Source organism: Ursus arctos, chromosome X, assembly GCF_023065955.2.
Source record: "Ursus arctos isolate Adak ecotype North America chromosome X, UrsArc2.0, whole genome shotgun sequence".
Taxonomy (NCBI): Eukaryota; Metazoa; Chordata; class Mammalia; order Carnivora; family Ursidae; genus Ursus; species Ursus arctos.
In genome coordinates, this window is record NC_079873.1 from 37,839,543 (window position 1) to 37,911,226 (window position 71,684).

The 71,684-nt window shown below is 45.9% G+C and overlaps 1 protein-coding gene across 1 annotated transcript; it reads right to left on the reverse strand.

Annotated features, from left to right (window-relative positions):
- Positions 1-13,203: 13,203 nt before the first annotated feature.
- On the reverse strand, positions 13,204-54,151 carry DIPK2B (divergent protein kinase domain 2B). The gene is made up of 5 exons (XM_026513347.4): positions 53,659-54,151; positions 45,955-46,219; positions 20,609-20,782; positions 17,770-18,058; positions 13,204-16,600 (listed from the first exon to the last, which is right to left on the reverse strand). Exons 1-5 carry the CDS (start codon positions 53,889-53,891, stop codon positions 16,260-16,262), a joined length of 1,302 nt encoding a protein of 433 aa, XP_026369132.1. The 5' UTR covers positions 53,892-54,151; the 3' UTR covers positions 13,204-16,259.
- Between the last annotated feature and the right edge of the window lie 17,533 nt (positions 54,152-71,684).

Genomic DNA, 71,684 nt, shown 5'->3' on the forward strand with positions numbered 1-71,684 from the left:
CTGGATCATAGGGTAGCTCAATTTTTAAGTTTTTAAGGGCCCTCCACACTGTTTTCCAGAGTGGCTGTACCAACTTGCATTCCCACCAACAATGTAGGAGGGATCCCCTTTCTCCACATCCTCTCCAACAATTGTTGTCTCTTGCCTTGTCTATTTTTGCCATTCTAACTGGCGTAAGGAGGTATCTCAGTGTGGTTTTGATTTGAATTTCCTTGATGGCTAATGATTTTGAACATTTTTTCATGTGTCTGTTAGCCATTTGTATGTCTTCATTGGAAAAGTGTCTGTTCATATCTTCTGCCCATTTTTTGATTTGATTATTTGTTTCTCGTGTATTGAGTTTGAGAAGTTCTTTGTAGATCTTGGATACCAGTCTTTTATCTGTAGTGTCATTTGCAAATATCTTCTCCCATTCTGTGGGCTGCCTCTTAGTTTTTCTGACTGTTTCCTTGGCTGTGCAGAAGCTTTTAATCTTGATGAAGTCCCATAAATTCATTTTATCTTTTGTTTCTCTTGCCTTTGGGGATGTATCATGAAAAAGTTTGCTTTGGCCGATGTCGTAGAGGTTGCTGCCTATGTTCTCCTCTAGGATTTTGATGGATTCCTGTCTCACATCGAGGTCTTTCATCCATTTGGAGTTTATTTTTGTGTATGGTGTGAGATAGTAGACCCCATGCTTAATTGTCTTGGTCTTCCCCCAGAGAAATGGATTCTTCAGTAAAACCCGAGTGTAGGTGTGTCACATGAAGACATGTACGCTCCAAACTAGCAGCAACCCAATGTCCCTGGATGGATGGATGGATGAACAAACCATACACGACACCTCCGCATGATGGAAGACGACTCAGCAACAACACGGAACAAAGTACACACACACACACGACTGGAGAAATCGCGAAAACATGTTGAGTGACATAAGTGGGAGGCAAAGGAGGAAACGCGGTGTGATTCCATTTATGTGAAGTTCAAAAACAGGCAAACCGAATCCATGGTGAGAGAATCCAGACTCACAGTTCCCGTCGTTGCGGGTGGGTGGGGGCTCAATATTGAACGGAACGTTGCACAGAGACTGTTTCTTGGGGAAGGACAATGTTCTACATCTCCACGGTGTTCACACAAGTGTATGTATCTGAAAAGCGCATCAAACTGTACACTGAAGCTGTGTACCTTTTTGGTGTCTGAGTTATACCTCAATTAAAACAGGAAGAAGGGGGGCGCCTGCCTGGCTCTGTCCATAGACGATGAGACTCTTGATCTCAGGGTTGTGAGTTCAAGCCCCGTGTTGGGCATGGAGCCTACTTAAAAAAAAAAATAGGAAGAAGAAAAGAAAGAACAGGGGTGAGAATCTGGAAATGAAGTCATCAATAAACCCAGGAAAGCTCAAAACGAGACTAGCAGGAAGTGCCATGTGGGCGCATCCTCTGCGGAGGGGAGGCAGGCAGTTACAATATGGTGGCCTGTGAATGGAGCCAGCGTTCTGGTCTGCTTCCTAAGGGGGCCTGCTGTGAAGTTGGCCCAGAGGGCTAAGCTTGGTTTGACCTCCAGTCCAGGATCTGGCTCCACTGGGCCAGCGCTCCTCAGCCTCCAGAAATGGTTATCGCACGCTCTTTCTGGGAAGACAGATAATTTTTGTAAAAATTACAGGAGCTTTTGCCAACTCCATTCAGCCTCTTAACCTTTTGGCAGCTGCTTCAAGGAACGTCACAGAGCCAGTGGAGACAGTTTCCAGAGTGCAACGGAGTGGGCATTAATCCCACAGTTTTGCTGCCAAACAGGAAGAGAAATGGCGACTTAAAAAAAAAAAAAAGGCAAAGAAATAGTAGAATAGTTGGAGGCCAAGACTGCTTTTCACTGAAGGGCCAGAGTGCATCCCAAACTCACAGCGGAGTTCTGTGTGGGGCTCAGTCTCCTCCTAATCTCAGAGGGCTGGCTCTTCTGACTTCCAACGCATAGCTTTCATGCATCCATCCACAGAAAGCTCTATTATGGGCTCTTGGGTGTACAATTACTCTTATTATAGCCGTAGCCGAAAATTATGCACGTGCAACCTAGACAAAAACTATTTATGTATTAATACCTTCTTTTCCTCTGAGCCCACGAAGGCCCTAGGAATGATGGTTCCCCCACACCACTCAGGACTCTAAGGAACAACCCACAACTGAAATGCGACCTGAGAGAAAGCAGCCTAGGCCTGCAGCTCATAAAACAAAAGGAAGGATACATGTGGGAATTACTTTTTTCCAACTTTACTTGTTAGTCGCCCAGTTTCTGGAATTCTTCTGAAACTTTGCATTGATTTGTTTTTAATTCCTGGGACTTAACTTGAAAATACTCATTGAAACTGATTCAGACTTTTTAAAAATAAGTTTTTATCTCAGTTGAAGAAAATAGCAAATCTTGGTGCCTCAGATGAAGTCTGTCTCAAAGTTAAGGCCCAGACTCGGAAGCTTGGTCAGGTCCCAGTTGGCCGGCCAGACTGTAGAAGGTGAGAAAAATCCCTGCTCTTTAAAAATGTCTGCATTTTTTTCATAATAAAAGCAATACATTTAGATGATTTCTACTTTCTTCTTGGTCCATATTAATATTTTTAATTTTTCTATAATGAGCACATATTTGGTATTATCATTAGATCTTTTTTTTAAGTTCCCAAAGAATATTTGTTAAATACAGAAAAGTAGAAATGATTTTTAAAGAATCCAAAGCCCCATTATCTAAATCCAAACGCTGCTAATATTTCAGTATCTTTACTTCCAGTCTTATTTCTATGCAAAACTTTATTTATTAAAAAAATAAGAAGAAAGAAAAAACTCAAACAAAACCAGAAAAAGCTCAACACACACAGAATATTTGGTAATCTGTTAGTTTCACTGAGCATTGGTTCCTAGGCATTTTCTCATGGCGTTGTAATTCCTCCATAAACAGTATTTTAATTTAGTTACATATATAATTGTGTGGGCACAACCCAAATTGCTTAGTCATTTCTCTGCTCTCGGGAATTTAAATTATACACAACTCTTGGCTATTTAAAATAATGGCGTGATTATAATTTCAGTGCATAAATCCTCTGTTTCTTTTATTTAACATTTTGTGGTGTTGCATTTAAAAAAAGAAAACTTTTGAGGGCACTCGGGTGGCTCAGTTGGTTAAATGTTGGACTCTTGGTTTCAGCTCAGGTCGTGATCTCAGAGTCATGAGATCCAGGCCCATGTTGGCTCTGCGCTCAGCGTGGAGTCTGCTTAGGATTCTCTCTCCCCCTCCCTCTATCCGTCTCCCCACTCGTACTCTCTCTCTCTCTCAAATAAATAAATAAAATCTTTAAGAAAAATGTTGGAGAAGTTAGATTTATATAGCTTGGAGAGTCATACAGTGCTGCAGGGTTTGTTACAAAAACCAGCTGCCCCCACCCTTTCCCCTCTATTTCCCTTGCCCCCAGGCAACAACATCTTTTAGCTAATTCTTTCACCTGCTATCACTTCCCTAAATAACAGGTTTGAATGGATGCTCTTGATTTTTCCGTTGTAAGCGTCATTGGAGCTCCACTGTGGAAGGTGAATGGTTTTTTTAGCTTTATTTTTCTTCTCCCTGGCTCCCTCTTCCCATGCACGCTCTTCCCATACTCCCAATGTAGCTATGTCATGATTCTGGTTAAATCAATATTTAGTGTTGTTAAAAGAAAATTTTCCACAGACAATTTACTGATCTGGCTTTTAGGCAGTGATTCACGAATTAGGCAGCGTCCATCTAGCAGATAGAAAGGAACTCCAAAGAGCTGTACAAGGCAAGAGATGTTTATAGACCAAAGTGAGCAGGAGTAAGGGAGTTATACAGGGCATTTGCTGCTTGATTATACGACAACAAGGGAAGTTGTGTTTTTGTTTTTTTAGAGAGAGAGTGCATGCATGTGCAAGTGGGGGGCATAGGGACAGAGGGAGAGACAGAATCTTTTTTTTTTTTTGTAAGATTCATTTATTTATTTTAGATAAAGGGAGAGCACAAGTGGGAGAAGGGACAGAGGGAGAGGGAGAGAAGCAGACTCCCTGACGAGCATGAAGCCCCATGTGGGTCTCAATCCCATGACCCTAAGATCATGACCTGAGCTGAAACCAAGAGTTGGATGCTTAACCAACCGAGTCACCCAGGCACCTCGGGAGAGAGAGAATGTTAAGCAGGCTCCATGCCCAGCATGCAGGCCATTATGGGGCTCGATTCCACAAGCCTGAGATCCGGACCTGAGCCAAAATCAAGAGTCAGATGCTTAACCAACTGAGCCACCCAGGAGTCCCAAAAAAGGGAAGTCTTGAAGCTTGTGCTGAGCAGGCTAAGTGCTGATTGGTTGATCTAGGCCTTCCTTTTCTAGGAGAGCCAAGCATAGAAACTTGGTTAAGTTTTGGTCTGCTGCCACAGGGCTTAGCATGAGTGACTCCATCTTGGGCCTAATCTGGTGACTTTAATAGTGTTTAGATTCCTCTATCTATGTAAACGCCATTCAAAGCTGAGCCCTGTAGTATACAATGCTCACTTTTCCTTTCCTGAGAAACTTCTAAAATTCTCAGAAGTTTTTTAATTGTGTTGAGTCTTTTGCTTGTTTCTCTATGTATTTATTGTTTAATCAAATTCAGAGACTTCACCCATGGTCTAAATCTTCTCTCAAAACACTCAGATGCTTCAGGTTTGCATGAGTTGCATCTTCCTGACAGAATGGTTGAAGCCTTCTGACCTGCTCACCTGTGGACTGGGTGGCCTCGTACCTGGCACACGGCTGTCTCCTGGCACAGGGACTCCTTTCCCCTTTCTCCCGTGCCTGAGCCCTCGTTTCCTACACCTCGGGTCTCCTTTATCTTGGTCTACTGCACTCTTTGGTGGAACACTTCCTCCCATAGCTTCCTAAGACAAGATGCTTGAAAATGGAAACTTCTAGAATTTGGATCTCTGAAATTGATAGTTTGGGTATAGGACTGATTGATAGTATTTTGGGGAAGAGAATTGAAGGTGGGAAATCATTTTCTTTCAGAATTTTGAAGTCGTTGTCTTCTGACTTTTAGTGCTGTGGGAAGTTTGAGGCTATTCTAACTTCTGACCCTTTTTATGTGACCATTTGCCCCCCCCCCCCAGCCTCATGAAACTTGTAGTGTCTTTCCTTTATCCCTAGGGCTCTAAACACTCTAATGGGCGCTCCAAAAGTCCTTCCAATGTAAACACTAATGATGTTTCATTCTGGGAAATTTAATTTTCTTGTTGATGATTTCCTCTTCTCTGTGCGTATCTATTTGTCTGTATGTGTTTCTGTTTGTGTGTCTCTGTGTGACTGTGTGCACACGTGTGTCCACATCTATGTCAGTATCTGTGTTTGGGTGTATGTGTCTGTGTATCTGTATGTGTCTTTGCGTGTGTGTTTATGTCACTGTATGGTGTCTGTGTTTATGTATGCATCTGTGTGTGTGTGTGTGTGTGTCTTATCTCTGGAACTCCTGTTATTGGATATTGGACCTCCTGGAGGTCCAATTAATTCTGTAATTAAGTTTTTCCCTCATTTTTAGTCTGACTTTTTGCTCTGCTTCCTAGGAATTTCTCTACTGCCAACCCTGGGGAAATTTGGAGCACCAAAATATGTGATAATAATAAATTAAAATGCATTGAATAAAATAAGAATCTTCCCATCATTATTCTGGACATAAAAGAGATATGAAAGCAAAAAGAAAATAAGAATCCACGAGTCCATATTTACATAAATGTACTAATAAGTAAGTAGGGAGGAAGAAAAGTTCTTTTGTTTTACAATAGAATGCCAACTAATACATGTAAAAGGAATAATAAAATTTTTAAAAAATCATCATTTGGCAGCCACCATAGTAATAATTGATTCAGGCAAAATAGTCAATGGATGCTAAAACAAGTGGGAGGAATTTTTGATGAATAGAGGATATTTACATAATCTCAAAGGATTTCTTCTCCAATTACAGATTAAATTTACAGTGCTGAGATCTGGTAGACCTCAAGTTAGCCAAGGAAACATCACGAATAATGGGACAAACTGACCTCATGTGTTTTCTGATAGGGAACAACAGACAAACCCAAACTGAGGGAAATTCTACAAAATAACCAGCCTCTCCTCTTCAAAGATGTCAGGCTGATGAAACACACACACACACAGGCTGAGAAAATGTTCCAGATTAAAGGAGATGAGAAACATGCCAACTAAATGTAATATATGATCCTGAATTGTATAGTGGGCCAGAAAAAAATTTCTATGAAGAACATTACAGGAGAAATTAGAAAAATGTGAATGATGGCTGTGGTCAGATAACAATGTTGCATCAATGTTAACCTCCTGATTTTGAGAACTGTACTGTGGTTATGTAAGCCTTTATTTTGTTTTTAGGACATAAACTCTGAAGTTTTTAGGAGCACATCTGCAACTTATTCTAAGCGGATTCAGAAAATGATGGTCGGGGGGAGAGGAAGGAGACAAGGAGGGACAGAGAGAGATGGAGGAGAAGAGACAGGGAGGGAGCGAAAGAGAGAGAAGTGAAGAGGGAGAAAACGATAAAGCAAACATGGAAAAAAGTAAACAAGTTAGAACACCGATACAGCATATATGGAAAATATTTGTACTTTTATTTCCACTTTTCTGAAAGCCTGAAATTATTTCAAACCAATATTAGAAAAAAAACGAGAAAAGAAAAGGGGAGCAGGGAACTAGAAAGACAGCTAGGTGCTCTGGACAGCCAGTAGGGATTGCCAGCTGTGACCTTCCCTGTAGAGACCTGAATCGGGTGGTTAAGGGGCTTCCGATGTCGGAATTTTTTTAGCCTTTTTCCTGGGGGCTCCCTGGTCAGTTCTCCCGCCTGGGTGGGGGGTGGAAGGACAGATAGGCTGCCCCAGCACAGGGGACGGTGTGGAGCATCTGTCGTGCCCACATGCCCTTGATTCCCCAGTTTTCAGTGTGACCTACTATTCCAATCTTTGAGCTGCCCCTGAAGACCCTTTGACTTACTCTCTCCAGGGAAGGAGTTTCTGATCTTTTGCTGGATCCTGGAGGGCCATCACCTGGCCATTACCTGGCTATGAAGATTGGGGTGCCGGGGGGGGTGGTGGGCAGGGGGGAGGGATCGAGTTCCATTTGCGCCTTCTTTTTTAAAATTTAAATTCAATTTAGTTAACACACACTGTATTATTAGTTTCAGAGGTCAAATTCAGTGGTTCATCAGTTGCATGTAACACCCAGGGTTCATTCCATCACGTGCCCTCCTTAATGCCCATCACCCAGTCACCCCATCCCCCCCCCCCCCGCAACCCTCAGCTTGTTCCCTAGAGTTCAGTGTCTCTTAAGGTTTGTCTCCCTCTCTGATTTCGTCTTAGTTTTCCTTCCCTTCCTCTATGTTCATCCGGTTTTTTTCCTTAAATTCCACATATGAGTGAGATCGTATGGTATTTTTCTTTCTCTGACTGACCGTTTGCTTCTTACAATGGCCTTTTAAGACTTACCCTTATTTCAGCCTCCCCCCTCCCTTCCTGAAGGACCTAGTGCCACCAATTCCTCAACTCTTTGAGAGATTTTGGGGTGTAAATTGTGATGGTTCTCGGTATTCTTCGCTGCCAGCTTAGGATTCCGTTCTTTTGGTCCTGCTAAATTATTTGCTTTCCAGCTTTCGACATTTTTGTTTCTATTTTTCTCCTCTCGTTTCCTCCTGTGTGGTAGTCGATGCCTATTAAGAATTCCACTTACTCTCATTTTGGTAGAGGTTACAAGTGTTCAGTCGTGATTTTTAACAGTCAGTCTGTGCATAAATCTCTCTGCATTCTTGACTACTTCCTTTGGGTAGTATCCCAGAAGTGAAATTACTGGGTAGAGTACGCAATCCTTTTTGAGGCTCCTGGTGAACTTTGCCAAATTAATTTTCAATAGGATTATATTTTCACCGAATTTCCATGACTCGCCTCTTTTCCTGAAATTTTCCCTGCCTTGGGTAGGATCATTACAAAAATAAAATACAAAAATATGTGTTATTTTAACCAGGGGAATGTGAACTCACTTTTGGCACATATTCCCCCCTTGAAAATGATTTTTCAGAGAGAAGCTCCAGGTAGGGGCATGAGGCAGGAAGGTGGCTTCAGATAAAGAGGGGGCATGCAGGGGTGTGAAGGGGGGATTTTAACTTGTGCTATACGCTCTCTCTACACGAGGCATCGTGGCTTCTGTGTAGAGGGGAAGGTAGCGGAAGCGAGGATGTGAGCCCCAGGTCTCTACTGCTTTCCAGTGTGGTAGGGGTGGTCCTGGTTGGAGCATGGGCACATTCACTTGGGCCAGTTGACCGAGAAGCAGAGAAACAGCAGCAGCAGTAAAAAGCCTCCTGGTCCATGAGCTTCACCCTAGAGTAAGCCCCAAATGGGAGACCTGAGTCATCCTTTTTTTTTTTTTTTTAAGATTTTATTTATTTATTTGGGAGAAAGCAAGAGAGAGAGAGGGAGAGCACAGAGGGAGAATGAGAGGGAGAAACAGACTCCCCACTGAGCAGAGAGCCCGACATGGGGCTCGATCCCAGGACGCCGGGATCAGATGCTTAACAGACTGAGCCACCCAGGTGCCCCACGAGTTGTCCTTTTAATCCAACTCAGTTTCCACGTGTTTTTTTCGTGGTCAGGACCATCTTATCACACAGGTAATGCTTTCATGTTTTGGGCGATGTCTTTTGTTGTATACAGAACTGCTCCAATATGCAAGCCAGCTTCCTCACCTGGTGCCCAGCCAATTTCTGCCTCATTCACCGAGTTGCTTTTTTTTTTTTTTTTACTTTTTATTCTGGAATAATTTCAGACTGACCCAAACGTTCCACACCAGCATACAGAATTCCCATCCGATTTCCCCTAAATGTGAACATCTTACCAACCATAGGACAATTATTAAAACTAAGAAATTAACATTGAATAGATCTTAACTGGGATTTCACCACTCATCTCACAGAGAAGGGGAGAAGCAGCCCACAACAGCTGGGAACTGGCCCCTTGGTGGGGCTCAGAGCTGGCTTGGCCGTCACCTCGGGGCCTCTGTGTTCTCGAACATAAATAATCGCTCAGATCATGAACATCAAACAAGGGCACTCTGTGACCTCAACAAATCAAGACAAACCAAGGCCACGCTGTACTCATGTCTGGACACAAACAACAGCACGGACATTGTGGAACCCCAAATAACCAAACGTCCCCCTACCCTGGCTACGATGAGTCTCTGCTGCTTTACTAACTACAGTGTTAGCTTGCTTCAGCCCCCCTGCCCTAGAGGTAAGATTTATGGAGGTGCGCAGTCATGGATTTACCCCCACTTGTTGACAGCATCCAATCCAGAGCAAAGGCCCACTCCCTCGAGCCCTCCTCAAACTCACCTAACAAGCTCTACTCCTCTACAAAGTCCTTTCTGCCCCCCTCTCCCTGAGACATCTTATGGCGCTGCGTGGTGTGCATTTCCCCCGTTGCCATTAGCAATAAACCCAACCTGTTCCACTTGGGTACGTTTTGGCCGGTGGGTATTGACACCACTGATGTCCCTTTTCTGGGCCAGGATCCCATCGAGGACCCCACATTGCATGTAATTCTCACACTCCCAGTCTGTGATAATTCTGTAGTCCTTCCTTACTTTTCATGGCCAACTGTAGGATGTCCCTCAATTTGTTGGGTCTTATCTCATGATTTGATTGACGTTTTGCATTTTGGGCAAGAAAACTACAGAAGCGATGCTGCACCCTTCTCAGGGCATCATCTCGGGGGGCACACGATGTTTCTGTCACTTATCACTGCTAAGGTGGACCCCGATCGCTTGGCTAAGGTCGTGTCTGCCAGGTTCCCTCACCATCAAGTTACTATTTTTCCCTTTGTTCTTACGGAGTAGACTCAGGACAACTTTGAGTTGATGCAAACGTCCTGTGTCTCCTACTTTCATCTGGTTTTAGCCCCCACTGAGGATTCTTGCCTGTAATAGTTATTAGTGTGGTGTTGGCCAGGTGGTGATGTCCCACTCCCATCGTTTCTTCTACACTTATGAATCGGATTTCTACTGTAATGAAGAGCTCTTGCCTCCCCCACTTATTTACTTATTCGAGGATTTATATCGGTATGGTCTCATAAGCATTGATTTTATTTATGGATTATAATCTGTGACTATCACTATTTATTTTGTAGTTCAGATTGTCCCAGATTTGGCTACTGGGAGTCCCTTCAAGCTGGCTTCTGTGCCTCCAATTTTTTGAGCATTTCCTTTCTTTCTGGCAGCACAAGATTATTCCAGACTCATCTTTTGCTTTCCTAGTCTTGGAATCAGCCATTTCTCCAAAGAGCTCTGGTTTCTTTTACTGGAGAAACCCAGACCTGGACACCAGGGAGTGGGGTGTCGCTGCTTATAGGCCTTCTCAGAGACAGAGCTGGGAAATATATTTCTAACCCTCACGTCTGTCTTTCTGTATCTATCCATCTGTGTATCTATAGCAAAACCATGTGTTTTTAGTGATACCTCTAATTCCAGTCCAACCTTAGAGGTTTCAAGTTTGCTTTCCCTCTTTCCTTGTTTGTAACTCCTTTCTCCAATGGTAAGACGCCTGTCTCTCATTATCCACAATATATTTACTTACTTGCTCAACTCTTAAAATAATTTTGGAACAGCTGACCCACATCGTAGGAAAAATATTTACTAACTAGAGCACAATTGTTTGTGCGTGGTTCTCTGTCTCCTCTCTCTTTCTAAGTTGAGGTGAAATTCACATGGCACAAAATGAACCGTTCGAAATCGTGCGCGCGGTTCTTTTTGCCTTTAGCCTTATACTGTTGTAGTCGAAATGCTGACTCTTCAAGTTACTTAGGCTAGTTCTTCGGTGTGGTCATCTTACTCATGTGTCCCACAGTTAGGTCCGCTCCTTATCGTGTGTATTACACCTTAGTGCAACCCGCATCCTGGGGGATCTTAATTATTTATTTGTGGGTTGGGGGAAGCATTTCCGTGGTTCTAAGAGTCAGATTTGTACAACAAGGTATACTCAGAGAACGTTCATTCCCTCTCTATCCCTACCTCCACTCCCATTCCTCTCTTCTTTCCACCCCACTCCCACCACACCCTGTAGGTAACCAATCTCATTAGCTTCTGGTTTATTCTCTCTTTCTCTCTATGTATGTATTAGATAATATTTTATATGTTATATATATTTTTATATAATATGTATTTGTATCACAAGTGAGCAGATACATAAATGTTTGCTTATAGTCTTTCTTTTTTTCTTATATGAAAGGCGGCATCCTCTAAATACTCCCGTGCTTTGCACTCATGTTGTCCTCGTTCAGCTCTATATCTTGAAGACCATTCCGTGTCAGTTCATAGAGATTGTCTGCATTTGGTTGCAAAGCTGCATGGCACGCCATTTTGTGGAGGTATCGTGGTTTATTCAACCACTCTCCCACGTATGAGTATTTAGGTTGTTTCCAGTATTTTCGATTACAAGCAACACTGCAATAAATAACTTTGATGCACTGACTTTTGCGACGGGGGCTGGTGCAGGATCTGACACCCTAGTGGGACGGGGGTGCTCCCTCTCCTTGTCTGCTCCTGCAAAGGGGGCGGGGCCCCTTGAACTGGTTGCGCAGCTCCCCTTCGCTGGCCCGTTCCTCTCATTTGCCTTTTGGAAGGTCATCGTACCTGCAAACTCACGGCCCCCTGCCTGGGCCTTGACCCTCCCACATGTCGTGCAGCTGCCACTGTTCTTGAGCAGCGCCCTCAAGAGCTGCAGACAGACCAGGAGCATACTGTGTGCACGTGAGCCCCGCTGCGCCAGTATATGTGGGCAACAGGCCTGAACTGGGCAGAAAAGGCACCTCTCCGCGCACAGGCCGTGAGACAACAGCTTTCAACGGGCCAAGATGGCTTCCGCATTGCTCTTCAGTACTGAGCACGGATGGGCTTCCCGAGGCTCCCGACATCACCTGCTTGAGGAAGCAGTCCCCTCTGAGCCTGGGGGAGGGCTGGGCTGGGGAGGTGAGTATAGTGGCTGCCCAGCTGTCATTCATGATCAAGCCAGAATCTGGTTAGCAGGAGGGGTTAACAGTGGCCCCAGTCAGACGGTCTACCCGCCTGCGGCACCCTGGCTTCCTTACTGGTCCTCTGGGCTGGACCAGAGCCTTGGGGGCAGAGATGGGGGGCCCCCCAGAGCCTGCAGCACTCTCCTTGGCTCTGTGAGGAGCCCTTTTGGCTGGGAGACCCTCTGTTCTTGCCCTACGTTTGCCTTCAAATACCGGATGCGTACAGGGGCCTGGCTCTTGAGAGACATCGTGTTATTGAAATAGGACAGTAACCCTGCGAGGGTAGATCCTTCCCTCCCCATTTCATGCAGGCTCAGAGAGGTTAAGCAACTTGCCCAAGGTTACACAGGAACCTGCCGAATCGTTACTTGAAACCAGGTCTGTCTGATTCCAGGGCTCTTTCCCAAAAGAACACAAATCCAACAGAGTGTCGATTGATTTATTTAGCAAACCATTTATTTTTTAACCCTAGAGGAGACGTTCAGGTCAGGCTCCCGGAATCCCCGATGGGCTGAAGTCAGATGCTACAGGGGAGGAGTGGGAAGCAGGAGACCGGAAAATGGGCACTTTGAGTGAATCGGTTGAACCAGTTTCCTCCTTCAAAGAGTTGGACTTGCCGGCCAGGCTGTGGTTAGACCCACGACGTTGTGGCTGCAGCGGGGGGAGGGTGTTCTCGTAGATCAGTTCCTTTGCCACAGTGGTTCGGTGTTTTGGATGCGGCCTCGGGTCCCGCACCTAGTCCCCTTGGTGGTGGAGGTCAAAGGAGGCGCCAGCGAACCCCAGGAACACCGCTCAGGTGAGGAGTTAGTGTCTCAAGCTCCCAGGGCCAGCTTCACGGGCACGCAAACCCTACGCAGTCTCATGGGGCCAGCGCTTAGTTTCACGCTCTGTTGTCTGGCCAATCTTTTTTTTTTTTTTTTTTTAAAGATTTTATTTATTTATTCGACAGAGAGAGAGACAGCCAGCGAGAGAGGGAACACAAGCAGGGGGAGCGGGAGAGGAAGAAGCAGGCTCATAGCGGAGGAGCCTGATGTGGGGCTCGATCCCGGATCGCCAGGATCACGCCCTGAGCCGAAGGCAGACGCTTAACCGCTGTGCCACCCAGGCGCCCCAAGTTGTCTGGCCAATCTTAAAAACAGGAGGCCCCACTTTTTCTTTTTTCTTTTTTTTTTTTTTTAAAACAAGTTTTGTTTTTTTTTAAGATTTTATTTATTTATTCAACAGAGATAGAGACAGCCAGCGAGAGAGGGAACACAAGCAGGGGGAGTGGGAGAGGAAGAAGCAGGCTCATAGCGGAGGAGCCTGATGTGGGGCTCGATCCCATAACGCCGGGATCACGCCCTGAGCCGAAGGCAGACGCTTAACCGCTGTGCCACCCAGGCGCCCCAGAGGCCCCACTTTTTCATTTTGCACAAGGCCCCCACAAATTAGGTAGCTGGTCCAACAGGCAAAAAAGACAGTAGCTAGCAAAACCCTCAAGGAAGCATCTCTGTCCTGCATCTGGCCAGCGACATGTGTCAGTGTGTTGGGGCCACTGTAACAAAATAGCATAGGCTGAGTTGGGGGGGGGGACTTCTAAGCAACAGACATTTATTTCTCACAGTTCTAGGGGGCTGCGACGTCGGAGATCAAGGCGCCCGCAGGTTCAGTGTCTGGAGAGAGCCCTCTCGCTGGCTCGTAGATGGCCATCTCCTCTCTGTGTCCTCATGTGGCAGGAGGGGTGAGGGGGCTCTCTGGGGTCTCTTTGAGAAGGGCACGAATCCCATCCATGAGGGCTCCACCCTCACGAGCCAGTCACCTCCCAAAGGCCCCAGCACCTAATACCATCACACGGGGGGTGAGGATTTCTACAGAGGAATTCCAGGGAGACACAAACATTGAGTCTACAGCACATAGTATGTGACAAACGCCAAGCAAAACGGCCTAAGGAGTGCACTCCTCGGCCTCAGCAAGAACATTCTTTGAGCACCTGCTCGGTGCCCACCACACTGCTGTGGAGAACGCAAAGGGCCCTCACCCCCGCCATCCGGAGGCTGCCCTCAGCTGGATGGGAGGGTGGGACACAGAGCTCTCTGGAATACCCTGAGGGTCAGCTTCAGATGGGCACAGACCGATGGTTCAGGGGTACAGACAGGGGATTCAGAAAGGGCTCCCTGGGGGCCGGGCTGTCGGGAAAAGCTCTGGGTCAAGGTGGGACTCAGGCAGGATCTTAGATGATGCGTGGGACTTAGTCAATGGAGAAATGGAGCCGTCTGAGCCTCAGCCCCGAGGAGAAGCACGTAACACACTCCCTCCTGGTCTGGTCTGGACTTTGAACCCATCACTATACACCGGACTTGGGCAATATTGCCGGTTGGGTTCTCTCGAAGCGGACGCTAAGACGGGGTTCGGGGTGCGTCTCAGTTTCCCGTAGCTGCCCTAGCAAATGGCTACAAAATGGGCCGCGTACACCAACAGAAATGTTTCCTTCCATGGTTCTGAAGGCCGGAAGTCAAAAGTCAGTTTCATGGGGCTGAGAGCAAGGTGTTGGGAAAGGTGGTCAATCCTCGCCCCTCCAGACCGAGCCAGAAGGCAACCGTCTCAAAGACTCTCAGGCAGCCCAGGCCTGCCCTTCCAGAAGCCTGGCCTGCCCTCCTCGCTGTCACGGTTGCCCCAGAGGTTAGTGCCTGGAGCGGTCAAAAGGCAAACCCCCAAGACAAGCAACCTAGTGGACGATGAGATAGGACTTTTCTTGGCCCGCCTTTAAATGTGAGTGAAGAGGCCCAAACTGGGTAGGACAGGGTGCGAATCAGCAGCCGAAGGGGAAGGCAAGAGGAGCATGGACTATCTCAGCAAGTTGCTCCTCTTCTTGGGCCTCAGTTTCCCCGTCTGTAGTGAGACTTACTAAGTCAGGCATTCTGACCTAAAGGTGGTGATTCAGAGGGAGAAGAGAGGAGGCCGACTAGGAGGTCCCTAAGGGGAGGGGGCTGACAGGGAGGCTGGACAAAGGTCCGAAGAGCCCCCCACTAACGCTTGAGAGGCCGGGGCAAGAATCCACATGGAAGCCCACATACCATGTGACTAAATATTTCAAAGGTATAAAGCAAACTAACAAACTGGAATAAAATACGTTCTGTTGGCTGACCTTGAAAAAAATACTGTTACAATGACCTGTAAGGCCAAGTTCAAGTGAAAATTCTCAGACTCCTTCGATTGCTACACTGGATGCCGCGGTGAGGCCAGAGCTGGCCTGGGCCCCGTCTGTGGCTGCCGGGCGCCGCTCACAGGCCTCCCGCTCGGGGGAGCGGAGCTGGCTGCCGGCCCTGCGCTGCCTTCTGAGATCTGTCTTTGCGGTGAGGCCAAGGCCGTGCTTCCCACGGGCTGTTCCCTGCCAACGACTGAGCGCAGCAGGGCCTTGTGGAACCTTCCTTTAGATAGCACAGATGCCAGTCTTAGAATACCCCCACTTGGGCTCAGACCGGCCATACCTCCTTCTTCCCTTCTATGCAGGGATCTTCTTTAATACGATCCTTGCCTGTCTCACCCTGTCGTGACACCTGCTTCTCAGAGGTCCCAGATGAACACACTGACCCCCAGCCCACTGTTCATCTCTTCTCACCCGGGGCTCCTTCCCACACCACGAGGTGCCTCACAGGAGCGCACGGGACCCCAGGCACCCAGAGTGTGGACGTGTCCAAGCGTTTCCTCACCCCGTGGCAGTGTGGGGAGCACGGCAGGAGGGCTAGTGCAAGGGCACGGGGAGCAGGAAGGGGGCCCCTCTTGTTTGAGTCTGACATGATCCTGGCCAGGGGCCTCGCCTTCCCCCTGCCTTCCCTCCGTGTCAGCCTCCACCTCCATGGCTCTGTCCCATGGGTCCTGCCTGTGCACACTTTGGGAACACCCTCTGTAACCTCCTGCACGTGTCCTTGGCCCTTCACACCCCTGTCTTCTTTCACTGACTCGAGTCTGCTGAAGAACAGAGGACAATGAGGCTCGGCGAGGTCCAGTGAGTGTCCACGGTCGGGTCTTCTGCCGCCCGGCCCCTGGCTTCTCCGTGACGCTATAGCCAGCAGGGGCAACCGCACTGTGCGGCACAACTCCCCTCCGGTTGTCAGCGTGTTCCTTCATTCCCAGGAAATGAAGGTGCATCTCTCCGAATGTCTGACCCGCCTGGGCAAGGGAGGGCCAGGGACCTTGTCCCCTGGGGCCGGCAAGGCTCCAGCCCCTCAGAACTTATCATTATACTTGCAGTCTGGGTAGCGGTAGGCGAATCTGGGGTCACAGGTTCTCAGGGGCCTCAAGATGTCCTTCAGCCGGCTGGCGGCCCCAAGGACTTCGGGGTCGGGGCGGGCATCCTCCCCGCACTGGTCAAGTGCGCTGTCTATCTCCTCCTGCACGGGGGAGGGGAACTTCCGCTGGAGGAGTCGGGGCAGCAGCTGCCGACAGACGAGCACCAGGCTCTGCTTCTCCGGGATGCCGTAGCAGGAGGGCAGCTCGGCCTGGCAGCCTGAAAGCAGGCAGCTAAAGACGTCTTTACTTTCTCCTGCCCCAGCGGCTGCTGGGCTGCCTAGAAGAGAGACGGACAATATTACACACCCTACGACCTGTGCTCCTTGCGGGGGGGGAGGGGGTGGTGGAGGGGGGGAGGCACCACTAACGGGAATCGCTGGATGAATGTTTAGTGTCCTAGCATCTCCTGTCACCAGAGGATTTAGAGCTTGGGGACACAGTGGTCCCTGCTGAGGACAACACGGGAGAGGGGCTCTGTGCTATGGCAGGAAGAGGCCGGGGCCCAGAAAATACGCCGATCCCTGCCGGAGGTTGGGTTTCTAACTGTAGGGCTCGCACCCACACCGCGATTGTCTCCTTGATTATTACGGAATGAATGGACACAGGAACTCGCTGGGACCCGTCATCTGCGCTTGTGGGGTGCAACGTTGGGAGAAACAGCAGGCGATGGCAGAATATGCATTCAGGGGGACCAGCCAGGCTGCCCAGCACAGGGGTTTCTGTAGCCCCAATATTCTGCCATCAGCCTCGTTTCTTCTGGCTCTGATTCTTCTTAAGAAAGGCAACTCAGGAAATGAGTCGGTGCGGTTCCCCTGGTCTGTCTTCGGAGGCCTTCTCATATCAGCAAAATCAGAGATCAGAGAAGAAAATCCCCTGTCCTGTGCCTGGGCTCAGCAAACGCGGTCACCACTAGAGACAGGGATGTTCGAAGAGTTCTAGAACCCTGGCTGAGCCTGTGTAGGTGGGGAGAAACCCGATTCATTCACATACCACATTCGATGCCATGCTTTTTAGCTGGAAAAGTTTAGAAAAAGCGAAAGTACCAAAATGGGTGGCCCCGTGTCCCAGGGAATCAGCCAGATAGGCACGTTTCAGATAAAGGCTAGAAGCTTCTGAGAGAGAGGTTCTGCGAAGGCGGATCCAGAGGCCCTGCGTGTGTGAAGGGGGGGCAGGGCAGGTGTCCTGGGTCACACAGACCGCAGGGGACACCAGCAGCGCCCTGAGGGTGTAGGCGGGGCGGGGCCGCAGGGCACAAGGCCGCCATGGACAAGGTCAAGGCGAGACAGAGTCGAAAGGGGGAGGGGGACCTTTTACGAACTGGGACTGCTCTCGCGGTGAAAGGCCCCGGGGTGCGACCCTCGCCTTGGCCCCCCCATCACCCCTCCCTAGCTCCTGTCACCCTGACTTCCCTTCTGCCCGCTGCTCAGCCAGGCCCACGCCGGGTACCTTCCTGCCTGTCGATGACGCCCAACGCGCTGGCGTCGCGGATGAACAGCTGCCCGTTGTTCAAGATGCCAAACGTGCCCGCGTCCACGTGGGTGAAGTAGAAGAAGTAGTTGAGGTCGTTGGTCCTCAGGGACTCCAGGACCCCGAGCAGCTGGTAGGCCAGGTCGGCCGCCTGGTCCGGGCCGGCGCCGTAGAAGTCCCGCAGCGGGCTGGTGCTGGTGCTGACGGCGAAGCGGCCGCAGGAGCCCAGGTACTTGGGCAGCGGCCAGCCCTCGGCGCCCGGGAAGATCTGCGAGCGGGGCGGAGGAGGCGTCCGAGCGCGTCGGGGAGCCGCCCGCCCTGACCCCGCTCCCCCGGCCTCCCCCCGGGGGTCCTCGCCGGCCCCCCTCCGGCTCCAGAGGCCTCAGCCCCTTGTCCCCTCTTGGACCGGGTGCCCCGCGCCCCCTTCCTTCCGCTGTGGATGGACGGCTCTTCCTTCCTTCCATGCGGCCCATGCCAAAACCACGACAGTGGCCCTTTGGGGCTCGAGTGTTTTGGGAACCAGGGCACTGGCTCTGGGTGAATCTGCCTCACTGAGGTGCCTACCTATTCACAGATGCCCCCCCCCCCCCCCATTTCTGGAACCTTCTGACTGCCTGACACTGATCTCAGGAAGCACACAGCCCTGGTGGGTCTCCTTTGTGTCCTCGTGAGAGCACCACATTCGTGGATTTCCGAGACGGAAAAGGAAGGAGGGAATCCTGGCTGCTGTTTTCTTGACTGTTCATGGAAGCAGCTGTATTCTAGAATGGTGTTTCTTTAAACGAGGGGGAAATGACAAACTCTAAGTACCACTTTTTTTCTTCTTTTCCTTCTTTAAAAAAAGGAAGAAGAAGTTATCCCCTTCTCCGACTATTTACTGTGGTCTTCTGCCCATGTTAACCCACCCACCTGTTGTAAAGAACCTTTCTTGCTTCCCCTGACCACCCAGGACCTCTCCCATCAAGGGCGGCGGAGGGAGGGCCCCGGCCCCGGCCCCCTGGCGGGCTCTGCCGGCGCAGCCCAGGGTCATCCCGGGGTTGGACAAGGGGGACAAGATCCCGGTACTTCCCGGGTGGGGGGCCCAGGGGGAATGGAGGGACCCGGCCCAGGCCTCTCAGGAGTCCGCTGCCACCACCGAGGTTAGAATGCTGGGAAAAGGAGACCCCCCGAGAGGGACAACCAGCAATTCCTTCTCCTTCTCTAAGATTTAAAATGCCAGGGTTACTAGGCAGGTTTTAGCATATGGACCTTGCAGTCAGACAGCTCTGGGTTTGGGTCCCATTGCTGGCATTAGCTAAGTGACTGTGGTCAAGTCACCTCACGTCTCTGAGCCCCACCTACCTCAACTGGAAAAGGGGACAATAATATTTCTGTGGGGTTGTGGAGTTGTGATGTAAAACATTCAACACAAAACCCGGTACACAGCGGGTGCTCAATAAGTGAGAGCACCTCATTGATTGTATATCACTATATATAATAATTATTCATATATTAATAAATATGCATTAGATGGTAAGTTATATATTAATAATTATATATCACATTATATTATTATTAATATATTATATAGTTTATATATTACATATAGTTTATATAATTATACATTATAATAATAAACTATATATGAATAATAGTATAGATTATTAATATATATTATAGTCATATATATTATATATTGTAAATCTATATTATATTATAATTATATATAATATATAATAATATATTAATCATATAGATTATAATGTATATAATAATTTTATAAGTTATGAATCTATAATCCATAATCTTTAATCTATATAATCATATAGATTATAGTATATATAATCTATATTATAATACATAATCATATATTATATATATGATTATTACATAATATACATTATGTATTACATATATTATAGCCTATATGATTATTATATATCATTTTCTATATATCATATTATATTATATGTTACATATTATGTTATATAATAAATATATAAGTTATATATTATATAATTATATATAACAAATAATATATAATAATTAAACATCATATATTATATATAATAAATAATGAATGAAATAACTAAATAATAAATAGATTTAATCAATGATATAACTAAAATACATAATGTAACAATTAATATATCAATGATTATTGATTATGTATAATTAATAATTATATACAATTATATTTAAAATTAAATTAGAATGATGAAATTAATAATTATGTAACTAATTGTGATAATAAATATTAAGTGTCTTTGTTGTGGTGTCTTCCTCCTCTACTTGCATCTTCTCCCTCTCCTTTCTTTCCCTTTCCTTCCCCCTCCCTCTCCTTTCTCTCCTCCTTCCCTTATTACTCTTCCTCCTTCTGCTCCCCCTCTCCCACCTCTCTCTCCCTCCTCTCTCTAGCCCTCTTCCTTTTCCCACTCCTTCCTCCTGCTTCCTGGTTTCCTTTGTTGCCCACAACGTGAGTGTCCGGACCCTTGGGGTTTGGGGGAAGCAGGTGTGACTGGGTTCCACACGCTCTGCGGATGCTTGCTGACTCGCTAAGTGTCTGTCTCCACGGCTGGATTGGAAGCTGCAAGGAGATGGGGGCCACCATGACTGCGTGGGATCCCCAGGCTCTAGTGCCCCCTCATTGATTTGACCATTCCCCTACTGATGGACATCTACAATACTTCCGTTTCCTCTCCTTCCCAAGTACGGCTGCAGGGCGCGTCTCCAGGTGGTGGCCCCAAGGCTTTCGGTAAAGGGGAAGAGAGCTCAACCCAGGGCCGGCCCCCTTGGAGCCCGAGCCGAAGCCCCTCCCTGGGCGGGGGTCAGGGCGTACCTGCAGAAGGATGGGATGAGCACTGACAGCCAGGGTGTAGAGCAGACGCAGCTTGTCGCGGTCAGTGAAGTGGCCCATGAAGATGCTGCCAGCGTCGGCCACCTCAGCGTAGCGCCGGACCACACGGTCCAGGAGTCGCTGCGACGGGCAGCGCAGAAAGGGGCTGGGCAGGCCCTGCAGGGGGTGGGTGGGAGAGACCCCAGGAGGGGGAAAGGGCGCTGAGCTCTCATGGGGGAGCCATCAGGACAGGGCACTCTCTGCCGGTGGGGGAGACACCAGAGTTGGGGGACAAGATGGGCTTTGTCGGGGAGAGTCCCCGGGGTCAGGAGGGGGGCGTCTGGGCACTATTGGAGGGTGGAGTGTAAGGGGCTGTGCAGGCACTGGCTGCGGGGCCTGGGGAGAGACCCCGAGGGCCAAGGAGAATGGACTGAGCCATCCTAGGGGCGGGGTAGGTGGACCCTGGGCAGGTGGGCGCCCCAGCAAGCACTCAACGAGTTGGAGCACCTGCTTCTCCGGCACCACCGCACGTCCACGCTGCCTCCCCACAGGCAGCCAGTCTCAGGCTGCATTATCAGATCAGCCCTCTGCCATTGACCTTTTTGATTCTGTCCACCATTTCATGACAGTGTCACCACACTCGTGACACTACACACCTGAGTGTCTTCCCATGTGCCACTTCGTTCTTTTTTTTTTTTTTTTTTTTTTTTTTTGGTGGAAGAAGTCATGCTTGCCTCATTCCACATCTTTTTTTTTTTTTTTAAAGATTTTATTTACCCACTTGAGAGAGAGCACATGCGCAGGGGGGAGGGGCAGAGGGAGAGGGAGAAGCAGACTCCCTGCTGAGCAGGGAGCCGGATGCGGGACTCAATCCCAGCACCCTGGGATCATGACTTGAGCCGAAGGCAGACACTTCACCAAGCCACCCAGGCGCCCCCACTTTGTTCTTCTTGGGATAAAATTGGGAGGCACGGACGTATGTTTATTTCCCACGATATTCCACCCCGCCCCTGTACCTTTCTCTGCGCACTGAACAAACACAATGAACCCAACCTACTAATAAAAGAAAAGAAACATAGTTAAAAATAGGGCCCCGGGGCCCAGTTGGCCTGCATTCAGCGCCGGCGCCACACCGACCAGCTGGCTGTGTGACCTTGGAAGAGCTCCTTACAAGCCTCTCTGTGCTCTGGGTGAGGGTGCCAGGAACAGCCCACTGAGAGATCACGAGGCTCCAGAAAAGCTAACAGGTGTAAAATACTAGAACAGTGCCTGGCCAGCAGTAAGCACTCAACAAATGCTGTCTGCTCTTATTAAATTAGAAAAGTCTAAACTCGGGAGGCCTGGGGGGCTCAGTTGGTGAAGCATCTGCCTTCAGCTCAGGTCACGATCCCCGGGTCGTGTCCCGGGGGGAAGCCTGCTTCTCCCTCTCCCACTCCCCCTGCTTGTGCTCTCTCTCTCTCTCTCTCTGTCAAATCAATCAGTCAATCAATCTTGAAAAAAGTTTGAATCATTGAACATTATATCAAAAGCTAATGATGTACTATACCTTGGCTAATTGAATTTAAAAAAAAGTTCATATTCCCAGCACAGAGAATAGCGGGGATAGCCAGGGATAGCAGGGATAGTAAGTCAGGCTTTGTGGGTGAGAACAGGATTTTCAAATTCTAAGAGCCTGGCTTACAACATGACAGACCGAAGCCTGAAAGACGGAGGGCAGAAAGTGTGCCCCCAGGTGTCTGTAGACCGTGTTTGCAGGCTGCCTGCCCGGCGGAGGCGCTGGCCCAGGGAGCCGTGGGGGGTAGGTGGCCAGGGGCGGTCTCCAGAGCCCCGGACACCCGAGCACGGGGCAGGGCCAGCAGCCTGGAGCCCTCCCTCTGCCCAGCCAGCACCCAGGAGGGTGGAAGCACCACTGGGAGCCGGGAGAAGTCTCGAGAGTCTTGGAGGTTGATGAGGGCATGGACCAGTTCACGGGGCAGGATGCTCAACCATCCGGGTCTGCTTGGGACTGAGGGTGTCCTGGAACGTGGAGCTTTCCGAGCTAAAACTGGGAACCCGAGACAGTTGCTCTCTACCACAGGGTCACAGCTGGACCGTGGCCGTGGGCACATCTGGCTTCTCTGGAAGCCAGCGTGGACGCTTGTTGAACCACCATCAGCCAGGTACCCAGTGAGCCCCTGGGCTCCCCAGGGAGGGAGGGGGCTGGTCCAAATTCTGAAGTGACTGGGCATGCTGAAATATGACCGGGGTTGCCTGACAGTGTTTAGATGCCACTTTGTACTCCCCAGAGGGCTGGGAGCACAGGAGTTTAGCTCTGGGAGAGAAGATGAAAGAACATTCCATGCTTGCATCTCTGAGCCTGTGAGCGTCCAGTTCATGGGAGCTCCAGCCTTCGGGAATGTGTATAGATGGGAGGAGAGGGGACGAGCCCACCACGTGCCAGGCAGTGGGCTGCGAATTTCCTATGCTATTGCTCATTTAATCTTCCCAGGCACCCATGGGGCAGGTGCCATTATGAGCCTCCTTTTGCAACCGAGGAATTGGAAGTCTGCTGAGTCTAGGTAAGGGTTGGATTCAGGATTTGAACCTGGTATGGACTGCATGTCTGTTCCCTGCCTCTCCTCCACCCGCCACTCCCCCCCCCCCCCCCCCGCCGCTGCCAATTCATATATTGAAACCCTAATCCCCAGTGCCATGGTATCAGGAGGTGGGGCCTTTGGGAAGTAACTTGATCATGAGGGTGGAGCCCTCATGATGGGATTAGTGCCCTTATAAGAAGAGCTGTGAGAGCACCACGGGAGGATACGATGAGAAGGCAGCTGTCCGCAAACCGGGAAGAGAGCTTCCCCTGGGAGCCAATTGGCTGGCACCTTGATCTTGAACTTCCCAGACTCCAGAAGTGTGAGAAATAGTGCTCTGTTCTTTAACCCACCTAGTCTATGGTGCTCTGTTATAGTAGCCCGAGCTAAGACAGAACCCAGTCCGTTAGACTCGAATGTCCTAGCAGTTTCCCCTGTATTAGGTCCTGTCCCACCTCTGGCCCCATAAGCTCCCTAGGTGGAGACCACAGAAGATGATTTGAAGCTAGGACAACATCTCTTTTGCTTCTTCTTCTTCGTCTTTTTTTTTTTTTTAAGATTTTTTTGTGTTTATCTGACAGAGAGAGAGAGAGAGCGCACACAAGCAGGGGGAGCTGCAGATGGAGAGGGAGGAGCAACCTCCCGCTGAGCAGGGAGCCCCACGCAGGGCTCGATCCCAGGACCCTGGGATCACGACCCGACTGAAGGCAGATGCTTAACCACTGAGCCACCCAGGCGCCCCCATCTCTTTGCTTCTGATAGTTTTTCCAAGGCAGCCTGAAATTTCACCATTACAGATAATCATTGGGGACCGGGAGAGGTTAGTAATCTCTTCTCTTCTTCGAGAGACAACTTTCAAGTGAAAATACCTCTGGGAGAGGTAGGCCATAAGAACAACAATAATAATAGATCATTACTGAGTGCTAACTATATGACAGGAACTGTTCTAAGCCCCTCACATGTAGTGTGTTCTTTCATTTACTCCTTACAAGAAGCTAGTGAGGTACGCACTATTAATATTGATGAATTCAAACATTTGCTTGGACCTAGGAGTTCATTTTTTCCTTCTGATTCTAAAAGAAACGAAAACAAGTCCATGGGCCCCTCCAAATCTTCTTGGAGGACAGTGACGTCCAGGCTGAGGCCTGAAGCGTGGGTAGAGTGAACCCGTAAAGAGGGCGGGGAGAGGATTCTGTGCAGAGGGAACACCTTGCATTCCCCTTGAGTTGAGAGCAAATACGCTGGCCTGCAGGTAGGTTAGTGCTCCCTGAAGGTGAAGTATCTCCAGTAACAGTTGACAGAGAAGAAGCCCAGATAGCAGCAACGTTGGAGTCATTTTAAGGAATTTTGATTTTATCCAGGAGGGATAGGAAGCCGCTGAAGGCCCTGAGCAGGGGAGTGATATACTCAGATAGGCATTTTAGGGAAATGATTCTGGGTGCAGAGTGAAGTGTGGATTCAGAGGAGTGTGTCCAAGAGCAGTATTTATGGACTTCTGGATGTTAGTGAGGCACATGGCTGCCCAGAAAAAAGATTACATTCTCAAATTCTTTTGCAGCTAGGCGTGGTAGTGTGGCTATGTACTGGTCAATGAAATATAAGTAGAAATTTCTCGGAAGGATCCTTCAAGGAAGAAGGTGTATCCTTCTTCATTCCTTTTTTTTTTTAAAAGATTTTATTTTTATTTATTCGACAGAGATAGAGACAGCCAGCGAGAGAGGGAACACAAGCAGGGGGAGTGGGAGAGGAAGAAGCAGGCTCATAGCGGAGGAGCCCGATGTGGGGCTCGATCCCAGAACGCCGGGATCACGCCCTGAGCTGAAGGCAGACGCTTAACTGCTGTGCCACCCAGGTGCCCCTCCTTCTTCATTCTTTTTTTTTTTTTCCCTTCCCCTGGCTGGAATGTGGAAATGATGGCTGGTGCTTCGGCAGCCATCTTGGGCCAGTGCATACTAAGTATTGTAGAGCAGCAAAATGAAAGTAGCCCAGATCCCCGAAAATCACAGAGCCACTACATTAGCCCTGGACAGCTATGTATCAGTTTCTTTTATGTAAAAGAGAAGTATATTTTGATCTTGTTTAAGCCACTGTTATTTGGATTTTTTTGTCATATGCAGCTGAACATAATCCTAAATATCACAGGAAGAAAGAGTGGAGGTGGGAAAGTCAGGAAGATGCAGTGCTCCAGGTGTGAGATGAGAGAATGAACAGATTTGAAGATATTTGTTGGTGGTAGAATTTATAAGCCTTGGTGACTGGCTGGATGGGGCAGGAGGAGCAAGAAAAACGGAGGTGTCAGAGGTGGTACTCAATATAAATGTGGACAGCAGAGGTATCATTTGCCGAGGTGGCTTTATTTTTAAAAATTTTTAAAAAGCTTTTATTTATTTGTTTGAGAGAGAGAGAGACAGCACCAGGAGGGGGCAGGAAGGGCAGGGGAAGAGGGAGAAGCAGACTCCCCAATGAGCGGGGAGCCCGACTCAGTGCTCGATCCTCAGGACCCTGAGATCATGACCTGAGCCGAAGGTAGATGCTTAACTGACTGAGCCACCAGGCACCCCATGAGGTTGTTTTAAAACATGTTTACAAACTCTTTGACACTCCTCCCATCAAAGGGTGAAGTCTAATTCCCTACCCTGGAATCCGGACTGGCCTTGGTGACTGGAGTCTAGTGACTGGCACACTTATAGGAGTGATGCTACATGACTTCGGAGCTTTGGCCCTGAAAGGTGACTCAGCTTCTCCTTGACTCTCTCCTGTCCCCAGCCACCAGGCTGTAAGGAAGCCCAGGCCACACGGCGAGAAAGCAAGATCCCCAGCCTTCACCCCAGTGGAGTGCCCAGCCCTGACTTGCCAGCCACGTGACTGAGCCATCTTGGAACTGGCTCCTCCTGCGCTGCATTGAGCCGCCCCAGCGGATGCCAAGTGGAGCCTGGGGAGCCTTCCCCTCTAAGCCCAAATTGCGTATTTATGAGCAAAACCGATGATCGTTGTTGTTTTAAGCCACCGAGTTTTGAAGCGGTTTGTCACATGGCAACAAGTGATATATTTGCAGAGAAGGTTCTGGGCCATCTCTCGACCTATAGCCAGAAAAGGCTTTAAAACTGTCTTGTACCCTGATGCCCTTTACAGTGGTGGCAGCTGCTGCCCAGGGTCCCACTCAGAGAGTGGGGCTCCATCTGGTTCCTTTCGGCCTGTGCTGGCCACGCGCAAGCCCACAATAATATTGGCTAATGGCAAACAGAATTGGGAAATTAAACATTTTTCAATAAAATCATGATTCATTCCGAAGCCATACAGCCTTTTGGGGGATGGCCCATTGCTCTGGAGTTTCCAAGTCACTCCTCCCTTCCGTGTACGTGGGCTACAAGGCTAACTCAGCACCTTCCAAGGAGAGGCAAAAGGACAACCAAACTCTGGTCCTCTGTTGCGCCTCCCCTCCCATGCCCACCTGAATTTCTCATCCTTCTATTTCCGGTCTGGTGCCATCCCTTAGGGAACCAGCCAGCAGGTCAAAGTCTTGACCGTGTGGAGCTAGTGACTGGGCTTTTGCTCTCCTCTACTGTCATCTAACAGGGGCCTTCTGTGCAAGAGGGTACAGAGAGCGATGGTCACACTTCTCCAGCACAATCCCTAACGGTCTGTATGTCAGACAATAAAATTTACTGGGTATGTCCCTGAGATGCTGTTTCATGTGCCAGCTTGGCCAGGCTAATGTGCCCAGTTATTCCATCAAACACCAATCCAGGGGTTGCTGTGAAGATATTCTGTAGATGTGATTAATATCTACAGTCAGTTGACTTAAAGGAAAGGCGATCATCCTCGATAAAGTGGGTGGGCCTGATCCAACCAGTTGAAGGGCCTTAAGAGCATAAGGAAGGTTTCCCTGAGGAGGAGGAAGAAATTCTGCCTGTCGATCGTAGTGTCAGTTCCCGCCCAGGGGACTCGGCTTACTGGCCTGCCCTGTGGATCTGGGACTTGTCAGCCCCCATAATCGCATAAGCCAATTCCTTGAAATAAATCTGCTTGTATGTGCGTGTGTATATATATGCAAACACATATACATGTATATACATATACATATATAAAATATTGTATGTTATATATATAGATTATGCAAAAATATATTAATCATTTGCACCACATTAATATTCATTAATAAATGATTAACATTGTATTTAATGTATTAATATACTATATAAGATATGTTACACAAAGATTATACACTCCGCTAAGGGAAAATCACTTGTTCGTTGTGGAAGTGACGGCAACGAGATCGAAATCTAGATTTGCTTTCACCTTTGAAGCTTCTAGTGAAATCAGAGGACACAAGACGTAACTTCCGCAATGAGTTGTTTGAGCTTCGGTTGGCTTTTACCCACATTCTCGAGTGTGTTGGCTCAAAAACACATCACCAGCCACCAGGACTGTCCTCATGTAAAGGGTTCTTACCAGAACAGAATCACTGATGGTAAATCGTCTAGACAAACATTTCGTGACCCTGTTGGAGGTATTAAGAAGTAAAACAGCTATGCTTGTTGTTCCTTTCTAGAAGCTAGAGATAAGAGAGTTCATCCGTATGTGGAGCTAGAAGGGGCTCTCCCCTCCAAGCAGACCACAACTTAAAGTTACATGGTCTGCAAGCCTCATGCCAGAATTGCCCCTGCTCCTTCTCAAGTTCCAGCCCATGGGTGAGATTTGCTCGGCCTGAGTGTTCCCACCAGAAGTGGAAGATGGCAGCAGGGGCCCACGTCTCAGCTGGGGGTTTGACCGCCGACCACCAGAGAATGTCACGCACACGCTGCCCATTCCCGGTGGGTTTGGGACGATGGCATGGGAGCTGCTTGCTGCAGAAGCCTCTGTGGTGATCACGATCGGAAAACATGGTTGCAGGACATGGTTGGGGAAAGGAGAGGAACACTTAGTAGAAGTTTTAAGTGTCAGGCCCTGTGGCAAGCCTTTTCATGGACGCTATCTCGACATACGCAGGGACCTTGAGCCTTTAGTTCTCTCTTGCCCTGGTGACCATCCGGGAAACTGAGTGATTGCTTAAAAAAGGGCTTCAAAAATCTGTGGTAAATTGGGGCACCTGGGTGGCTCAGTCGGTTAAGCGTCTGCCTTCGGCTCAGGCTCGGGTCATGATCTCAGGATCCTGGGATCCAGCCCTGTGTTGGGCTCCCTGCTCAGCAGGGAGTCTGCTTGTCCCTCTCCCTCTGCCGGTCCCCCTTCCCACTTGTGCTCTCTCTCGCTCTCTTTCTCTCTCAAATAAATAAATAAAATCTTTTAAAAATTTTGTGGAGAATGCAATGACATTAATTTTCATAACCCATGCTGGCAAATGCAAATGGTAGACTGTATTATCACGCCATCTAGCAAAATGCTCCCATTTTCCAGATAAGCCATACGAAGGTAAAAACCAGGAAAGGGAAGCGACTCTTTAAAGATCATTATGCTTATTGGTACCCTGGGATCATGACCCGAGCCGAAGGCAGACGCTTCACCAACTGGGCCACCCAGGCGCCCTAGATGCCTCCGTTTTTATACTTCTTATGTTGGGTCAGGGATGGGTGAAGATACTAGGATTGCCCGTTTAGTTATTTTGGCCAGGAAATAGTGCCAGAAGTTATGCTGCTATGTTGTCCATTATCACATGGTAGAAAGACTAGAGAAGTACTACCTCTTGTCCCGCTATCTCTTTGAAAACTGAGCGCAGAGCAAGCCTCACAGAACATGCATGCAAAAGGCTTGGCATGGCGAGAGGCGTGTGTTTTACATTCAGCAAATGGTACAAATCATTGTCACCATCATTGTCCTCAGTATAAGCGTCATCACTGCCACATTACAGATGCACCTTCTTTTTTTTTTTTTTTTAAAGATTTTATTTATTTGACGGAGAGAGAGACAGCCAGCGAGAGAGGGAACACAAGCAGGGGGAGTGGGAGAGGAAGAAGCAGGCTCCCAGCGGAAGAGCCTGACGTGGGGCTCGATCCCAGAACTCTGGGATCACGCCCTGAGCCGAAGGCAGAAGCTTAACGACTGAGCCACCCAGGCACCCCTACAGATGCACCTTCTAACCAGCCATGGTACTCTCCACGCCTGATGTCACCGTCTAGCTGAAGCCTGCCCCTCCATGGCCGCATGCTTAGGCAAACAGGGCGACGCCATCTTTGATGGGATTGGGGGTGCCTGGTGCGAGTGAGGTACCAGTGAAGAGCTAAGGCAGTTTTTCTGACTTTGTTTTGGAATTTAGATTTGGGATCCATCTGAGAAACGGGGGATGGGGAAGAGCTGTGGAAAGAAGCAGGGGCGCCATGAACCAGGGTAATTGGGAGCCCAGGAGAGACTGGCTGAAGTGCTAGATGCATGGCTGCCAGACGCCAGAGTTGCCTCAGGTCCCAGGAGCTTCCAGGCCCAGTGTTAGGCCGGGGATGGCCTTACCACAAACCGCTTTTCCAGAGAGTGGTTTCGCTGAACCCAGGTAAGCCAAACAGTCCACCAACCCACAAGAAGGTGGCCTCATTGAGGCACGAGGGAAGGGCAATGGGTTTGGATTGGAATCTTGGCCCGACAGAGACTCAGTTTCCTCTTATGTGAAAGGAGATGATAGTGCCTCTTCTACCTCACAGGAATGGCAGGAGGACTCAGGAAGACAGTGGGTGCCTTATAGCCATCCTAGCCCCAAGCTCATTTCCCGTATTAATCGTCCCACTTGGGTCTGGAAGACTTTGGGCTGTTTCCCAAAAGCAAATATTACTTGGAAGACAAAGATTTGCCATGACTGAACATATTTGAACACTTGCTCAGATGGAAGTAAATGTGGAGAAGAAAAGAACACTAGCTGCTCTCAGGAAGAGAATCTAAGGCAAGAAGCGTGGCTTTCCTTTGTAAAGACCGGAAGTCAGCAGACTGAGGTCATAAAGATGGCTGAAGGCACAGCTGGCTTTAGGACTCTGACCTCTCCTTCCAAGGACATAGTCAGCTGACCAGTGGAAAGCGCCATGTCGGAATGAGAATTAGTTTTCACTTCTCAGAATCTGTTCTTCTAAGGCTTTACCGAACATAAAAACAAGGCAAACAGAAAGGATTTCATGTTCACAACTTATGACACACGTGCTAAAGACACCAGATGTGCTAACTCAAGTCACTTTATCCCCTTTTTATTTTATTTAGTTAATTTATTCCTCACCCCACCTTTTTAAAAAAGATTTTATTTGGGGCGCCTGGGTGGCACAGCGGTTAAGCGTCTGCCTTCGGCTCAGGGCGTGATCCCGGCGTTCTGGGATCGAGCCCCACATCAGGCTCCTCCGCTATGAGCCTGCTTCTTCCTCTCCCACTCCCCCTGCTTGTGTTCCCTCTCTCGCTGGCTGTCTCTATCTCTGTCGAATAAATAAATAAAATCTTTAAAAAATAATAATAATAATAAAAAATAAAATAAAAAAGATTTTATTTGTTTACGAGAGAGAGAGAGACAGAGAGCGAGCGAGCACAAGCAGGGGCCAAGGGCAGAGGAAGAGGGAGAAGCAACCTCCCGGCTGAGCAGGGAGCTCAACGTGGGGCTTGATCCCAGGACCCCAAGATCATGACCTGAGCTGAAGGCAGACACTTCGCCGACTGAGCCACCCAGGTGCCCCTGGTGAACCTTTTCCAGGGTCACCACCATCTTCCCCATCAATGGATTAAGCCACAGGCCATGCCCACACTGTCTATAGAGAGTGGTTAAGCAGTGCACTTTTTCCCATGCACTGGGAGGGAAGAGGCTTGCAAAGTTGGCCATGCCGTGCACGTTCATTGTCAGACGTTCGAACAATATGGAATCATACAGTGTGAAAGTGAACAAGAGCTCCCGTTACCGCCCCCAGAGGCTACCATCGTTCTATGTGGGGATGTATAAATACACAAATGCAGTGATACGAGAGAGAAAAAAAAAGAAGAAAAGATCAGAAGTCAGCTTTTCTAGTGAGAAGGCTGCCCTGACCGGCTCGATTTGGAGGGCTGAAGGAAATCTCAAACTAACGAGTTTTTACTCTCAGTGAATTTACTGTTCTCAAACTCTCCTAGCACCCGGGGGGGGAAAAGAGAAAGTTCGAGTGCTAATAAACCTCTTTGAGTTGACTTTCTGGTTACACACCCGAACACCTTTTACATGATTTAGTTGTTAAATACGCTCGTGAAGCAGGGTTTAGGTTAATTATGTATCAGAGTTAATCAGTGTGTCGTAATTAAAACAATGATGATTCACGGACTGTACCGGTTATTCCGGGTAATTAAGCTGAAAGTTACAGAATGTTTCCTCAAGCTGCATTGTGTTCAAAGCCAGGAAAACCCATTTGGTTTTTGTTCTTACAAGAAACAGCTCACAGTTCTTTCCTGCTCCAGTAGACGGATTTTCCTCCCTTTTACTGAGATGCTTTCTAATTGTTTTTTCATCTGGAACCCCGACCCTATGTGAATGTTCTTGGTTTGTTAACTTTTCGTTCTGCAAGTGCCGGCTGCCACAGCGACTATTTGATAGAAACCGCTTGGATGACTCAAAAAGTTTAGACATCTAGAGGCCCCTGGGTGGCTCAAGTCAGTTAAGCGTCCGACTTTTGATCTCAGCTCAGGTCAGAAGTTCGAGCCCCAAGTTGGGCTCCGGGCTGGGCATGGAGCCAACTTTAAAAATAAATAAATAAAAAATAAAAAGTTTTGGCATGCCCCTTTACAGGCACGGCTCATCATCCTCAGCCACTGTCACTGGCACTTTGTACAGTAGTTGGTCTCCTCATCATTTCGATGTGGCTTTGACGTCATGATACGGTGGATCTATCATCGGCCCCTTCCCCCATTGGGAAGTTTCTCTCTGTAGTGTTTGCCTGCACTTATCAATTCCCGTCCATTACAGGTCAGTCACTGATGGCGAGTTAGGCTTGGAAGAGTAGAAGCAGAGACCAGAAATGAGCCAGGAGCAGGTCCAGAATTTGGAGTTCACTTTGGATCCCCTCCGAGTGGATAACCTCCCCAGGAAGGTTGTATCGATGTGAACACATTAAATTAAAAAATAAAACAGGTTTAGGGGCGTGGGGCAGGGTGCAGGCTATGGAATGTTTCCCTGGCACAGAAAGGCCCGGCTGTGGCAGAGCTCTGGTTTCCATGTAAAACAGGGCCTCCAACTCTGGGTGACATTCTTTCCTCGGGCAGGGTTTCTGTTAGCTTTCTCTCCCTAGCAGTCCCGGGCCTCAAGGGCAAGACCTGGATGCCAGGCGTCCTCACTTCCCCAGGAGCCCTGGGCATCGTCTGGCCAGTGGCAGAAGCGGTACCTCTTGGATGTTCCCCCCCCCAGCCCCTGGCTACTTTCTTCACTGGCGGCTGTTGTGTGTGTATGGCCCTGTCTTACTTTTGCTACCCAGCCTCCTCGACCCCACTGTGGACCCTTGTCCATGCACCCTGCCTACTACTTTTCGGCCCATTTGTGGAAAGATCCCCTGTCCTCAAGTCACTTGTCTTTTAGAAATGCATATTCTCGGTCCCTGCCCCAGGCCTGCTGCATCAGAACCTCTGGAGCCAGAGCCCAGCGGTGCCTGTGTTAACGAGCCCTCCAGAAGCTTCTGACACAGACTCAAGGTTGAGAACTGCTGTCTTACAGAATGAACGTCAACACTCCCTGCCTCCCAGTCCTGCCTGTTACAATGCTACCCACTGCTGTGGACGCACACTGTGATCATGGCCTTGACATTTAACTACTTTCCACATTCACAACCTTATTCTTGCTTCCGCATCTTTGCCCGGTACGTGTTTCTTTTATTCTTTGAAATATCTACCATGGACATTTCCCCCAGCCCGTCCTTCCCCTCCCAGGTCAGATCACACATCCTCTAAGCAGCTTTCCTGACCTAACCAAGCCCTCATTTTCTTCTTTCTCCTGGAGTCTGGTCCTCAGGCCCCATCGTGCCTCAGCTCTCAGGTGCTTGTGGACAGGGACGTTGAATACCAACACTTCTGTGACCTCCTAAGCTCCCAGTCTGGGGCGGACACCTGGGAGGTCCTGGATAAGCACGTCCTTGGTCACGGATGGATGAATGTGCCAGACAGCCCTTACTCGGGGCGTCTGCTCCAACCCCCAGCTCCTGGGAGGCTGAGCCAGGCAGCCGGTGGTGGGTCTGGGAACAGTTATGTCCTATCACGTTGGAGAGGAACAGGGAGCATGACCACACAGGGGGATCCAGTCTGCCCCAGAGGCAGAGATGGGCTGAGTAGGCGCCTTAGATCTTCCCAGTTTCCATGAGGTCCAGGTGGATGTACTTCCGGCACAATGAACCCCCCTTTATACTTGAATTGTTCCAAGGAGGTTTCTGATCCCTGCAACTTCTGATCCCTGAGTAAGTTACAAGCAATTGTCTCTTTTTAGAAGACGTGCGCCATTTGTGGTGCATAGGTGACCACTGTCGCTGAATTCCTCACGGTGTCCCTCATGGTACCTGTGATGCAGAGGCTGTGATCAGGCCTCCTCTTTTCCTTGCCTCCCTGTGCTCCTTGCTGTCAAAGCTTCGGCAGCCTGAGGCTCACTCGGTGGCAGTCATGGCCCCCTCTTCCATGGGGTAGCCAACATCTTGGATGACCCTGCCTAGGGGAGTGGTGGCTAGTTTCGTCCTCCTATTGGAGTCTCTCTCTTTCTCTCGTCCCATCTCATCCTCCATCTTCCCCAGTCTGGGGCCCCAGGCTTTGCCACTGTGGAATTTGTGAGCTGCTCAAAGATTTTTCACTGTGGCAGATGAAATAATCTTTGTGGCAGGCAATTCAGCTGATAGTTGGGACGGACGGGGCTGCTGATGCAGATGAAAACACATTATTTCATGGTCTGTCATTTTGAGTCACGTACACCAAGGCTGGTCGTAATTCTCCACTGGGCCATTTCGTTTTATGGGCTGCTGGGGTCCCCAGCCCCACCTTTCTTTTTTAATCAGAAGACAGGACGCCAAGTACTTCTGACAATTCACTTGTGCATGCAACCTTGCAGAAACTTCCGTGGGAGCTCTGTGGCTTCTGCTGTGCAAAGGTCCTGTGGTCCAGGAAGCTCAGAGAGAATCCCGATCGTCAGGAAAACCTTCAAACTAACCTTGTGCTTGCTTGGGGGAGGGGCTTCCAGGCTTCTGTTTCTCCCCAGCCCCTCTCTGTCGAGATTGTACCACCCCTATCGCTGAGGGTTCAATCAGAGAAGCAGAAACACTAGGTTGTTTTTTCTTCTTTTTTAAAAACGGGGATTTGACCTCACACAATTGACCTCACCCCAGCAAGGGGAGCCAGCAGAGGGGACACTGTGTGTGAGCTACAAAGTGGTCACTGTTTCCCTTCTGCCCTTCAAAACTCCCAGTGAAATCTTTCTGTAGCCCACTGGAAATGGAAACTAACAGGGAAGGGGATTCTGGGAAATGCAGTTCAGCCAGGCCAAGGTGACATGTTACAAAGCCACCCCAACACCGTGGCCTTTCTTTGTGTCTCTCATGGAGACTTTTCTCTCCATTAATGATACAGGGGAGAGTATGTGATACCATATTTAATTACAGAGGAACGTGTAACATTCCATATACTGCATTTTCCATATATTTAAAGATTATTCTTATCATTTTTCAACTTATTCAACTGATAATTCTTTGATTTCTTTTTAATTAGGTTACTATGACTAGAAAGAAGACTAGAAGGGAGAACTCCAATGTGTTCACAGTGGTTGCCTCCGGGAGGTGGGTTCTAAGTCATTTTTCCCCCCACTTCCTTATGGATTTTAAAACATATATAATTTAGAAATTTTTATAATGAATATATGTTACCTTGATAATAAAAATAAAATTTAGGGGCACCTGGGTGGCTCAGCCGGTGAAGCATCTGACCATTTGGCTCAGGTCGTGATCCCAGGGTCCTGAGATCGAGTCCTGCATCGGGCTCCTTGCTCAGCGGGGAGTCTGCTTCTCCCTCTGCCTCTCCCCTCGCTCATGCGCTCTCTCTCCATGTAAATAAATACAATCTTTTTAAAACATTTAAAAAGTAAGATTTAAAAATTGAATGGGAAGGGAAAGACCTGGATTTGGGTGGGGGGGGAGGGTGGCTGTGGTGGCTGGTGGCCGGGCTGAGGATGTGTCTGGGAAAGCAGAGGTGGGGCCAGGGGAGACAGGTGACAGGGCTCTCTGAGTCAGGCCAGAAGGCTGGCTACCTCCCAATGGACGGGGAAGTGCTGAGGGTGCTGTGTAGAAGGACTTGGTTGAAAGAGTTCTCTGGTCTAGGCAGAGGGAAGGGGATCTGTCACGGGGACCTCCTGTGGGAAAATATGCTCAGGCAATCTGATGGCCTCCAGCGCCACGAGTGCTTGAGGCATTAAGTTTAAACGGACAACTGGAAGGGGAGGCTGTAGATTGTTTCCCACTGGGCTATGGGCAGGACTTCAGGGAGGACAGAGAGAACAGATGGACCCAAGAACAGTGAGTGTTAAGAACGGGGTGAGCCCCGTGACTGTACGCACGTCACTGCAGCCATCCGGCCATATAAAAATCAGGTAGCTTCACATACAGAGTTCCTTAGACCCAGAACCCCAGGAAAGGATGGTCATTTTAGGCTGAAAAGATGATGCCGATCTCAAAATACTAGAAGGTAGCCATATTTGTTGGTTAACACAAAGAGTCACTTATGTTTTAGGAGCTCCCCTCCCTACCAAAAGCATACGTGCTGTCTGCTATCTTGTCCCCAGAATTGAAAGTGCCACGTCTAAACGAGCACCTGCTGAGTCCGAAGGACGGTGTGCAGAAGGTCTCCACGGCACCCAGTGCCATTTTTGGGGCCCTAGATGCATGGTCACCCTGGACCACTGACCTTCCCGAAACCTCTTAGTAGGGAGGCACTGAGGACCCTAGGAGAAAGAGCGATGAAAGGTCAATTGGTCTTTCGGTGTCTCACCCTCCCTTTGAAGTACAGCCCTCAGAAGTGCTTGGCCCAGCTTATCAGGCGACCCCCTGGAGGAACCACCCCTTGTTCTCCTGAGCAAGAGTCTCTCCATCTACTTCTTCCTCTCTGGCTCTGGGTCAAAATGTCCTACTTGTCTCTCTTCCAAGATAACAGTGGTGAGATCAAGCTTTGGAGAGTGTTCGTGGAAGACCGTGTCACCATCCCTCCTCCCTTGAATCTGTTAGACTTTTCCAGTATCAAGAGTCATATTCCAAGGAGTAGGAACCATGATACTTTCAGACTTGCTAACACCTGGGTCAAGCCAGTAAAGATGTTCTTTGGGGGAAAGTCAGGACTTCTGGAGACTCCGAAATCTGCTGGCCTCTGGAGTTAGCCCAGGGAGTTAGCCCTGGTAGGGACTGAAAGTCACCCTGAAGCCATGAACAGTGGGCGGTGAGGGATGTCCCATCCATTCACTCATTCTATCACTCCTTCATCTCCCAAACATTTGTGAGGTGTCTACTCCATGGCAGACATGGGTGAGGGAACCCATGGATGACTAAGAAGCCGTCCCTGCCCTCAAGCAGCACCCCATCTGGCTGGAGAGGCAAAAACCAAAGGAACGGAAACCAATGCCATGTACTCTATAGAAAGTGCCTTTCTGGTCTGCTGTAAGTGTATTTTTAAGTCGGGCTCTCCTCCGACTCCCATGCTAGGCTTGGTGCCTTTCATTTTTTTTTAAAGATTGTATTTATTTATTTTTGTGGGAGAAAGAGAGAGAGAGCATGAGCAGAAGGGAGGGGCAGAGGGAGAGGGAGAAGCAAGACTCCCCACTGGGCAGGGAGCCCGACTCCGGACTCGATCCCAGGATCCTGGGATCATGACTTGAGCCGAAGGCAGATGCTTAACTGACAGAGCCCCCCAGGCGCCCCTCCTTTCATTTATGCCGAGCTGTAAGCCACAGGTGTTCCCTGCACTTCCTTCAGCCTGGAAATAGTATCCAAAATGCAGAAGCCTTTTAGAATAAGGTGAGATTCTCAAAAGCCAGAAAGATGGCTTTAATAGCTCTATTTAGGATTTGGATAATATGAATGCAATAGGACCAGGTGTTGTTGTTGTTGTTGTTGTTTTGTTTTGCTTTTTGTTTTTGTTCTGGTTTTTGTTTTGTTTTGTTTTGTTTGTCTCCTGGAAAGTAGATCATTCTGAGATTCCTAGTTTCGGCCACGGCGGTACAACCGGTATCAGACTTACCCCTCTACTGTAAATAGCTCTAAAACCTGGATGAAATCTAGAGAACAGCAGTTTGCGGGCATTGGACCACGACCAACATAGGGCCGTGGTTCTTGAGAAAAAGACTGCACATGAGCCAAGCCCCAGAGTCCCACAGTCTTTTTCCTGAGGGCTTTTTCTAAGCTGTGGCGAGGAGTCTTGCTGGGTAAGGGAAGCGCTTGGGGGCTGCCAGAGTGGCTGGGATTTGGGAGCAGGGTCCTATCAAGGAGAAAGTCACAGAGAAGGAGCTTCCCAAATACATGTAAAAGTGCCTGCCAGGGCTTTGGCCAACTCCTAAGCTGCATGGGACTCCAGGCGTAGGAGAGAACCACAGAAGAAGGCTGTATCCTCGAACAGAGATTTTAGAGGCTGCATACTGCTGGCAAGATGGAGGCTGGAGTTTGAGCCAGACATCTTAGCACCCTGGGCTTTGGACTGGACCTCGGGAAGGCCACACTCCAGGAGTAAAGATCATGTCCTACCAGCAAGGACCATGTCCCAGGAGCAAGAGCAACAACGAAGAAGATTGACACGAACACAGTCTAACCCCAACCTCAACAGGATTAAGGCTGTGATTCTCAACTAGGGGGCAATTTTGCTCCCTATGGGATGTTTTGCAACATCTGGAAACATTTTGGGTTGTCTCCACTGGAGGTGGTGATGCTACTGGCATCTAGCAGGCGGGGGTCGAGCATGTTGCTAAATATTTTACCGTCCACAGGACAGCCTCACCTTCGTCCTCCCAACAGAGAATAATCTGGCCCCAAAGGTCCATAGCTCCGAGATGGAGAAACCCTGGATTTTGGTAATCTGTGAGCGGTGTAATTGGCTTCTAGAACAAAAGTCAACAATCTTTGGAGGAAGATAATGTAAATCAGGACCTCTACAATGCATTATCCTTAAAATCCAGCATACATTTAAAAAATTCCCGAAAAATGTGAAGAAGCAAGAAAAACTAATTGGCAATCAAGAAAAAGGAAAACAACCAGCAGAAGCAGAAGGAGAAGCAGAAATAATCCAGTGTTAGCAAGTATGGAATTCAAAGCAACTATGATTAAGATCTTAAGAGAAAAGAGGAAAAGACAGACAAAATTAATAGAGAGAATTTCAACAGAGAATTGGAACCTATAAAAAAAAACACATGACATTTAGAAATACAAAACGCAATATCTGAAATTAAGAACTTACTGACCAGAGTTAACACCAAACTGGGCACAGCAGAACATATGATTAGTGAGCTCTATATGAGAGATAATTCATGGAAGCTTCTAGAAGTAAGCAGGGGAATACTTTTATGACCATGGGATAATCAGGATGCTGAAAGCATTAACCTTAAAATAAACAGTGAATAAATTGGACTACATTGAAATGAAAAATTTCAATTCATCAAAACATACTATTAAGAAAGCGAAACGGCCAGCTGTGGACTGGGAGAAGATATTTGTAATACATGTATCCAACAAAGAGCTCGTATCTTAGAATATAAACGTAACTTTTAGGAATCAGTAAGAAAGGCAGATGACCCAATAAAAAAGGGACAACTTAACCCAGGATTTTACAAAAGACAAAATCAAAGCAGCCAAAAATTGCGAAAAAGGTCTCTATATTATCAGTTATGAGAAAAATACAAATTCAAACCACACAATGAGATACTGCTAGACACCCACCAAGATGACGAAAACGAAAAACTAACAATATCAAGGGTTGATGGAGATGTGGAACAATGGAACTCTCTCTTCCACTGCTAAAAGGAGGAAATCGGTACAACCACTTTGGAAAATTGGTAGCATCTACTAAATGGGTCCCTACGTACGTGCCATCATCCAGCAGTTTTACTTCCATAAGTATGCTCATATTCACCAATTGACATATCTAAGAATGATTGTAGCAGCTTTAATTCACCCAAACTAAATACAACCCAAATGTTCATCAACCATGGAATGCATAAGTAGTGACATCATCACACAGTGGAATATTATACTGTGATGAAAAAAAACCCAAACTACTGATTCACGCAACAACATGGATAAATAGCACAGCACCATGCTGACTATATACTGTGCAAATTTCATTTAAATGAAGTTCAAAACGAGACAAAACTAATTCATGGTGATTTAGGTCAGAATAGTGGTTACCATTGGAGGGGGTAGGGTGATCAATGGTTCCAGTTTGCTTGGGACTGAGAGGTTTCCTGGGATGTGGGTCTTTCAGTGCTCAACCCAGGAGAGTCTCAACAAAACAGTACCATTGGTTACCTCTGGGCGGGGTGTCTTTTTAGAGAAGTGATGTGAAAGAACCTTCCGAGGGGTTGGAAATGCTCACAGTCTTAATGTGGATCATGGCTACGTGCGTGAACACACACAAAACTTCATCTAGCTGCACACTTAGGATTTTTACATTTAAGTGTATAATTTCTCCTTTGCTTTAAAAACTTTGAAAAGAGCTATATTTTACCATATAGGATTCATTTAATCAAATCATTTTGGACTAACTTCACTTTTTTTCTTTGATCTGATTATTTGCTTTTTAATCCAAGAAATGCAATAGACTTAGAATATACAGCTTCAGTGAGGCACAGTAAAGAGAATTAATGGATTAATCCCCATAGAGAAAGAAGACTTGGTCTTTCTCCCTGCTCTGTTTAACATTTTTATTTATGACTAGGACCTAGATAAAAATTTTTTTCATCAACACCAGATGGTGATACGTAGTTGGGGTGATAGTGACCATGATAAGTAACAGAATCGAGTTGACAGGCTCTTAGAGTAATGGATTTAATCTAAGAAGATCATATTTAACGGGATAAATAAAAGACTCTGTTCTTGAAAACTAAGATCTAGCTGTAGCAGGGGTTTTAGCTGACACAATGTTTAACGTGCATCAATTTGAGGGGAATGACCTAGATGGGAAAGGGAATTGGGGATTATCTAGACTGGGAAGCCAGGAACAAGGGGGCAAATATATGGGATGGGGAAAAGTCATATGTAACTCCAAGGAGCTACATAAAAAATAATTTAATAATTTAAATGAGTGAAAGCTACAAGAAGACAGATTTGAGCTGAACTTTCTAATGATTTGTTCTCTTCAAAGAAGGAATAGGCTGTTTCTGAAGGTCGTGAGTTTCCCGTTTTGTATGGTAAGATAAAGGATGCAAATATTTCGAGTTTCAGTTGGTAAGCTTTCAAGTTTCTTTCAATCCCAAGAGTCTATGACACGCGTATGGTTCAGTGGGTAGAAATCTATCTTGACCTTTAACAGGTTGCTAAATTGCACTGTAGTTTGCTCTCTTATATATAAACCAGGGATAAATACATTTGTTTTGCACTTAATCCACCAGAAAGGCTTACAAATCAAGTCTTCCATAGAATTCTTGGTAATCCTTAGGGAGAAGGGCTAGCAAAACTGGAAAATTTTTTATTGTTATAAGTGGCCCTGAGTCAGGACCAAATTGACATGTAATTCCTCATTTTTATATCTTTTTGCATTATTTCTCCACATTAATGCCCAAACTTGTACCGACAGCTGCCTAACACAACACGGGATTGGTTTCCAGTTCCCTGAGCAGTGATTTGGCAAAGGTTAAATCATAGACTGGAGCTATACAGACTTTTTAATCATTGTTATTTTCTTGATATAATTACAATTTCAGTTATTTGCTTTGTCGTTCAAAAGACAATGTTTTAAAATTGCAGATTTGGTAGGGTTCTTTTTTCTCCCCCTTTTTATTATTGTTAATGTCTGATATTATCGCCTTTTGTTTTTTTTTTAATTCTTTTAAACGATTTTATTCATTCATTTGAGAGAGAGACAGAGACAGAGACAGCACAAACACGGGGAGAGGCAGAGGGGGAAACAGACTCCCCGCTGATCTGGGATCCTGATGTGGGGCTCGATCCCAGGACCCCAGGATCATGACCTGAGCCGAAGGCAGACGCTTAACCGACTGAACCACCCAGGCGCCCCTGCTATTGCCTTTTAATCAGAGAAAGTGGTCCATGTTAGTTCTACTTTTGAAAATTTATCGAGAGCTCTGTGGCCTAATGAACTGTTTTGAGAAGACAACCAACTTCTCAATTAGTTTCATCATTAATTTTTTCGAGTCAATGTCTTTATAGATAACTCTTATATGCTATATTAGTTTAACCTCTGTTTACTTCATATCACGTGGCCCCATGCAGAGGCACAGTCAATTCTCAGGCTTCTGAGCCAAGCAAAAAGCATTTGTTCCAGCACATATCAAAATAGGGATAATTGAGATAGCAAGGGAAGAAATCGTAGCAAGAACAAAGGGTGGCTTGATTTATTTATGATGGAACTCCTGGTGACTCATCTCACGTCTGCCTTCCCTGAGTCTTCTCTTGCCTCTCTTCAATTTCCCAACTTGTTTGCGTCAAGGTGGGGAACACCTTTCACTGTCTTCTTTTTCATTCGTGAGGTCCCTCAGGAGTAATTTAGGACTCATTTGAGCAGACAGGCTGAGTGATGTCTTAGTCCCTTTCCTATGAGCCTATATAAAATGGAGGCCTGGAAATGAATAGGTCAGTCTCTATCCCATTCCAAATAACGTGGTTGCCACAAATGCCGAGGTCATGAAGTCTCAGTGCTTGGAACCCTCGACAAATCCCATGATCCAAAGCCTTAGTTGCTTCAACTGTCAACAGAGAGTGGCCTGGGCGGGGCTCAGATCCACGCTGTAATCTCTCTCCAGTTGGCTCCTGAAACTCCCATGGGCGACACACAAAGCACCATGACGACTTCCCAAGGGTCATGGGGAGCAGGGTCTCATGACCATAGTGTGCCCCGGAAGGGCCTCTGCTCTCCTAAGACGGTTCAGCCAGCGGGTGTGTGCTGATGTTCCGGCAATATTGACCTATGTGGGGCTGGCCAGGCACCTTTAGTAGCTTATATGTCCTTTTCCATTAGTATTCATTTCATCTTTGACTCCCATGTTAGCTCTGTGTGAAAATGGCATGGCCACCAATCAGCTGTTTTTCTTTTCTTTTTTTTAGCATCAATCTGGCCATGTTATTTTTTAAAAAACCAAACCAAAAAACAAATGTAACTTTTTGGAAGGGTCTTGACCTGGTAGCCTGTGAGAGATTAAAATCTTTATGGTCTGAAAACTAGCTGCGATTCATATAAGATTTTCATCTTCATTCAAACACGTTATCATAATCTGTTTCGTATCACAATGGGTCCCCGCCCCCTTGGGGCGTCATCTCCCAGAGTGCAGGGAGCCTGTCTCGACACCCTGATACCCTCCCAGGGCATAGGTCCTGCAAACACCCCGTAATTAATTTTCGAATTAATTTTAAGCACAATATTTACCTCTAAAACCATATTCCGATTAAATGGTTAACATGCGTTTTGCTTAATTTGCTTACTGCCCTTAATTCTATCTCTTTAAAAAAAATAACCAAGACGGAGAAGGTGAAATTGCCAGCCATCCTTGTTTGAACGAAGCTGCCTGAACATTCTAGGCTGCCATCTGGTGGGAGAAAAGGCTCCGCGGCGGCCACAAAATCCATTCCCACTGGAGGGAAAAACAGGGTCTGTGTTTAGAACAATGTCAGAGGCAGCCGGGAGTTGAGGGGATGGGAGGGGGACACACTGGGGGATATGTGTTTTCCTCCGATTAGCAACATAGCAGAGGAAGCTTTCTTTGTGGTTTTTTGGACAAGCACATCGTGATAAACTGGGTGGTGTTCTTGGCTGTGGTTCTATCTGTGGGCTAGTAATTTAGGCTGTGGGATATTCCCATCAGAACAATGCAGTTTTTAGAAGGAGAAAAGTCACAGTTTTATTAGCATAAGTCTCTCTCTCTCTCTCTCTCTCTCTCTCACACACACACACACACACACACACACATACTGCATCGTTTCACCCTCTGGCTGATTTTTCTGGTTCCTCGCTGCAGTATGCGGCCTGTGGCTCAAGAGAGTGTCCTTAACACAAAGCAGGGCTTGGCCCCGCAGGAGGGGGGAGCCACGGGCTCCGTGGCTCAGCCTCTGATGGTGATTCCTGGAGCTTTTCATCCAAGTGGACTTTATTTATTCGTAAGCAGAACTCGCAATCAAGGTTCGGAAGGCCCTGCACCGCTCACATCCCCCCTGCCTTCAATTTTCTTTTATTTCTTTGTGTCTCTTCTCTCCCTTGTCAGTTCTCTGAGCAAACCTGTGGGTTCCCTGTGGCCCCTTTTCCTTTCCCCAAACACACACCGGCATATGCACAGAGATACACACTCTGGACGGCCCTGGCCTAGATCCCGGTCGGAAAGTGGCTTTTCAGAAATTCGGGGAACACCCACTCAAGTCGTGGTCGAGAGAGTTCCTGCAGCCGGCAGAGCCATTCGGCCAAATCTGGGCTGAATGGTCACTCTGAAACAGGCTGCTTGCTCGGATCATCATTGAGAAGGATTCTGGGGGCACGTCTGGATTTTGTGGGCAGGGGGGAAGACGCAGGGACGTATTAGGAAGGTGTGAGATAGTCATGGGATGGACAAGTACGAGTAATACCGTATTGGTTTTACACACAAATGGTTTCGCAGAGCGCAAACAGCGAAATGCTCTTAGCTGTTAACATCCTGGCGTGAATTAAATTATTGGATTAGCTGCCCATCACCTCTTGGGGCTTCAAGGGGTTGAAGTCACAGGGTTGGTGAAGTTTCTGTGGGGCTTATTCTTCCTTTTTTTTTTTTTTTAATTTTAGTTGAGGTGAAATTTACAGAACCTAAAAGGTACCATTCTAACCATTTTAAGGTGCGTATTTCAATGGCTTTTAGTATACTCACAAGGCTGTACAACTGTCACCCCTCTCGAACTCCAGAATTTTTCCATCATCCCCAAAAGACACCCTGTGCCTATGCAGCGTTCACTCCTAATTCTCCCCTTCAGCTCCTGGCAACCGCTAGTCTGCCTTCTTTCTCTATGGATTTGCCCATTCTGGACGTTTCCTATACACGGGGTCCTCCAATATTTGTCCTTTTGCATCTGGCTTCTTTCACGTAGTGTAATGGTTTGACGGTCCATCCGTGTTGAAGCAGGTATCAGCACTCGATTCTTTTTTATGGTCAATAATATTCCATTGTGTGGCTGTAACATGTTCCTGAGCACATAGTTGAGGCAAAGTGGAAAAGGTCTCACGTTGGTTCTTCCTGTGGCTCAGTCCTTGCTGTGGCCAGCCTGCAAATGGCAGGTGGCCCGTACGCAGGCCAGGGCGTGGAGGGTCTGTCAGCAGGTGCAGAAAGAGAGGCACAGCGAGATTATCCCGATGGTATGGACCACAATGGGGACTTCGTTATCTGTCCTCTGTTGTCAGGTTCTGCTCAATGTTGAGCACCCCTGCACAGGGTTCTTCTCACCTGAGCCTCTGCTTCCTGTCTCCTGCACAAGACCCGGATGTTGGACCCTGCCACCACCTCCCTGGCCTGGGAACAGCTTGACTTCCTCTGGCTCCTTCTCTCCCAACCCCATGGCAGTGAGATTCATAGAGTGCAGAGTGCAAAAGGCTCCCGTTGGGCAGCTGGATGTCAGATGGCAGCCATGTTACCCGCAGCTTGATTCCTCCTGATGGCAAAGCAGTGGCCACACCACCCAAGAGCAAAGCCAGGTAGTCTTGTGACATGGACGACATAGCCAGGGACCAGTGGTTCTTCTTTGCTTGGTGTCCCTCATCTTGAAGAGGCCAAGGGAAGGTCTGAATGCTCAGAAGTCCCTCGGGCAGCCTCAGGTGTCCACATGAAGGGGGCCTGTGGCCTGGGGAGTGCAAGAGGTGGCCTCGGCATCCCCCCCCAGGGGGCCAGTTCGAGCCTTCCAGGCTTGTCATGGCTGGGAGGTTGGGATGAGCCTCTTCTTTTCCATCTTGGCTGAAGGTGAGACACTCTCCAGTCCTCCGAGGGGGCATCTTCTGCCATCAGGGGCCCAGTGGGGTGTGTGGGGAAGTACATGGTTGTGCTGGTTTGGGTGTAAAAGCAGGATCCTGGGGACGATAGTGCAGGACGGGGGGGGGACCCATGCAGGGTATGAGGGCACCAGCAGTGTGTTGAAGGCCCGGAGGCAGCCTACTCGGGAGCGGGGGGGTGAGTGGGAGCTCTCAGATGGGAAGAGGGAGCTGTATTACCAGAGCCTGCTTCTGTCGGGACTCACGTTCAGTTCTTCCAAATGGTGGGAATTGGACGAGGAAGCTGATGTTCGAAGTGGGCTCTCTGGATGGAGAAACAGGGTATCTAGGAGAGCTTCCAAGCGAGGTTGGCGAAGGTCCCCCAAGAAGGTTGTAGGTGGGCTAAACCTTGGCCGGGGGAGGGTCAGTGAGGGTCATCCCGCCTGTTTTTTCAGACCAGAGGTAGCAGCCAGAAACTGTTGCCCAAACAGTTGTGGAGGGTCACATCAGCGAGAGTGGAGGATGGCCATGGGAAGGGTCCCTATAACTAAACCTGTCTAGTTACCGTCCTGTTGCAAGCCACTCTGCTTTGCGACATGGTTTGGTCCCACTTCAGACAGACCAGGACTCCTTTTCCCCCACACGGAGATGTGAGATGAGAATAGACGCCTCCCTCCACCTCGCCCCCTTCTCGCCCACCCCCACGACCAGCACACTCACCCGCACCAGGTCCGGTGTGAGGCGCTTGGCCTGCAGCCATTTCTGGAATCTCCCGGTTTTCCGCAGGACGCGCTCGATGCTGCAGGTCTTTGGGGCTGCTGCTGAGGCACAGATTCTCCTGTCCGAGATGTCACTTTGCTGTTTGCTGATCAGTCTGGAGACCTCCACGGGGCGCCAGGTTTTGGAATCATCTGAGTAATTTGCAGGGTAAGAAGGCAAGTAGTCGGGAGGCAGTCCGAGGGGGGAGGCCAGCCAGCTGTCAAACCTGGAAGAAGAGCCCTTTTATTTTATTTATTTTATATGTATTTTTAAAGATTTTAAAAATTTATTTGTTTGACATGGAGAGAGAGACAGAGCACTAGCAGGGGGAGCGGCAGGCCGAAGGAGAGGGAGAGGCACAGTCTCCGGAGAGCAGGCAGCCCCACTCGGGACTCGATCCCAGGACCCCAGGATCATGACCTGAGCCAAAGACAGACGCTTCACGGACTGAGCCACCCAGGCGTCCCCAGAAGAGCCCTTTTAGGATCTGCCTGGAGCTGGAGGGATGAATCAGGGGCCAAGGAAAGACCAGCCAACAGACTACAGACAGGAGACAGGAGACGACGTCCCGTCTCATGCATTTCTCCTCCTTCGACTTGGGGGGGGGCGGGGCTCCAAACTCTTTCTGTGAGCATACTACTTTTGTTTCCTCAAACTCAGGGAAGTAAATTTGTGGTGTCAGAAAAGGTGAGGGCGAGGGGCGCCTGGGTAGCGCAGTCGTTCAGCGTCTGCCTTTGGCTCAGGGCGTGATCCCGGCGTTCCGGGATCGAGCCCCACATCAGGCTCCTCCACTAAGAGCCTTCTTCTTCCTCTCCCACTCCCCCTGCTTGTGTTCCTCTCTCGCTGGCTGTCTCTCTCTCTGTCAAATAAATAAATAAAATCTTAAAAAAAAAAAAGAAAAAAGAAAAGGTGAGGGTGATACACGTCAGACAAACTTTATCCTTTTCATGCAGCTGGCACAGAAAGACTAGCCATGACCCTTAAAAAAGAAAAAAAAAAGAAAGACAGACTAGCCATGGCTTTCTGAACTTCTTCTCCATGTAAAGATGGCAGCTTTATACACGCTGGTGCCTTAGATTCTCTCGATATCCCATCCCCAGTTTACACATGGGGAAACTGAGGCTTATAGAACTTCAGGGTCTCGCCCAAGTTCAGACAATACATTGCCGAGCAGAGGTGCAGACCTGGGGCCGTCGGTCAGCAGAACCCATGATCTTTCCTCTTCCCGACACTGGTTCTAGAAACAGTCCACCCTCTGACCGATGGCTGGGTCTTGGAACTGTAGTTCCTGAAGAGGCTTCTGGGCCTGCACTCGGAGGAGAACTGCCTCTCCATATTCCACCCTAAGTGGCCCCATCGATTATGCCTTCAGTCCAAAGATTTCAGTCATCCGTACCAACCAAGTCACAGCAAACAGTGGCTGGTAAACTATCACAAATTCAAAGCCACCTGGGATCCAAGAGGTGTGTAATGCCACACAATGGCCTGGTCAGTCCTTCATCCTCCCCGGGGGAGAAGCACTGGCCTAGCCCCCATCGCTGGTTTCCGAGGCCCCACCTTGACCCTTTTCTCCCGTCATTCTTCTGGCGGCATGCCAACATTCTCATGAGGGAAGAATGTGACAGCTTCTGATTTATGTAGGAAAAATTAGGAAGGTAACGTTTACTTTCCCGATTAATACAATTAGGCTTCTGAGACGTATTCTGTAGTTAATTTAAGTAAGACTCTGGAACTTCTTATTAGTGGGCATTACTGGACAACCTCATGATCGTGACTTTTGGGGGAATCAGCATTTTGATTGGCCCCAAACTCTACACTGCTTTGTTTTCTCGCTTATATGATGCAGCGTCACCTTAAGAGGCTGCAAGCTTCTCAAAGAAGGTGCTCCCAGCGGAACCTGGCAGTTAGCACCTTCCACAGTGCAGTAGAGCCGTTCACACTGCAGTGCAAGTAGGCCCGAAGAATTCTGTTTCACAACGTTGCCACAGATCTATTTAAAAAGATGAAACATGGTGGGGGCGCCTGGGTGGCTCCGTGGGTTAAGCGTCTGCCTTCGGCTCCGGTCGTGATCTCCGTGTGCCGGGATCGAGCCCCACATCGGGCTCCTTGCTCTGTGGAGAGTCTGCTTCTCCCTCTCCCTGTGCCCCTCCCCAGCTTGTGGCCTCTCCCTCAAATAAATAAATAAAATCTTAAAAAAAAATGAAAGAATGAAACATTGTGAACTAAGAGTGAATCACTTTCACGGGCAATTTCAGGAATGATCCTCCCCTCTGAGATTCCTGTAGCTGCTCTTGCTCCTGGGGGTTCAGCCCCCCGAAAGGCCTGTGACTGAGGATTTATGATAGGTGGCTCTCTTAGACATTGATCGTAGCAACACGCATGTATGAAACACTTAAGCACGCCAGTCACCATGCTAAATGCTTCGTGTGTACTAATTCAGTTAAAGCTGGCAGCAAACCTGCGAAGTCAGCACTGTTCTTAACCATACAGATGAGGAAACAAGCACAGAGAAGTAATTTGTCCAAAGTCACACAACCAGAAATTGGAGGAAGCGGCATTCAAGGCTCCAGAGCTTGCAATCTCAAGCGCTTTGCCATGGCCTGGCCGCCCTGTCATCCTTTTTATGACTTTGTTTGTGGGAACAGATTGGTAGGTAATATTATCAGGGGCTGTGGCTAGCAGTATCATAGTTTCCAGAGCTGGAAGCAAGCAAAAAGGTCATGGGGTCCAATCCACCCGAACCCCTCAACATAGAGGACAGGGGAGAGGTGTGGGGCAGAGCGACACAATAATAACAATATTGCGATGACAATAAGACACTCTTCTCTTGTATGCTCCTCATGCTTACATCCCATCAAGCACTAAGTCTGTAGAAATGCCTTCGGAAGTATTTCTTGCCTCCCTTTTCTCTTCTCCATCCCTCAGCTCTGCCCAGAGCCCTTCAAACATCCAGTGTCTTCCCAAAAGCTCTTAGGACACAGCTCACACTACTTAGAGCAGTTTACAGAGTTCTTTCTGGGCCCATCTCCTGCTGCTCCCCCTACAACCTTGCTTTGTTCTCATCCAACCAGTGCTCATCCTTGGCTAAGCACATTGTTTTGGGCCTATGCCCCTCCACTCACTGGGTCATGGGCCCATCCCTTTGTCTGAGATACTTTCTTCTATTTTCCCAGTGTCACCACTGCCTTCCCAATGGAAGGTAAACTCCTGCGGGGCTAGGACTGGGCTTTCTTCAACTTGGTCGCTCAATGCCTAGCAGAGGGCTGGGCACCAAGTTAGTGCCAGTGCATTTTAGTTGGCTGGCTGGCTGGCTGGGTGGGTGGGTATTCGGATGTATTGATGGATGATAAGTGAGTGGAGGGATACGTGGAGGACTGGCCGGCTGGCTGTCTGCAGAGGAATGGTTGGGTGGATGCATGGGCGGATGTGTGGATGGCAGAATGTGTACATGGATGCTTTTGCCATAAACTCTGGGACCCTGCATCTCCCGAGACCTCTGAATTGATTCGAGGAAGTGAGTTAAAGCAATAATTACTATCATCTTCCGAGATGAGAGACAGATGAGGGCAAGGGAGAAGAGAAGGCAAAAGCAAGCCTAATGATTTACTTACTTGACTGTGAGCCCTCCACTACTCAGAAGTATTTAAACTTCCTTTGGGACTCTGGGAGTGGGGGGTGGGGATGTAAGGCCAAGTGAGTTCAGTAAGGAAGGGGAGGGAAAGCACCTGTCTTGGTGAGAGCCCAGGAATCCCTAGGAGTAATTCTGATTAGAAATACTGCTGCTAAGTCCCCCACTTCCACCTTTCTTCCCAACCTATGACCTGCACATACATGATTCCTGATCGATCAGTTCCTGGTAGATCTCGCCAACTGGCATGATCGCTTAGGATTTCACCGATAGGCATGTTTTCAGCAGGAAGACTACATCGATCAGGTTTCCTCTTGTTTTCTGGCTTCCCTTAACTTTTTTCATTCAGGATTTGAAAGTCCACACGGAACACATGGGAAAACTGGTACTGAAAACATCGTAATGTTCAAAGGTTAACGGTTGGGTATGGGAGGCATCGGATTTATCATTAGCGTTCTTGCCAAAGAGAAGATAAGGGTTAGAAGGAAAGATGACATTCCTCTACCAATGACGGGTCTTCAGCTTCCCAGGCTCACTCTTTGCTGCCAAACAAACGAGTATTGTCCAGTTCTTACTGAGAACGTGGCCTGGCATGCTAATGCTTGCCTGGTTTTAGCCTGTCAGCCAAACATCTGAGAGTTCAGGCTGGGCTTTTTCCTAAGGTATCATCATAGTCTTTTGTAAAAGTGGGAAAATATTTGGAGATGGACAAGACGAACAAAGACTCTTAGAAATAGAGGCAAAGGATATGAACTTGTAGACAAGTTAGCAAACAAGGAATAGAAATGGCTAGTACTCTATGTTGGCTAATTGAATTTAAATTAAAAAATAAATTAATTAAAAAATAAATAAAAGAATAATCCAAAGCCAAAAAAGAAAGAAAGAAAGAAAGAAAGAAAGAAAGAAAGAAAGAAAGAAAGAGCCAGTAAGCCTGAAAAAAAGGCTCAACTCAGAAGACATACGAACTAAAAATAGTAGTAATAGTAACTATTTGTGAGCGAGCAAGAAGTGAGCTCTATAGCTAGAAATCTCCATTTGGGGATATATATATATAAAGTCTCCTAAAAATGCGCTATATTTTGCCACCCAGAAATTTCCACTTTTGGAAGTTTGTCATAGGAATGATTGATGTGCCCAAAAATCTAGCAACAGGGATTTTCAACATAGCACTGCTTATAATACTGAAAAGAAAAGAAAAAAACCCTAGTTGTCTCACAACAGTGGATTAGTTAAATAAATTATGGTTGACTGATGCGATTGAAAACCACAAAGCCATTAAAAATCAAATGGTGGATGTATCATTTGCAAATAGCTTCTCCCATTTGGTGGGTTTTTTTGTTTGTTTTGTTGATGGTTTTCTTTGCTGTGCAAAGACTTTATTTTTGTGCAGTCCAAATAGTTTAATTTACTTTTGTTTTCCTTGCCAAAGGAGACATATCTAGAAAAATGCTTCTCTGGCTGACGTCGAAGAATAGTTAACAATGTGGAAAGGTGTTCCTGACATACTGTTAAATAAAAGTTTACAGAAGAGGGTACATAGTATGATCACATCTTTCTGAAAAAAATTTTAAATCCATACTTAAAAAAAAGGTGGCAACGATATACATCAAAATGTTAACCAAGGGGTGATTTCTGGGCGGAAGAATTACACATGATTTTCATTTTGTGCTTTCTTCAATATTTCTGGAAAATTCTAAAATAAACAGATATTACTTTTTAAAATAAGGAAAGAGTTGCTTATGCTGTAAAGGACTATAGACAAGTCCATGTCCCCAGACCCACTTACGGCCTCTGTCTGGGGCTTTGTGCTTGAGGAATGTGCATTCTCAACATGGAGAGCCCTAAATCCCAACCCCCCTGCCCCGGCCTTTCCTGCTTGTCTCTGCACACATCCCTTTCGGGCGCACGTGGAACATAAATTCTGAGGGAGCTGAGGTAATATCCTGAACTTGAATGGAACACAAACCTATTTGGGGAAATGCTTCCTGAATTTGGCCAATACCTGCCTGGTGAGAAAAACTTCATTTATTGCCACTTGGCAAAGAGCAACGGCACGATTCATTCAATCTTGTTTCGTTACCTCCAGGAGGATGTGAACCTGGGACTCTCCTTCAGTTGAATCCCATAATGGCCCTCCCTCCTGTTGGAAAATCTGTCCGTATTCTCCCCGCCTCCTTTGTCTGAGGAATCAGCTCCACTTCACCCGTGTTCTTGGTCCTCTCCATCCCATTTCTTAGGCGGGATGGAGATCTTGTGTGTGCTTCCAACATTTCCATCTTTTACTTTCTGTCACATGGAGTTGGTCAACCAAATGACTCTCTAGCTGAACCCACTGGCATCCTTCCTGCCCCTGATCCCACTGACCTTTCTCCTGGACTAGAACTGGTCCAGCTGCCCCTGCCAGCATCAACCAGTCCATCCTGCACACTGGTTTCCTTTTTAAAATTATATTATTATTATTTTTTTAAAATTATTTATTTGAGAGAGTGAGAGCACGCACAGAAGCGGGGTGGTGGGGGGAGGGGCAGAGGGAGAAGCAGACTCCCTGCTGTGCAGAGAGCTCGACGTGGGGCTCGATCTCAGGACCCTGGGATCATGACCTGAGCCAAAGGCAGATGCACATCGCTTTCCAGGAGATCCTTCCCAAACACAAGTCTCATCTTGTCTCTACCCCCCTAGACTCTGTCACCATTGCCTGCAATAGAGCTTCCCCAGTTGGGAAGGTCTTTCAACTTTTCGCCATGTGAAATGCCTTAAAAAAAGGTCTAATGGGGAAAGTCCACATCAATACGATATCTATCATCTTGCAAAAGGGCCATATTTTTTATTGATATTGTCTGTTCATTAGATCTGTTTAGTGACTAAGTTGAATAATCAAATAGGTCTTCAGTTAATACAGATCAGAAATCAAATTATTGTAAATTAATACTATTTGTTTGGTCACCAAATCTTACGTGCCTCAGATAGGTCCCTGGCGGGGAGGACTGAGGAAAAAAGGCCTACTACAAAGGATCTTTAGTATGGAAGAGGCGGGGAACCGCTGGCCCACAGGTGAAGGTCCCAATTCCTTGGCATGGCATTCAAGGCCCCGGCCCCATCGGCCTCTTCCAATTGCCTCCTTGTACCACGCCTCCACATAGGCCTCATGCTCCAGCCACTAAGTGCTTCTCACCTCTCCCTTGTTTTAGCTGGCCCTCCTACCTTAAGCCCTTCTCCTAAATTTCAGCTCATCCTTTAAAGGCCTGTCTCTGAATGCCTTCCCCAGTCCCCATTTGGAATTCATGTTCCCCTCCTCTTATTATTGTTACTTGTAACATGGCTCTCTCCTCCTGAGCCCCTCGAGGTCAATGACCAGAGTCACAGCGATGTCACTAGAGCACCTGCTGGGTCCTGGCTGTGGTCAAGACTCATTGACTATGTGCCGACAGGCTTGAACTCCAGAGTGTGATACCATCCTTTGGGGAGATCCAAATGCATCACCATTTTCTAAACTTGGGTTTTCCTCTGTATCAGAAAATTGGTTCAGAAACTTGGGAGCAAACCGTGCTGGTTTGAACCCCAGATCCGCCACTTACCAGGTGGTAACCTTGGGCAAGTCACTTAATCTTGCTATGGCCACTCTCTGAGTAATGAGTGCAAAGCATCATCGTTCCAGGATGGTGATGCGGAGTGAATAAAAATGAGCTTTAAAATGTCCGTCACATAGTAGGCCTTCTATTAATTTTACTTCCCTCTTTTTATGGGAAATGAACTTGGCAAACTCAATGAACCCAGGCTACTCAATCCGTAGAAAAGAACACTCTCAGCTCCCACTTCAAAAGAAAACTCTGGATTTAGCATCTAGGGCTAGAATTCAGCTTCTTACCTTACCCCCCTCCCCACCCCAACTTCAACCCATCGCCACTACGATTACATGACTTTGCCTCGGCTCCCACCCAGAAATCGCATCCCGACTCATTCCCCACAAACTCCTGGACATCATCACCGCGAAGGGAACAGGAGTTCGCCCCTCCAAGTTATCTAATGGAGATTCTGACCTTATTTCTTCTTTAAAGAACTTCTTGCAAATTGATGTCCCGATGCAGGCATTGCATTTATCAAGACCGAGGAAAGTCCTTCCCAGATTGTAGCTGGTTCTGATTCGGGGCCCCGGAGAAGGAGAGGGAGAAGCCAGCGAGGAAACAGAAACGCTCAGGGCTGAGACCCACAGCAGCAGGACCGGCCGGCCTGGGGAAAGCCTGGCAGCTTTAGGCCCCAGCCAGGGCTCCATCTCCCGCTTGGGATTCCCGCTGCAGCCTTCAGAGGCCCACTCAGGGCTGCACAGAGGTAGGTCTTGGCAAGAGAGAAGGGGGCTGGCTTCAGGGCGCGGACCCCATGCCAGCTTCCCCAATTTCTGTTGGAGGATGCTGAGGATCCTGGGGCTAACAAGGCTGGGGAGGAGGTGAGGAAGTCCATGGACGATGCTGATAACACCGTTTCCCAGAGTTACTCTTCCTCTGTCTGGGGCGGCTGCCTGAGGCTGGGGAAGGGCTGACTGGCAGATTTCGGGAAGGACAATGGTCAGGGCTTCCCTGTGCGGTCCTTTCGACAAACACAGGATATCCTGGCTGGGCAGGAAAGGTCCATTCAGGATGTGGGTCCAACCTGGATTCCACCTGGGAGTTTCAAAGATTCCTGAAGGCCTCCACCCTCCACTGTTTCAGTTCTGGGCACGTCTGTCCCTATGGATTGCACGTGCGCGTGCACACCCCCCCCCCCCCCCCGCAATTTCCCCCCTCTGCAGTGGATACTTTGGCCCGCCCCCTTGACTAGCCATGCCAGCCCCACTTTGATTCTATTTGGCTGTGAAATAACTCGAGGTCAGTCTGCTGGCCATTGAGGGGCACATTTAACACTGATTGGAATGGCAAAAAGTTTTGGCTGCTTCGGGAATAGAAAAACTCAAGTTAGTCCACGTTTTAGCTCCTCTTACAGACCTGAGCACGGAGGGGAAAGGATTTGGTGGCCTCTGATGTGACCCGGGAGCATCAGAAAGATTCTTCTGCCTGCACCCATCTGTGTCTTTCCCTCTACCCACCCCCACCCGGCCTGCCGGTCGCCCTTCCCTTCTGCACCCTGCCTCCCTTCTCCATGGCCAGCCTGACTTGGTGGCATTAACTGCCCCACAATTGCCTTCCTCCTGGCAGCAAGATAAAAGCCCACAGCATGGAGTGGAAGGGAGTGCTGATTTAGGAATAGAGAGAGCGTATGAGGACCAAATCAGGGAAGGCAGGCTTGGGACAGGACAGGGGGAGAAAAGGCAGAGAGGAGGGGGCCAGAGATGGTCTCAGGAGAATTGGGGAGTTTTGCTAATGATTGACAGGAAGAGCAGGCTAATGGCAGGTCTCCGATGGTTACACATATGATTATAAGCTCACTGTCTGCCCTCCTCAGGGAAATGTTTGGTTGTGTGTGTGTGTGTTTTTTTTAAGATTTTATTTATTTATTTGACAGACAGAGACAGTGAGAGAGGGAACACAAGCAGGGGGAGTGGGACAGGGAGAAGCATGCTTCCCACTGAGCAGGGAGCCTGACGCGGGGCTCGATCCCAGGACCCTGGGATCATGACCTGAACCGAAGGTAGATGGTAGGCTGAGCCACCCAGGCGACCCTGGTTGTGTTTGTTTTTAATTCTGGAGTTGTGAGAGTTCTTCATATATTCTCGATACTAGTTCTGTGTTGGGTTCCTCGTGTTCACTGGGAGCTGCTTTTTTGTTTTTCTATTTTCAATTTCATTGATTTCTGGTCTTACCTTTATTATTCATTTCCTTCTGCTGGCTTTGGATTTATCGTGCTCTACTTTTTTTAGTTTCTTGAGATAGGATCTTAGGTTATATATTTGACAACTTTCCTCATTTTAATATAAGTATTTTACATTATAAATTTATCTTTTGACACTATATTAGCTGTACCCCACAAAATTTGCTATGTTGTATTTTTATTTGCATTCAGTTCAATGTATTTTAAAATTTTTCCGTGAGACTTCTTCTCTGACCCATGAATTATTTCAATGTGTGTTGTTTAGTTTCAAAGTGTTTGGACATTTTCCTGCTTTCTTTCTCTTAATTGATTTTTAGTTTGATTCCACTATGGTCTGAAAACACACTCTGTATGGTTTCAATATTTTTTTTTAAAAAAGATTTTATTTACTTATTTGAGAGAGAGAGAGAAAGAGAAAGAAAGAGAGAGAGCATGGGCAAAGGGAGGGTCAGAGGGAGAGGGACAAGAAGATTCCCTGTTGAGCAGGGAGCCCATGTGGGGCTCGAGTTGGACCCCGAGATCATGACCTGAGCTGAATCGAGATGCTTAACTGACTGATCCACCCAGGAGCCCCTGGTTTCAATTTTTTATTTCAAATTTATACAAGTTTGTTTACGGTCCAGGATATAGTGTGTCTTAGTGTATGTTTCATGAGCTCTTGCAAAGAATGTGCATTTTGCTCTTGCGGGGCGGAGTGTTGTATAAATGTTGACTAGGTCTTGCTGGTTGACAGTGCTCTTGGTTCCTCTATATTTTTGCTGATTTTCTATCTAGCTGCTTATCAGTTGTGGATTGACTATAATTGTAGATTTAAAAATTTTTCTCTTTCAATTTTATCAGTTTTTGCTTCACATACTTTATAGCTGTCTTGTTTGGTGTACACATTTAAGATTACTATGTCTTTATGACGAATTGACCCTTTTATCACTAAGGAATGTCCCTCTCTGTCTTTGATAATTTTCCTTGCCCTCAAGTCTACTTTATACGATGTTAATACAGCTATTCCCACTTTCTATTGATTGATGTTTGTATGGTGTCTCTTTTTCCATCTTTTACTTCCAACCTAATTATATCGTTATATTTGAAATGTGTTTCTTGCAGACAGTGTTGTTGGGTCATGTTTTGTTTGCTTTAATTTTAATCCACGCTGCCAATCCCTGTCTTTCAATTGGTATGTTTAGATCATTAACATTTAATGCAAATATTGAAAAGTTAGGGCTTAAGTATGCCATATGTTACTGTTATTTGTTCTCTCTGTTTTCTTTGTCCTACCACTTGAACATTTTAGAATTCCATTTGAGTTATCTATATTGTTTTTAAGCATATCTCTTTGCATAGCTGTATTAGTGGCTCTTCCAGGTATTACATTATATATATACCACTTATCACAGTCTAGTGGTGTCAACAGCTTACCAGTCTAAGTGAAGTGTAGAAATCTTAACTCCTCCACTTACAATATAATTGTCTTAAATATTCCCTCTATATACATTTTTAGGGTGTTATAATTTTTGTTTAAAAAAAATCAAGCGTATTTTAGTCAAGAGGAAAAGGAAAGTATATTGTATTCACCCATAATGTTACTATTTCCATTGTTCTTTCTTCCTTCTTAATGATACAAGATTTCTTCTTTTGTCATTTCCTTTCTTCTTAGAGAATTTCCTTCAGTTATTCTTTTAGAGTAAGTCAGCTAGTGACAAATTCTCTTAGTTTGCCTTCATTGGAAAATGTTTTATTTGCCCTCTGTTCTTGAAGGATATTTTCTGTAGATATAGAATTCTGAGCTGACAATTCTTTTCTTTTAGCACTTTAAAAATGTTCCATTTCCTTTTGGCTCATTTGGTTTCTAATAGAGAAATCTACTTTCAGTCATTGTTCTTTGCCTATAGGTTAGTCTCTGGCTGCTTTCAATATTTTTACTTCGTCTTTAGTTTTGAGAACTTTTGTCTACTAGAGTGGATTTCTTTGAGTTTATTCTGTTCACAATTAACTCAACTTCTTGAATGTGTGGGTTTATGCATTTGGTGAAATTTGAAAACTTTTCAGCCATTATTTATTCAAATATTGTTCAACCCCTCCCTCTTTCTCTTCTCCTACCAACAATCTGATGACATGTATGTTAGATCTTTTGTTGTATTTCCAGTAGGTCACTGAGGCCATGTTTATTATTTTTTTCAGCATATTTTCTTTGTTGTCAGGTTGGGTAATTTTTATTGATGTATCTTCAAGTTTACCAATTATTTTCTTTGTTCCTTCTATTCCATTAAGTCTTTCCATTAAGTCTTAATTTCAGTTAGTGTATTCTTCAGTTCTAAAATTTCCATTTTGTTCTTTGTGTCTTATTTATTTTCTGGGACTTTCTATTTCTTTACTCAGTCTTTCTATTTTTTGAATTTGTGTCAGATGTTTTAGTAATGCTCACTGAAGTATTTTTATGATGGCTGCTTTAAAATCTTTGTTAGATAATTTCAACATCTTTGTCATATTGGTGTTGGCATCTACATCTTTTTTTCATTCAAGTTGAGCTTTTCCTAGTCTTAGGTATGATGAGTGATTTTCAATTGAAATCTGGACATTTTTGATATTATGTTATGAGATTCAAGATCTTATTTAAATATTATGTTTTAGCTGACTTTCTGACGTAATACTGGAAAGGGACTAGCAGGGAGAGAGCCACCTCATTACTTCCAGAGGGAAGTTCAGGCTCCCGCTCAGTGATTGTCGACACCTGGGAAGGAGGGTCTCCTTTTTACTTCTAAGGAGCTATGGGAGCTCCTGATCTCCACTAGGCGTCTGCTGATTTCACCCTGGCTGGGACGTCACGAGTGCCCCATTATTACTCCCTACTGTGGTCTCCAGTGATACTGCAGGGGGATGATGTCCTTGTTACCACTGAATGATGGTAAAAGTCCTCACTCTCTACTAGGCCCTCTGATATAGCCCTGTCAGGGAGACAAAGTGGGCACTTCCTTACCACTGGGTGGGGATTGAAGTCCAGATTCCCCATATGGTCTCCACTGCTGGTGGGGAGAGAGCGTGTATATGCCTTGTTACTGCCTGGGCATGAAAGTCTTGGCTCCCCACTTGGCCTTGTCTGACATCACCCCAATGGAGGAGGAAAGTTAGGGTGCCTCATTATAGACTGGCAAGAGTGGAAATGTAGGTTCTCTTCTTGGCCTTGCTGGTGGGGGTAAGGTCACAGTTTTTTCCGTCATTCTAGGGTGCCCTTTCCTAGTCCTTTGGCTAGAGAGATAAGGTTTTTGTTGGGGCTTTAAAATAATCTCTGTCAGTTGGCCTTTCCAGGTTGCTGGCTTCTCTAGTACCAAGTCTTGAATGTATGAGGCAGTAAGAAAACACGGGGAGCTCACAACCACGTCATTCCTCAGGTCTCAACTTCCCTAGCTCATGGGTCTTCTTTCCACTTGTCAGTGTCTTCTTATGTTTGATTTACTTATGATGTCTAGAGTTTTTAGTTGTGCTTAGTAGGAGTGATAGGGAAATGTACTTCTGTACATCTTTCTGGAAGAAGAAGTCCCTCACAGTCCTTTATAGCCTAATCTCAGTAGTGACGTTCCATCACTGTTGTTGCATTGTCTTTGTTAGAAGCAAGTCATTAGGTCCAGCCCACACATAAAAGGAGAGGATTATTTAAGGGCATGGATACCAGGAGATGGGAATCATTGGGAGCCATTTTAGAAGGATGCCTACCACACCAGAGTTACTCAAATTATGGCTTCCAGACCAGTGGCAACGACAAGACTGAAAACTTGTTAGAAATGCAAATTCTTGGGGCGCCTGGGTGGCACAGCGGTTAAGCGTCTGCCTTCAGCTCAGGGCGTGATCCCGGCGTTATGGGATCGAGCCCCACATCAGGCTCCTCCGCTAGGAGCCTGCTTCTTCCTCTCCCACTCCCCCTGCTTGTGTTCCCTCTCTCGCTGGCTGTCTCTATCTCTGTCAAATAAATAAATAAAATCTTAAAAAAAAAAAAAGAAATGCAAATTCTTGGGGCGCCTGGGTGGCTCAGTCGTTAAGTGTCTGCCTTCGGCTCAGGGCCTGATCTCAGGGTTCTGGGATCGAGCCCCGCATTGGGCTCCTTGCTCTGCTGGGAGCCTGCTTCTTCCTCTCCCACTCCCCCTGCTTGTGTTCCTTCTCTCTCTGGCTGTCTCTCTGTCAAATAAATAAATAAAATCTTTAAAAAAAAAGAAATGCAAATTCTCTGGCTCAAACCCAGATCCACTGAATCAGAAACACTGAGAGTGGGGCACTCTGTATTTTAGCAAACCCTACTGGAGATTCTGATGTATTTTAAAGTTTGAGAACCATTTCTCTAAGTAATTTACTAAGATTTTTCACTAGCTTCTGCTTGATCATTTTAGATAACAGGGAGCCACCTATCTATCTTGTAAAACAACCCATTTCATTTTTCAGCTCTTAGTATTTTATTACATAAATAATCCATATTCATTGTGGTAAAATTAGATAATAGAAATAACCAAAAGAAAAGTATCTGTCTTACCCCCACCAAAAGATAAGCACTGCTAAACTTTTGGTATACATTAATATTCCAGGTTTAAGATACATATATTCATAAAAAAAGACATCCATCCATCCATACTAAATCCAGACCCTGATTTTTTGAAACTTAACCGATTCTATTTTTGAATGATTCTAACAGAAAGTATGTCCTTGTGTTGAGCTCAGATTTGCCTCTTTGTAATTTCCAATTAGTTTTTGCTTCAATTTTGCCTCTCGAACCACAACTGACAAGTCCATTTCTTCTGCCACGTAAGCCTTCAAATACGGCTAGCAAGTTATCATGTAACTCTTATCAAGCTAAGTATATCCAGTTCTTTGAACATTTTCTCCTATCATAATGCTCCTAGAACATTTGCCATTGTGTGGTGTAGCCTTTGACCATGTTCTTGCTCAGTGGCTCTCAAAGTGTGGCCCTAAGACAAGCTTTATCTGGAAACTTACAAGAAATGCAAATTCTTCGGCCTCACCCCAGACCTACTGAGCAGAAACTCTGTGGTAGGGCCTGTAATCTGTACTTAACAAGTCTTCTGGGTGATTCTGATGCATGCTGAGAACCAATGATATACTTAATTGATCTCCATATTAAGGGGTAGATGTGGGGGCGCCTGGGTGGTGCAGTCGTTAAGCGTCTGCCTTCGGCTCAGGGCGTGATCCCGGCGTTCTGGGATCGAGTCCCACATCAGGGTCCTCCGCTGGGAGCCTGCTTCTTCCTCTCCCGCCCCCCCTGCTTGTGTTCCCTCTCTCGCTGGCTGTCTCTCTCTGTCAAATAAATAAATAAAATCTTTAAAAAAAGGGGGGGTAGATGTGGTCTGGATTTCATTCGTTCTGGGCATGATATATCTATTGATATATCAGAGATTGTATTTTCTTTTTTCTTTTTTTTTCTGGCAGCTGTATTTAATCCTCTTGGCTCATACAAACTTTCAGAAAACTAAAATACTCAGTTATTTTTCATATGAACAGTTTTGTCAGGTGCCCTTAGTCTATACTAGCATACGGATTAAAAAAAAAAAAAAGCTTTAACTTGGGCTCTTGATAGTTTCACTTGTTTAATTGCATCTTGAGTTTTTCCTCCCCAGTTTTATTGAGATATAATTGCTATATAACGCTGCATAAATTTAAGGTGTACAACATATAGATTTTGATACACGTAGATTGCAAAATGATCACCACAGTAGCATTAGTTAACACCTTCAACACATCACAAAATTAACTTTCCTTTTTAAGATCTACTTTCTTAGCAACTTTCAAATATATAAAACAGTATTGTTAACTATAATCACCATACTATACATTAAATCCTAAGAACTTATCCATCTTGTGACTGGAAAGCTTGAACTCTTTAACCAACATCTCCCCATTTTCCCCACCCCCCAGTCCTTGGTAACTACCATTCTTCTCTGTCTCTATGAGTTTGGTTTTTTAGATTCCACATATAGGTGATGTCATAGTGTTTGTCTTTATCTTTCTAACTAATTTCACTTAGCATAATGCACTCAAGCTTCATCCATGTTGTCACAAATGACAAGATTTCCTTCTTCCTCACGGCTGAGTAATATTCCATTGTATATATATACACCATATCTTCTTCATCCAGTCCTCTGTTGATGGACACTTAGGTTGTTTCCATGTCTTGGCTATAGTGAATAATCCTGCAATGACCATGGAAGTATAGCTATCCCTTCGAGATACTGATTTCCCCTGCATACATGCCCAGAAAGTGGAATTTCTAAATCATATGATAGTTTTGTTTTTAATTTTTGGAAGAACTCCCAATACTGTTTTTCATGGTGGCTGTACCAGTTTACCCCCCCACCAGCAAGGGTTCCCTGTTTTCCACATCCTCACTAACACTTGTCTCTAATCTTTTTGGTGATGGCCATCCTAACAGATGTGAGGTGGTATCTCATTGTGGTTTTGATTTGCATTTTCTTGATGATGAGTGATGTCGAGCACATTTTTATGTACCTGCTAGCCATCTTTATGGCTTTTTTTTTTGGAAGAGTGTCTATTCAGATACTCTGCCCATTTTTTAATTAGATTTTGGGTTTTTTTGCTACTGAGTTGTAGGAGTTCTTTGTATATTTTGGATATTGACCCTTTATCAGATATATGATTTGCAAATATTCTCTCCCATTCTATAGGTTGTCTTTTTGTTTCGTTAGTGGTTTCCTTTGCCGTGTTGGAGGTTTTTAGTTTGATGTAGTCCCATTTATTTATTTTTGCTCTTGTTGCCTTTGCTTTTGATGTCAATCCAACAAATCATTGTCAACTGATCTAAAGGATTTTACCACCTATGTTTTCTTCTAGGAGTTTTATGGTTTCAGTCTTATGCTCATGTCTTTAATCCATTTTAGGTTGATTGTTGTGTATGGTGTGAGAGAGTGGTCCATCTCCATGCTTTTGCATGTGACTGTCCAGTTTTCTCAACACCATATATTGAAGAGACTGTCTTTTCCTCATTGCATATTCTTGGCTCTTTGTTGTAAATTAATTGACCTGATATGCATGGGTTTATTTCTGGGCTTTCGATTCTATTCTATTGGTCCATGTGTCTCTCTTTATGCCAAAACCATACTGTTTTGATTACTATAGCTTTGCAGTATAGTTTGAAATCAGGATGTGTGATGCCTCCAGCTTGTTTGTTTTTGCCCAGGATCTCTTTGGGCTTATTGGGTTTTGTTTTGTTTCCACACTAATACTGGGATTTTCTTCTAATTTTTAATGAAAATGTCATTAGAATTTTGATATGGATTGCACTGAATCTATAGATGGCTTTGAGTAGCCTGGACATTTTAAAAATATTAATTTTTCTAATCCATAAACATAGGATATCTTCCATATGTTGTGTATTCTTCAATATTTTTAAAGAAAGTCTTACAGTTTTCAGCATACAGATCTTCCACTTCATCAGTTAAATTTATTCTTTTTAAAATTTCTTCTTTAAAAATTTTTAAAATTTAAGTTCAATTTAATCAACCTATACTGTATTAATTTTGTTTTCGATACCATTGTTAATGGCGTTCTTTTCTTTATTTCTTTTTCAGATATTTCATTATTAGTGTATAGAAATACAACTGGTTTTTGTATGTTGATTTTGAGTCTTGAAGCTCCTGAATTTGTTGATTAGTTCTAATGGTTTTTTTGTTGGAGTCTTTAGAATTTTCTATACATAAGATTGTATCATCAGCAAACAAAGATAATTTTACTTTTTTTTTCCATTTAGGACACCTTTTATTTCTTTTTCTTGCTTGATTGCTCTGGCTAGGACTTCCAGTTATGTTGAATAGGAGTGGTGAGAGTGAGTACTCTTGTGCTATTCTTTATCTTAGAGGCAAAGCTTTCAAACTTTCACATTTGTTGAGTATGACGTTAGCTGTTAACTTGTCATATATGACCTTTATTATATTGAAGTATGTTCCTTCTATATCAAATTTGAGTTGAGCATTTTTATCATGAAAAGATGCAGTGTTTTGTCAAACGCTTTTTCTGCATCTATGGAGATGATCATGATTTTTATCTTTCATCTATTAATGTTGTGTATGACATTTATTGATCTGTGTATGTTGAAACATGCTTGCAACCCAGGGATAAATCCCACTTAACATATGACCCTTTCAGTGTGTTGTTAAATTTGGTTTGCTAATATTTCACTGAGAGTTTTTGCATCCATATTCATCAGGGATATTGGTCTGTAATTTTCTTTTCTTATAGTGTCCTTAACTGGCTTTGGGATCAATCATGAAGGCCTCATGAAAATGAGTTTGGGAACATTTCTTTCTCTTTGATTTTTTGGAAGAATTTGAGAAGGATTGGTATTAATTCTTCTTGAAATGTTTGGCAGAATTTACCAGCAAAGCCATCTGTTCCTGAGTTTTCCTGTGTTGGGAGGTTTTTGATTACTGATTCAATATCCTTACTTGCTATTGGTCTGTTCAGATTTTCTGTTTCTTCCTGTTTAGTCTTGGTAGGTTGTACATTTCTAGGAATTTTTTTCTTTTCAAATTTTTATTTAAATTGTAGTTAGTTAACATACAGTGCAATATTGGTTTTAGGAGCAGAATTCAGTGATTCATCACTTACATACAACACCCAGTGCTCATTACAACAAGTGCCCTTTTTAATACCCATCACCCATCTAGCCCATCCCTTACCCCACCTCCGTCCATCAACCCTCAGTTTGTTCTCTCTCATTAAGAGTCTCTTACAGTTTTTAAAAAGATTTTATTTTTTTGAGAGAGAGAATAAGCAAGAGCATGGGTATGTGTGCAAGAGAGCATGAGTAGGGGTTGGGGGCAGAAGTAGAGGGAGAAGCAGACTCCCTACTGAGCAAGGAGCCCGACACAGGACTCAATCCCAAGACCCCAGGATCATGACCTGAGCTGAGGCAGACACTTAAGTGACTGAGCCACCCAAATGCCCCAAGCATCTCTTATGGATTGTCCCCCCCCCCCCTTTTCTTTTTGTTCCTTGGAATTTATCCACTTCTAGGTTGTCCAAATTCTTCTAGGTTGGTGTATAATTGTTCAAAGTAATCTCTTATGATTCTCTGTATATCTATGGTATCAACGAAATGTTTCTTTTATTTCTAATTTTATTTAAGTCTTCTTTCTTTTTTCTTATTTACTCTAGCTAAAGGTTTGTAAATTTTATGTTTTCAAAAACTCAGCTCTTAGTTTTGTTGATCTTATTTATTGTCTAATGTCTATTTCATTTATTCCTGCTCTGATCTTTGTTGTTTCCTTCCTTCTGCTAAATTAGAACTTAGTTTTTCTTTTTGCTAGTTCCTTGCGGTGCAAAGTTAGGTTACTTATTTGAGATCTTTCTGTTTTCTTAATATATACATTTATTGCTATAAAATTCCCCCTCATAACTGCTTTTGCAGTATCCCATAGGTTTTGGTGCTTTTTTTGTATTTCCATATTTATTTATTTTGAAATATTTCTTGATTTCCCTTTTGATTTTTTCTTAGACCCATTGGTTTTTCAGAAATGTGTTGTTTAGTTTCTAGGTGCTTGTACATTTTCCAGCTTTGTTGATTTATAGTTTTATACTATGTGGTTAAAGAAGATACTTGGTATGATTTCAACCTTCTTAAATTTGCCAAGACTTGTTTTGTGTCCTATTATGTGATTTGTCTTGGAGAATGTTCCATGTGCGACTGAGAAGAATGTGTATTCTGCTGCTGTTGAATGGAATGTTCTGTAAATGTTTTTAGGTCCATTTGGTCTGCTGTATGGTTCAAGTCCAACATTTTCTTGTTGATTTTCTGTCTGTATAATCTAGCCATTGCTGAAAGTGGGGTATTGAAGTACCCTGCAATTATTGTATTGTTGTCTATTTCTCCCTTCAGATCTGTTAGTATTTGCTCAATACATTAGGTACTCTGATGTTGGGTGCATATATATTTATGATCATTATATCTTTTTGATTAATTAATCCCTCTATCATTATATAATGACCTTCTTTAGTCTTGTTACCATTTTCAACTTATAGTCTTTTGTCTGATGCAGTTGTGGCTACCTTGCTGTCTGTTTTCCTCATGCATGGTATTTCTTTTTCCATCCCTTCACTTTGTACCTATGTGTGTCCTTAAAGCTCAAGAGTCTCCTGTTGGCATCATATAGTTGATTCTTGTTGGTTTTTTTTTTCTATCCAGCCTTCCTATTTCATTTGATTGGAGAATTTAATCCCTTTATATTTAGAGTAATTACTTATAGTTTAGGAGGTTTTTTGGATGCTTTCAAGTTTCCTTGTTCCTTTCTTCCTTTCTTACTGCCTTCCTTTGTGAATTTATGATTTTCCATAGTGGTATGCTTTGACTCTCTTCTCTTTTTCTTTTGTGAATCTACTGTATGTAGGTTTTTGCTTTGTATGAGGCTTGCATAAAACATCTTATTGATATTATAGTCTATTTTATGCCAAAAACAATTTAACTTTGATCACATTCAAAAACTCTACTCTTTTACTCCCTCCTTTTATGTTTTTTAAAAAGATTTATTTATTTATTTGAGAAAGTGAGAGTGGGGGAGGGGCAGAGAGAGAGGAAAAGAGAATCTCGACTCCCTGTTGCGTGCGGAGCCCTACACAGGGCTCATTCTCAAGACCCTGAGATCACAATTTGAGCCAAAGTCAAGAGCCTGGCACTTAACCAACTGAGCCACCCAGGCACCCCTCCTTTTATGTTTTTGATGTCATAATTTATCTCTTTTTATGTTCTATATCTATTATCAATTATTACGGCTTTATTTATTTATTTATTTATTTATTTATTTATCATTTTGGCCTGGTCTATTCCTACATGGCTCTGACTCAGGGACTGATCCCAAGGAGTCTGGATGTCGAATCACGCAGCACTCATGTGCACAGCTCACTCCTACCCTCAAGCCCTCCCAGGCTGCTGAACAGGGTCCTTCTTCACCTACCAGGCCATCATCCTGAGGCCAGCAACTTTGTGCATGCTACCACTGGCCAGAAAGCCTGAATGATGATCACCATGAGACCTCACACAGTCCTGAGGTCCTGGGGCCCACTTTGCTTTAGCTACAGTTATTTTTAGTTCTCTGACCTTCAACTTTTATAATCAATTTAAGTGGCTAATACACCACCATATTACAACACTATAGTGTTCTGAAGTTGACTGCATCCTTACCTTTACCAATGTTTGTATATTTTCATAGCTGCAAAACCCACTAATAGCCTTTTGGGAGTTTCCTTTTAGGTTACATGCTTATTTTCTCTTTCTGGTTTTAAAATTCTTTTTCTTTGATTTTTCAAAATTTGATTACAATATGTCTTATAGAGGATTTCATTGAGTTTGGTGGTATATGAGCTTCATTAACTTCCCCAGATTTGGGAAGTTCTTGGCCATTATTTCTTTAAATAAGCTTTCTGCCACCACTCCCTTTCTTCTTCTCTGGAACTGCAATTATTTACAAATTGCTTCTTTTGATGGTATCCCATTGATCCTGGTTTTCATTCTTTTTTCTTTGTTCTTCTCTGATGGGATAATTTCAAGGTTCCTGTCTTCTTCTTCTTCTTCTTCTTCTTCTTCTTCTTCTTCTTCTTCTTCTTCTTCTTCTTCTTCTTCTTTTTTAAGACTTATTTACTTATTTTAGAGAGAGAAAGAGAGAGAGAAAGAGAACAGGAGGAGAGGCATAAGGAGAGGGAGAGAGAGAATCTCAAGCAGACTCCTCGCTGAGCATGGAACCAAATGCAGGGTTCAATCCCACAACTCTAAGATCATGACCTGAGCTGAAATCAGGAGTCGGATGCTCAACCGACCGAGCCGTGCAGGTGCCCCTCAAGGTTTCTGTCTTCTAACTTAAAGATTTTTTTCTTCTGCTCGATTCACTCTGTTGTTGATGCTCTCTAATGCATTTTGTCCCCATTTCATTTATTTTTTTCAGCTCCGGATTTTTTTAAGTGATTTCTATCACTTTGTTAAACTTCTTGTTTTGTTCATGTATTGTTTCTGTTATTTCTTTGAGTTGTCATTCTGTGTTTTCTTGTACCTTAGTGAGTTTCCTTAATACAGCAATTCTGAATTCTTTACTGGGTAAATTGCAGATCTCCATGTCTTTGGGATGAGTTCTTGGAAGATTTTGTGATCTTTTGTGAGTGTCATGCTTCCTTGATTTTTGATGTCCCCAGAAGTTTTGCATCACCGTCTTCATATTTGGAGTAGCAGTCACCTTCTCCAGTCTTTACTAAATGCTTTTGGGAGAGAAATACCTCTATCAGCCTTGCTAGGGATTCTGAAGCTTCTGTGGATACACCTTCTCCATACTCCTTGCTCCCTCTTGTGGCAGAGTTCTTAAACTGGTATGCCTTCTCGCCATCTTGCAAAGCATCAAAGAGAGTGCTGACACTCTCACATTTTTTCCCCCAAAGGTAACACTAAAGCTCAAGTTTGTGGTCTCGTCCTGGCCCACAGATTTGGATCAGTTTTCTACATGTGCTCACTAGTCACTTGACAAACCTTGCCCTTGACAAACCTTGTTACCATCAAGAGTATGCACAGCCAGCCAGTCACGGGGTGGAGGTGTGTGTGACTGTGGTTCAAGGAGTGCTGGTGGTGCCATGGCTAGCTGGAAAGATTTGAGGCTAAGGTGCCCCTGGTGGCTCACGGGCAGACTTCTTGGTGGAGTCCATCATGCAGTAAATAGGATCTGCATCATTTTAATACTCTCCAAGAGTCCTATCTGTTGCTTTCCCAGTCTCTTCCCACCCCCCAATAACACAGCTCACTTTTCCATACTCTGGCTGGGGTAAGAGGGAAAAGAGCGTCTTTGGTAGTGTCTCACACAACTGGGCAATCCGGATGCTCGCTCGCATGCTCTTATTTTCCCCTGTGGGAAACATCATGAGCTGAGATCTTTCTTGGCCCTTGTGTTGCCTCAGAAGAGGGATGATGCAGGTAAAGTCAAACTGTTCCTCTTACTGTCTCCAGTGCATCCAAACTTGTATTTTTTTGCTCCAACAGTATGTTGGAAGTTCTCAGCTGGAAACCTGGAGTTCCACAAAGGCTCTGTCATCTGTGGGTGATTGTCTAAGATAGTGTTTTCTAGGGGATCTTGGAACATGGCCAAGAGGGCCTGGAGCCAGTCCACAGGTCACTGAAGGGTCCACAACCAGATCTGAGGTCTATATGCCCCTTGCCCATTCTGTGGGTGGGTGATACTTCTCCTGAGTCCGTTGTTATATGGTGCTGGAATCCGTAGCTCCCACAAAGGCACTATTATCTGTGAGTGGATACCAAATTGTTGTTGAGGAGGGGGACATGAACAAGAAACTTCTTATTCAGACAAGGTGCTGTTGTCCCTCACTGCATCTTGGGCTTGGCTTTAGTTTCAGTCTCAGAGATATTTGGGATTTGAGAGTTTGTTAATACCAATTTCTGTCATCTGCAATATTTGCAAGGATGTCTTTATCCATCGTGTTAATAAAAAGTATAGAAACGTTGAAGAAGGTGCAGGACTAACAACAGAGCCCTGGGCAAAGTGCGGGGAATGGTGTTCCAGGTTCAATGTGATTTAGCAAAAGTATTTATGGTACTTACTCTTACCTCAAGGCCTTATTTTAGGTCCTGCAAGTGGGCTCTGCAGTGGGGGAGCCAAGAGCCCAGGGAAATCGCTCATGGCCAGTACAGCACTGGGTTGTTGCAGAGAGGACTTGACTCAGCTCCTGACACATTGGGAAGAGCACTGATTAGGGTTACCAACTGTCTCAGTATGCCTGGGACTGTCCGGGGTTTAGCCCTGGCATCCAAGGAAACCCGTTAATCTAGGGAAAACTTGGACAGTTGATCACTGTAGCACTGGTAGACCTCCCATATGAGGGATCTCAGCTGTGCCATTTGGCTATTAGATTAGAGCACAACCTTTGGGGTTAGAGGGCAGGAGAGACACCTTAAGGCAGACCTGTAGATTACACACACACACACACACACAATTTTCTTTTTTAAAACTTAACTTTAACATTTTCTGCTGTCATCAACTATTCTTCTATGAGACCACTCATAAGTACTGCATTCCATTATATAGATGTAGCACAATTTATTTAACAAAGCCCTTATTTTTGACATTTTGTTTGCTGATGGATAAGATTTTGACAGCTGAAAGTCCTAAAAATGATGAAAAACAATTTTTTCTCATTTCCAAAATGCCATGAATTGTAAGAGCCACCATCAATTTAAATAGCAGCTTTTAAAGGAAAAGAAATATATAAGAAACAGTACATCAAGAATTCATTAAAAAGTGATCCAAATTATCCCTGTAACTTTTAATATATGCTACTTTCCTTTTTAGAATCATTACCAAATTCTGAATGTGTTTTTCACATTCGGAGTCTGAAGATTTTCCCGAACTGCTCTTGTCCTCAAGCATTCCAAGGGATCTGCTACTTTTCATAATGTTCTCATGATTCTTGGTCTCTTTGGCACCTTTAATTTCATGACATGGCAAGGATAGTAGGTAAGATGTTCCGTCTGTACATTTCGATGTGTAAGACATGTAACTTTACATTTTATGACTTAACTTGATTTCTATTTTGAGCCCTCCATCCCGGGTTGGTGGGAAATCTTAGCATGATTATTTCTTGAGTTCTTCTTTCCTCTTCTGGAATTTCGGTCTGGGAGATTGATTTAACAGGCAGTCCCTGGATGGGAATATTTGGTGCCAATGTTTCCTTTCCATGGGGCCTGTCATGTCCAGTTCCAGTTGTTTCTCAATGCTTCTAGGCTCCACTTGGGACACCTGCTTCAGCCTGCAAGGCCACCCACCGTGTACCTTTAGATGCACCTCGAGTGCCATTTCCTTTTTGGGGTTTTGCTGCTCCCTTTCTCCTGGGTTCCTAGTACTACCCAGTAAATGGAGAGCCTAGATCCCCTCTCTCTGGCTGTGTTTATTTTCTAAGCTGCCACGTTCTCCTCTTGAAATAAGAAAAGGGACTAGCTCTTTGCTTCAATTGGGGGGTGAGGGGCAGCAAGAGGAAAATATAGGGGTAACAAAGCACAGGTTACTGTCTCAAAATGTTGGTTTCGGTCACAAAAAGTATAGCAGTTTTGGTCTCCATGTACTATTTGGTGGGAACCTTAGTTTCATCCCCCCCCAATTGAGTTATTTGTCACTAGAAATTAAAGAGCTTCTCTTAAAACTCAACCAGACCCAGTGACAGATAGACGTTTCAGAACCTGGCAGGGGTTCCTCATGACATATGTTTCACCAGGATGGAGATTTTTGTCTGTTTTGCCTCAAGCATCCAGGGCAGTTTCGAGCCTATGTTGCCTCATTTTGAGTAAAAATTAGGGATCCAAAGTTAATGTGCAGTTGCAATGACAATGAGATGAATCGATCCCTTCTACACATTGCAAAATTCTCAGTCGCCCTTTCGTAACTTCTTTTTCAGTTCTGAGGTTGACTATTTCTTCTCATCTTGCCTATCAGGTGCTTCCTAATTTCAGAAACACTGGACGAATTTAAAAACGCGTAGCTCAGCATTGAAGAAATCTGCAAGGGCACTGAGAACCAAGAAGAGACCCAGTAAGGGCAGTACTTTGATTCGTCTGTTCTTAGGGGCGGGACACACGGGCAAATGGTTGGAGGAGGGGCAGAGATGAAGGAGCCTTGGCTAGCAGGTGAATGGTTTGGAGTGGCAGGGAAGGTCAATGTAAGGGGTGTGGGGTGGATTAGTAGTATATGGAGAACACTTAGCAGGTCACGACATGGGGTTGATTTGAAGAAATGGTGCCCAGGGCCAGGGCCAGGGCAGTAGGAATGAAAACAAGGGGATGAATGTCAGAGATAGTAAGAAGCATAGTCTGCCGGACTTGGACACTGAGTCAGTGAAAAGAATGCGGGAGCAGCAAGAATCCATGGGAACTCAGAGCTTTCAAATCTGGATGTCTAGGAAAACAGAATACTATTGACAGAACCTGGAAATGAGGCAGAAGAGTTAGTGTTGGAAGAAGAAAAAAATCCTGGTTTCGGACCTTTGAATTTGAAATATTAGTTGCTCACATAGGTCTTACTAATTGATCTCTGTGGATGAGATTGCTTTAAGACATCAGAATTTGCTCAACTAAACTATTGCCCATACTTCTAGCTCAAGGATAAGGCTATAAGAATGATTTTGATAAATATCTTACTGAAATCCAGTTATACTATATCATCAGCATTCTGCTGGGGTGCCAGACTTGGAATGCTAAGAATAGGAAGTGAGATGAGCGATC

Coding starts and splice junctions, on each gene's coding strand:
- DIPK2B (XM_026513347.4), bottom strand. CDS start 53,891: ATGGAGCCCTGGCTGGGGCCTAAAGCTGCCAGGCTTTCCCCAGGCCGG. Junction 20,783..45,954: donor TCACACCGGACCTGGTGCGG/GTGAGTGTGCTG, acceptor CACCCCCTGCAG/GGCCTGCCCAGCCCCTTTCT. Junction 16,601..17,769: donor CGTCATCGACAGGCAGGAAG/GTACCCGGCGTG, acceptor TCTCTCTTCTAG/GCAGCCCAGCAGCCGCTGGG.